The sequence below is a fragment of the Salvia miltiorrhiza genome, chromosome 1, assembly GCF_028751815.1.
Source record: "Salvia miltiorrhiza cultivar Shanhuang (shh) chromosome 1, IMPLAD_Smil_shh, whole genome shotgun sequence".
NCBI lineage: Eukaryota > Viridiplantae > Streptophyta > Magnoliopsida > Lamiales > Lamiaceae > Salvia > Salvia miltiorrhiza.
This window is the reverse complement of record NC_080387.1, coordinates 3,250,057-3,322,145: the sequence shown is the minus strand read 5'-3', so window position 1 is coordinate 3,322,145 and position 72,089 is coordinate 3,250,057. Positions and strand designations below refer to the sequence as shown.

Here is a 72,089-nt window from a genome sequence, read left to right as displayed (position 1 = left end):
CTGCTGGTGCTCTCGCTGTGCGAGGCTGTTGCTGGCGGCCGAGAGCTGAAGTTTTCAGGTGGCGGGGCTGGTGGCCGGGAGCCGACTGCGCGCGGGCAGTGGTGGAGTGCAGCGCCGCCTTGGCGGCGCAAAACCCTAGCAGTTCGCGGGTTGACGGGCCTGAGCGCGGATCTGGGCCAGAGGAGGTTTGGGCTCGCTGTTTTGGGCCTGCAGTGGCTGGGAGCGGGTCCTGGGCTGCTCCTTGTGGATCTGGGCCGCTGCTGGACGGGCCTGGGCGGCTGGGCCGCGTGTTTTGGGCCCAAACAAGGGCTGGTTCTGTTTTTCAGCCTGTTTTAGGCGTTTATGGGCATTTTTTGTCCATTTTTATTTATTTTATTTTTTTTTTAAAATAGAATAGATGTTGGGATTCCACGAATGGGTCACGAAGAATTTTAATTCTTTTATTATGTTCTTTGCATGTCGTGGTTGTTAATCCCTTATGCTCTTTACCTGCTTTTGCACGTCTTTGCTTGTTAATATTTGTTTATTATTTGCGCTTAGACGAGCATGATAGTAGGTTGCCGTTTTCTTAAGCATGTTTTTAGAATTCTGCGAGCATGATTTACATGTTGCGTTCTAGAGAAGCATGTTTAGGTTTATGTGCTTGAGCATGAACAAACCTTTTGAAAGAAAAATGACTAAGCTGTTTAATAATTTTTATAGTGATTAAAAATTATTTTAGACCTCCACATGCGGTCCCAAGACGAAGTGATTGAGAGTATGGGTAAACGTCCACCCTATCGTGGCTTACTCCATATTTAATTTCACAAGTTTGTTAAGTTGGGATTTCTATTAAAAATATTTAAATCCATTTAAGTAGTGGGAGTTATGCGGTAAACGTCCACACTATCGTGGCTTACTCGTATGATTTTCATAAGTACTTTAGAGGATGGATTTTAAATAAGATAACCAAGAGGTTAAATTGAAAGCGGCATGGTCCTAGTGAGTATGCTAATTTCAAGAATTTAATGCTCAAGGTTAAATTGTGGTCATTGCTTAGATATCAAATCAAGTACAATGTACAACTCCCCATCGGAGTCCCTTCTTGAATTTGATATGGTCTAGTTAAAATCCAACTATTAATTTCCTTTGTCAAAAGGTTATGTTGACATGGATGGAAATTAAAGGACTAGGCAAATAGTCTGGTTGAGGAAATCATGGTAAACGTTCACCCTATCGTGGCTTACTCATGAGTTTTCTTGGGCAGTTGGAGGTTTCATTAATATTGTTTTATCAAAAGGTTACAATATTATTGTTACGAACTGTATGCGTTTCATGTTCTTACATGTTTAATTGTTTACTTTCAGATATGTCTATGTCTCCGATTATTAACATTCTAGCAAACAATCCTCTCATCGGTCCTAATTACACCGAATGGAAACGCCACATAATGTATATACTTGACGCTGATGAGCACAGTTTTGTGCTTACTACTCCACGTCCCGCGGCCTTAACTGATGTGTTGACTGATGCGGAACGGGAGGCGCATAAAAGGTGGCACAAGTCTAATAATATGGCCAAGTGCTATATTATGATGACTATGTCGCAAACTTTGCAACTCCAGCATCAGGGCATGGATGATGCAGCGACCATCATGTTAAACCTCTTGGAGGTTTATGGGGAGTCAGAGAGGTCTGCTCGTTTTAACTTGATGAGAGAAATCTTATCTTGTAAGATGAGCGAAGGCAGTTCTATGCACGATCATGTCATGCATATGACAAATCTGTTTGACAGGCTTGATCTGCTAGGAGGGGGTATCGAGGGCGAAGCCAAGGTCGATATCATCCTCAATACTCTCCCCAAGACCTTTGAGAACTTCCGTCTCAATGTCGTTATGAGCAAGGTCAACTATACTCTTAATGAGTTGTTGAATGCTCTAGTTGCGGCAGAGGGAGTCATGGGCTCGCGCAATGGGAAAGAGGTCCTTGTTGCTGCCAAGGGATCTACTTCTTCGTCGAAAGGCGGGAAAAAGAAGTGGAAAGGTCCAAAGGGCAAGCATGACAATGAGGCTAGTGGGAGCGGTAAAGCCAAAGCAGATGGCCCTACCGGCGGCGTGAACAAGCCAACGGCCAAGGGAAAGTGCTTCAAGTGCGGCAAAGTTGGGCATTGGAAGAAAGATTGTCCAACGCTCAAGGCAAAGGGACAAGGTACGTCACAAGTTTTAGTAACTGAAACATGTTTAGCTTCATTTTCTACTCATTCGTGGGTAGTGGATACGGGGGCAACTGACCATGTTTGTTACACCTTGCAGGGCTTCAAGCCAACAAGGGAACTGGCAAGTGATGAGATCACCATCTCCATGGGCAATGCGTCGAAGGTCGCAGCTGTTGCTATTGGAGATTTATCTTTATGTTTTGGTGATGACATTTTAGTTTTGAGAGATATTCTTTATGTGCCGGAGTTTCGGCGGAACATAATTTCTGTTTCAAAATTGTTTTTGAATGGATATTCTGTTGTTTTTGATAGAGGTGTCTCTATCATGAGAGATAACAAGACTATTTGTTCTGGAATTTTGAACAATTCTCTCTATACTATTACATGTCCAATTAACAACTCTGTCCATGTTGCATCTACATCACAAATCCTTCCAAATCCGAATAAGAGGAAGTATTATTCTCATGAACAACATACGCATGCGTGGCACCTAAGGTTAGGCCACATCAATCTAAATAGGATCCAAAGGCTCGTTTCAAATGGAGTCTTGAAAGACTTTCAAGCTGTTCCATTTAGAACCTGCGAATCCTGTATAGAGGGAAAGATGACGGCAAGGCCTTTTAAGGCCAAGGGGAATAGGGCCTCGCATGTGTTAGAATTGATTCACTCTGACTTGTGTGGACCGATGTCCACAAAAGCTCGTGGAGGGTATGAGTATTTTGTCACTTTCATTGACGATTACTCAAGGTATGGGTATATTTACCTACTTCAACGCAAGTCTGAATGCTTTGAGAAATTCAAAGAATTCAAGGCGGAAGTGGAGAAGAGATTGGGTAAATCTATCAAGTCATTGCAGTCTGATCGCGGTGGCGAATACCTCGGGAACGAGTTCTTGCAGTACTTGTCAGATTCAGGGATTACATCCCAATTGACTGCACCGGGTACTCCCCAACAGAATGGTGTAGCAGAGAGAAGAAATAGAACTCTTTTGGAAATGGTACGATCGATGATGAGCTATGCATCGTTGCCCATTTCGTTTTGGGGATATGCCTTGGAAACAGCGGCTTACTTGCTGAATCTAGTACCATCCAAGTCTGTACCCAAGACTCCCACTGAATTATGGTCAGGGCGTAAGCCCAGTCTAAATCATGTGAGGATATGGGGTTGTCCTGCATACGTGCTTGACAAAGAGGCAAGGAAATTGGATCCTAGATGCGAAGTAATGTTGTTTGTAGGATATCCCAGGGAAACGAAAGGTGGTTATTTTTATAATCCTAAGGATCAGAAAGTGGTTGTTAGCACCAACGCACGATTCTTGGAACAGGATTATATAGATAATCACAAGTCTAGGTCCGAGATTGTCCTTCAAGAAATCGAAGGCAATGGACAGGCGAATCCATCACCCCAGCCAAGTGTGCAAGTGAATGCACCACATGACACTGCACAAACCATTGTCACAGCTGTACCACCACCGCTTCGTCGTAGTGGGAGGGTTGTAGTTCAACCCGATCGATTTATGTTCTTGGGAGAATCTTTGGATCTACTCCCTGTTGATGAACAAAAGGATGTCGACCCTAATAACTATAGACAAGCGATGAAAGATCAAGATGCAGATTCTTGGTACGAGGCCATGGTTTCTGAGATATAATCCATGGGTGCTATGGATGTATACGAGAAGACCGAACTACCAGATGGCTTTGTAGCTATAGGTAGTAGGTGGGTATACAAGAGAAAGAGAGATTCGGATGGCGAAGTCGCAGCTTTTAAAGCTAGACTGGTGGCGAAAGGTTATACCCAGGAACAGGGTATAGATTATGATGAGACCTTCTCGCCGGTTGCCATGCTCAAGTCTATCCGAATACTCCTTGCCATAGCAGCCCACATGAACCTTGAGATTTGGCAAATGGATGTCAAGACCGCTTTCTTAAACGGTTTCCTTGAAGAAGGAAGGGACATCTATATGCAGCAACCTGAAGGGTTTGTGAAGAAGGGCGAAGTGCATCTTGTATGGAAGCTTAAGAAGTCCATTTATGGACTTAAGCAAGCTTCGAGGTCATGGAACAAACGTTTTGACGAGGTCATTAAATCCTATGGATTTACTCGTTGTGAGAACGAAAGTTGCGTGTACCGTTTAGATGCCAATGGTGACGTGGTTTTCCTTGCACTTTATGTAGATGATATCCTCCTCATTGGCAACAATGTTGAGCTATTATCGGACATAAAGAAGTGGTTATCCGAACAGTTTCAAATGAAAGACTTAGGAGATGCAGCGTACATCCTGGGGATCAAGGTCGTTCGTGATCGCCAGAAAAGGATGTTGAGCTTATCTCAAGCGTCTTACATTGATACTGTGATTGCTCGTTTTAGCATGCAAAATGCCAAGAAAGGCTTGCTACCTTTTAGACATGGCATTCCTCTGTCTAAGGACATGTGTCCTAAGACGCCTAGTGAGGTTGAGAAGATGAGGAAGATACCCTATGCTTCCGCCGTAGGTAGCCTCATGTATGCGATGCTATGCACGAGACCTGATATTTGCTATGTCGTTGGCATGGTTGCAAGATATCAGTCGAACCCTGGACCAGGACACTGGACTGCGGTAAAGCATATTCTCAAGTACCTGAAACGGACTCGAGATTATAGGCTAGTTTACCAGTCAGACAGTCTATTTCCTTTGGGTTACACCGATTCGGATTTCCAGGCTGACCGGGATGAGAAGAGATCTACCTCTGGTTATGTGTTTACCTTGGGAGGTGGAGCCGTATCGTGGCGGAGTGCAAAGCAGAAGTGCATTGCAGACTCCACCATGGAAGCCGAATATGTAGCTGCTTCGGAAGCTGCTAAGGAGGCTGTATGGTTCCGGAACTACCTCTTGGATCTAGGAGTGGTCCCTAATTTGCCTAAGAGTATCATAATTTATTGTGATAACTCGGGTGCAGTGGCAAATTCTAAGGAACCCAGGAGCCACAAGGCGTCAAAACACATAGAGAGAAAGTACCACATCATACGAGAAATCGTAAACAGAGGAGATGTGCTAGTAGAAAAGATTGATACATTGGAGAACCTAGCTGATCCTTTCACGAAAAGCTTACCGCAAAAGACCTGTGAGAAGCATGCTCGAGGGATGGGATTGCGGTTGATGCCACCCACTTAGAGAAAAAATCTTTCAGTATAAGTGGGAGAGATGAAGTGAAGTTTTTGTAATAGCTAGTATTTAGACACATTGTATACTAAAAGTTTTGCTTTAGTATAAGTGGGAGATTGTTGGATTTGTATACTGAAAGCAAGAACTTTATGCTTGTATACAATGATTCCTGTTATTCACTATTCTTATCTCCTATCTGATTGTGTTCATGATTGCATATGTATGTTCTTTATCTCTGTATAAGTAGATTATATGGTGTGTTGTAGATCACAGAAGACCGTATAATTGGAATAACCTTAAGAGATATAATATGATCACAGCCGAAATAACTCTAGGACAAGTTATTGGTTTAGGCTGCAGTATAGATGGAAGTAGTTTGTCTTGGCTACTTGTCTATACTGGTACGTCATTACGTATTGATTGGACCACAGTTTGAGATGTATTCTTCTATCTGACTTAAGTGAAGAATCAAGATCTCGGTGACTTATAAATCTTAATACTAATAAGTATTCAAATATATATGTTAACTCGTATATCACTTGGACTTACTATGGGTGAAAGTTATATACTAACTCGAGTACTCTGTATCTTGGGTGATAGCGGTTAATATATGATATTTGATTATCTGTATTAGTACCCGTATCCGGTATAGGATAATGACATCCCCTTAAGGAGCTCAATAAGGTTTATTACGCTAAACCCTGCAGGTTGATTAAGTTCAGGCGTAATAATAAAGTTTGAGTGGTACTGCTTAAGGAATTATTAAGAGATTAATTAATTTAAGCTGTCAGAGCTCTAATTAATTAATGGATGTCGGATATTTTAAATACAGAGATTTAATAAGTCTAAATACAAGCCCCGACTCATCACCGGCAATAAAGGGGTAAGTCAGTATCGGTTCTCTAGTGGAATGAACTGATATTTATAAATTAATTATGGTCTGGGCTGACCATGGATAAATTAATTTATTTGAGGCCCATCTTTTTTCCTTGTATCTGGTCCCTGGGCTGGCCCAATGTCTCCAAGCCCTAGAAGACAGAAATATCGGCCCTCACTAATAAACTGGCGCCTCCCTATCTTTTCTGTATTATTAAATACAGCTGTCAGCTCTCAGGAAAATACACTGATAAATATTAGGGTTTTTGAGAGCAGAAGGGGCGCAGGAAACGTGAGTGATATTCTGTCTTGGGAATTTCCATAGCTCGTTGTCCATCCAACGTTGGAAATTGAGCGGGATACAGTCGAGAAGATCAGAGCTGGAGTCTGAATCATTCGACGCGATCATCAACCATCTGTGCATCCGATTCTCAAGTAAGTTTTCCTAACACCTGTGTGCAGCTGTTAAATTCATAGGAGCATGTTAGGAATTAATCGTTGTATGATGAATTAATAATAATCCAAGAAACGATCATCGGGCAATCGAGTATTAATTCAATTTAATATTCCTTCATCATCTTCGTCCGAGATATACTCCCTGAACCATCGCTACATCGCTGTCTCAAAATAACTCGGCATCTCATCCTCGTTTGGTACGGTGGGGCATCGGCTATACTAGCCTCAACATCTCTCCTCATCTTCCACATCAACTTCCTCATATCAGAATTCATTATCATCGACAATTTCGTCAGCAAAACAATACATAACTCATTAGTACATCAAACTCAGTTCTCATCAGAAAAGCGATAAGAAACAACATCAACTTCTTACCTCGTTAAGCCGGAGGAGATGGTGTGCTGGGGTTTTGTTTCAACTGACTCTCAAACCAGTCTAGGAACTCAAATTAGACTAGTACTCAATCTAAAAAGAGTAGAAGCAATCAAAGGTTCGACTCAATCAAGCAATTAACTCAGAGCAGACAACCTGCTCTGATACCACTCTGTCGCAGCCCGATTCCCAAACGCTAGTAATAGCGGGGTATGAGTATCGATACGACTAAAATCAAAGAATAAAGGACATCACAATTAAACTGAACATCAGCGGAAGCTTACATCAAAACACGCAAAGGCAAAGTCTCAAAACTCGACCCGAGGGTATATTCGTCAACATCGTTCTAACTTCTTGAATGTTAGGAATTTCAAGAAGAAAAGTAAAGTAGGTACTGCTCATTTTCCATAGGGAAACATAAAATCAAGAGTATCGCAGCAGAAAGGCGTATCAATTATATGTATGGAGACATATAATCGCGAGTATATTGCTTGATTAGGAAGGAATAAAGCATCAATTCACTAATGTTTTATCAACATTAGAAGGAAAACAAAGTACATCATTCTTATGACTCTAACATCGAAGGAAAACATCAGAGGAGCTTCATCAACGAAACAGTCCCCACCAGCACCAGACCAATCTCGCTCCAGAGCTTTGCCTGCACATTTAGAAATATATGCAGGGCGTGAGTAATAATACTCAGTGGGCAAATGCCGGAAAAACATCAAAGGTGCTCTTAGAGCTATATGTTTGGAACTTGCCATAACATCAGCAAAACACAGAATTAAGTTAGCATCAAAGAATCTGTGCATGCAGTTTTCATAATCATAACGTCATAAAGAAACGATAGCGCTATCAAAGTATTCATCATGCATGTACCACATCTACAACTTATCATTTTATCGGTACTGAGAAGTAGGCCTCCCTCTCAAGTACCGTGACTGGCCGACCCGAAGACGGCTCACAGTCACCTCTGTGTACACAACCCCGCTTGCGGCAGGATCCGAATTCGTCTCATCAGTAGAGGGTAACATACAAGCTCAACATTAAAATTTGGCAAGTCAAACAGTTCTTAAACATCATTTAACTCAAGATTTGATAAACTCGTAAATATCATTATTTTATTTCAGGAAGCTCATATGATAAACATATACTCAAAATATTGCCCACCTGGAGTCCTTCGCTTAAGCTCGGATAGAAACAGGTGACTTACTTCTTCGTCTCACTCGGGTCTTCATAAATCATCAAGCATCATCACAAAGTTCATGTGATAAAACAAATCTCAGTTAGAACTCATACTAAAATCCAACTCGTCTCAATCAACGACTTCTCGCTCAACATCTAATTACCCAGTAAAACTAAATCTCTAGGCATACTCGACTTCTAAGGATTCCCACGTCTTACTCTCGATTTAACTCTCAACTCGGACCATACTCAGCAAACAAGCACATAGGCACACATAAACACATAAGCATACAACTTCACATATAAACAATCACAAGTTAACTCGGAGACCAGAGCAGAGGAATGCTCGGTGGTCAGGGTGGAAAAACTCAGCCGGGCGGAGCGGAGCAGCTCGGCGAAACAGCGGAGAAAATGCTCGCCAGGGCAGAGGAATCAACTTGCCCGGGCAGCGAAGTCATGAACTCTCTGGCAGAGCAGCGGTGAAATGCCAGAGGAATGGCGAACTCTCTGTCGCCAGAGGACTCAAACGTCAGAGGACTCAAAACTCAGAGGGCTCCAAACTCAGAGGACTCAAACTCCAGAGGACTCAAACTCCAGAGGACTCCAAACTCAGAGGACTCAAACTCCAGAGGACTCAAACTCCAGAGGACTCCAAACTCAGAGGACTCAAACTCCAGAGGACTCCAAACTCAGAGGACTCAAACTCCAGAGGACTCCAAACTCAGAGGACTCAAACTCCAGAGGACTCAAACTCCAGAGGACTCGATCGTCAGAGAAATCAAACATCAGAGGAATCACTAACTCTCTGTCATTACATCGAGGAAATGAACTCGCTGGCCTCTCCAGCGGGGAAATGAACTTCTCTGGCATGCCAGCGGGGAAACGACTTCTCTGGCATGCCAGCGGGGAAACGACTCGGTAGAGCAGGACAAGACTCAAAGCAGAACCATGCAGCCAAGAGTAAACTCGAAACTTATCAACTCTTCACTCCCAGAAATCATCAAACACTCTCAAACATCAAAAGATACTTATCACTCAACATCATGGCTGACTCGAAACCCATTTAAACACTTCATTCCTCAAAACATCACGTTAATCCTTCATATATTCATGCTCATCATCAATCATCATACAAGACATAACTTCAAGGATTTTCCAGATCTTAAATCAAACTGGAATTTATAAAAACTCATATTTCCAGACTCAGTTTTGCAAACACTCACGCTCAAGACTAAGTTTTGTAAAACATAACTTAATCACTTCAAAACATCACATATAACATACAAATCATCACATATTGCACATTTCTCATCTCGGTTTTAAAGAGAAAGATTTTTACAGGGCACGAACCCAAGTTTTCGAAAAACAAACGAAGAAAGGAGGAGGAGTTTTTCATGCCTCAAACATCATTTACACACATACATCACACGCACATAACTTACGGAAGTCTGGATCCAAAAGATTGAAACACTTACTCAAGAGGTTTCAAGAAAAATGACGTCTCTTCTCTATTCTTCAGCTTCAAACTCCACTAAACTTTTTGAATCAAGAGTAGAAAGTGTTTAGGGACTAGATTTAGTGGAGGAGTACACCATAGATACGTCTTTAAAAGCTTGAGCTTCGTCTCCAATGGAGAAAAGAAAGAGCGGCGTAAGGGAGAGAGAAGAAGGTGAAGAGCCGAAAATGAAAGTGACGGCAAGAGAGAGAAACTCTTAGGCTTTAAACAAGATTCTTATTCCTTAAGATAAGAAGCATTAAATGCTTGAATAGTAATTTGTCTCCCCCTTAGCAGCAAGTCTCATCCGCCGGTTATCCCATGTGGGAAAAGAGATTAAAATAATGGTGGTGAGTGTAGGAATGTGTGCGGTGGTAATTCTAATCATATGTGCTAATTTTCGAAAATCATACTGACTCAAAAATATAAGTGCGCACGTATCATATAAATCACATAACGTCAAACAAATAACTTACAAAGTTATCTAAAAAAAAACGGATCATCACTCGTCATTACTCTAATCGTCACTCTAGATTAATCCTCTTTAGCGACTCTCAATCACTTCCTCGACTCTATTTGTCGTCTCTCATCTCAACTCTAAATCAATTATCATCTCCATCTTATCTCTCACATCGTTCTCAATTCTATCAACTTCTCTAACTCAACTCGTTTCTCAAATCTCATCACTCTAACTCCATCAGTGGTTCGTCTACTCATAACTCTATTTAAAAGAAAATCTGTCTTATCTGGTCATAAAACAAAATAATCTCGCATCTCAACATCTCAGTATCCTCAGTAGTGTTAAAACACTATCTCTCAACATAAGGGCAAAGTACGGGGTGTTACACTTGTGGAATCACAGTTTCGAGAGGAAAATTGTGAAGAGAGACTTGCTTCCAATCCCATTCTGGAAGCCCTTGAGGAGACACTTTTGGTGCATTCTGAAGAAGAAGAAGAAGCTCGGCCCAATCTTGACCAAGAAGCAATAGCGGAGCAGAATGTCCAGTACATGGGAGATTTTTCCAGGCCAGTTATTGGGACCACTAGCACGTCAGCGATAGTGCTTCCCACGGCGGTCCGGAATTACAATCTGAAGCCCAACGATTCAAACCTGCTGCCGCTCTTTTATGGAATGCCGAGTGAGGATGCTCTACAATTCATCCGGGACTTCTGCACGCAAGTACAGACCTTCCCACTGTTGCAGCTCACCGAGGATCAATTGAGAGTCAAGTGCTTACCCTATGCACTCAAAGACCGGGCGAGGACGTGGTTGCTGTCCCTGCCGCCAAACTCCATAACCACGTGGAGCGAGGCATGTGAGAAGTTCATGCTTAAATTTTACCCTAATCACAAGACACAGGAGATTAGGACTCAAATAATGAACTTCATGCAAGGAGCCGACGAGCCTCTCCACGAAGCTTGGGAGAGATTCCAAGAGCTCTTCCGCCAGTGCCCGCAGCACCAGTTAGCACCCGTCATGTTGATGTAGTTCTTCTATGACGGATTGATTCAGACGGCACAGTTTATGGTGGACAGTACAGCAGGGGGCAACATTGCCCGGAAGACAGCTGATGAGCTCAAGGAGATCTTCAAAACACTTGCCGCAAGTTCTCAACAGAAATCAGTTAGAGGAAGGAGGGTTGAAGCCAATGCGGTGGCTCCAAACAATGATCTTTAGAAGCAGGTAGCGGACCTGATGAGGCAAGTACAACACCTCACAATGAACCAGGTTGAGACTCCACCCGTTCACGCACCATCAGCAGAAGGTTGTGGCATATGTGGCGAATTTGGCCATGGAATTAACGCGTGCCATCGAATGGGCGAATTCCCACCTGAAGGACAAGCAGAAGTCTATGCTGCTCAGGGCTATCCGGGGAGGCCTCAATTTGAACGGAGGCCCAGCTTTAATCAAGGGCAACAAGGCTCCAACTCGGGTTGGAGAAATGAGCATAATTCAGGATGGAGGAACCAAGCTCCTGGCCAAGGGTCGGGATCAAACCAAGGCAATCAGCTCCCCCGATCTTCACAGCAAATGGGGTATCAGAACCAGCAGCAGTTCTACCCATCTCAACCATATCAACAACAGCAGCCATCGCAGCAACTCTACCCACCTCAGCAGCACCAACCTCAGGGCCCCTTATTTGAAGATCAGATGCAAGCTTTCATGCAAGCTAGCAAACAGGCGATGGAGGCTCAGAGTGCCACCATAAAGCGCCTCGAGACTACAGTGGGGCAATTAACTGGAGCCTTGAATCAGCTGCAGCAAGAACAGCCAACGGGGAAGTTCCCAAACCAGGACCAGCAGCAGCATCAGGCTCATGCCGTGGCAGTAATCAAGGAAAATGCTCCAATAACCACGGCGAAATGGAGAAGCAGAACCGTGCAAGCAATCAAGGCAACCCAATGCCCCAGTGAGCCACTGCCATCTGTCACTGTTGCACCAGACCAACCACCACCCAAGCAAGGAGATCCAGGTAGCTTTATCGTTGATATTAGCTTAGGAGGGGTTGAAAAGGTCTTGGGAATGCTTGATTTAGGCGCGGCAGTCAATTTGATGCCGCTTGATATTTTTGAGAGGTTGGGAAATAAAGAACTAAAATGCACGAATATTAAGATAGAACTAGCTGACGGCTCCATTAGCAGCCCACGAGGCCTTGTTAAGGATGTAGAGGTGGTTGTGAGGGGGATTAGTGTTTTGACTGATTTTGTTGTCCTTGATGAGGGAAAAGGATTAGAGGAGAGAATGGGTATCTCGTGCTGCTTGGCCGACCCTTTATGGCTACCACCCATACTCGCATCGATGTGGGTACGGGAACTGTAAGTATGGTAGGGGCAGGTAGAGCGGTAACATTCTCTGTTTTTGATAAAAAACCTACTTCCCCCACTTCCTTAATTCAAACTTGCTCTTATGTTGAAACATTTGATGCTTTGGATAAGGATTGTATTGTGCAGGAATTCCTTAATAAGTTACAGGAGGAGGACGAGATTGAGGAGGAATTCCTTGCCAACTTGCAGGATGAGGCTGACATTGAGCAGGAATCTCTGGATAAGCTGCACGAGGAAGATGATATAGAGCAAGGCTTCCTGTGTGCTTTGCTATTGGAAGAGAAGCTTGATGAGATTGGGTCACGCAATTTCGTTGGATGCGTGGATAGAGGGTCATCCCAGGATATGAGCATGGAGGACTCATTTGGAGGACCCGCAGCTGCAATTCAAGAAGATGTGTTTACAAGGGCGCTAAGGCAGCTAGAGCTTCAATCGGATTTTGGTTAAGGGGTTCTCTTAGTCGGGCTGGCGACTTAAAAACTAGCGCTGCATGGGAGGCAACCCATGTTTTCTTGCTTTTTCTTGTTTCGTTCTTCTTTAGTTTTGTTTGTGTTGTGTTTGTTGCTCCTGTTGTTGGGTGCAGGTTGTTGCGTTGGAGACTGCTTGTTCTTTGGACGAGAGAGAGGCAGACATTGTGGGACACTACAGACTCACCACTGGATCGGTATTTAGGGAAGTTTCCTCTTTCACCCCTCTTTTTGTTTGCACTGAGGACAGTGCCAGATTTTAAGTGTGGGGGGGCGTTTGTTGGTATTTGTAAATTCTGTGGGTGTCTTCTTGTTGTGTCCTTGGGCTTTCTTGTGTTGGGGCGAATGGTCCCCTTGCCTTGTTTTCTTGCTTGTTTTTAAGTGCATCGCATGTTGATAGTGGTTCATTGGCGATTCTGGATTGTGTCTGTGTTGTTTGTTATCCTCGTTTTTCTTGATTGATTTGTTCCCAATGAAGTGTAATTAGTTTAAGGTTTTGGTGCAACACCCTGATGAGCAACTTTTGACGTGATTTATCCGGTAGAAGCTAGGGGGAGTGTTTTCAGTGCAAATTCCTAATATCATTCTCTGTGTTGAAGTGTTTGGTTGGTTGTTGAGTTTTTGATAGCTCTGGGTCTCTGCTCCTCTAATGGCTTCATTATGAGTATGGGAAACCACACGAGAACATCTTGGATCACCTCCAAAAGTTCAATCTCGTGAATTTTGGCCCATCTATTAAGAGCGAAAATAACTTGACCCAAAAATAAAAAATAAAAATGAAAGAACATGAAAAAGGAATGAGATATGATTATAAAGGAAATTGCATTAGGAAATTCACCCTTAGCAGAGAATTGGGTCTGATCGGATTGAGTTGTATCACCTTGTTGTTGCATTTTTAAATTTTAGCTTTGAACACTTGATTGGGGGAACATTGATATCTTGAAAGACTTGGATTGGTTTGTGTTTGCTTGGAGAGAAGAATCGCTGGTGGATTTTCTGTTGATGTTGTGATTGTTGCTTGAGGACAAGCAAGGAATTAAGTGTGGGGGGGTTGTTTAGCCCTATTTTGTGATGGTTTTTGCTAGTGTTTCTACTGTGCATGCGAGCTCATTTCGTACCCTTGTGATTTATTTTGCACGTGCTCGATGACTTTTTGGGTGTACTACTGTCGTGTGCAGGATTCGGGAGTTGATGAGCGGTTTGGCATCATTTCGAGCAATTTTTGGAGTCAGGCTCACGGCCGCCGCCTAGCGGCGGCGGCCGTCGTCGAGACGGCGGCCGCGGCCCCACGGCGCGGGCCGTGCTTTACTTGGAGAAGAGCAGCGAAAGGCTCCCACGGCGGCCGCCGTCCACAGCGCCGCCGTGTCACGGCGGGCGCCGCCAGCCATAAACCAGCCCAAGTCCCACAAATTCAAGAAAAGGCCGAAAGGGGGGGACGGCGCCGCCGTACCACGGCGGCCGCCGCCCCTGTGCAAATCCGGCAGTTACGAAAATTGCTATAAAATCCGATTTTGAGGGTTTCATTGACATTCGATTTTCTCCCAGCCTCCACCTGCGATTTTATGCCTTTTTTCCCTTGGTCTAGGTAGATAGAAACATTTTAGATACTTGTGGATTCCGCTAGATCGTTGTTTTCATTGAATCGATTGTAAGTTCTTCATTTTGATTAGTTAATCTTTACAAGCTTTCTTGTTTTTGCATTGCCTAGATAATCGAGCACTTAGATAATGATATTTGATTTATGCTTTTGATGTTTTCATCGCCTAGATAATTAGTGTTTATGGTTGTTGATTTACTATTGCTTTCTAGATTGCTAGTTAAAACCCTAGGTTTTTGGCTTTCCTGCGTTCTTAATCTGCTTCCCATCTTTCGCCTAGATAGATTTATATGCTTCCTGTTGATTCTGCATTAGATAATTTACAAGCTTTATTTAATTACGCCTAGAATTAAAGAGAGAGTGTCAGACCCAATCTACCCGATTAGAGTGTTTAGGTTTTATTTCTGTTTCTTGTGAGTAGCACGATCGAAGCCCTGCTAAGCCTTCCTTGTGAGACGACTTGAGTCACCATACCGCCCTAGGACGACCTCGTATAAATTCGAGTCCATCCGTTAGGTGTTTTTGGTTGAGTCAGAGTACATTCGGGAAAGTTCCTGGGGTACAAGGTTACACCGGGGGGGATAGAGGTGAATGTGGATAAAGTCGGGGCCATCCTAGATATGACTGCGCCGCATAACATCAAGGAGATACAAACACTAAATGGGAAAATAACCGCGTTGAGTCGGTTTATATCAAGATCAGCCGAAAGAAGTTTGCCTTTCTTTAAAATCCTAAGGAAGGGGAGTCATTTTGAATGGACCAATGAGTGTCAGCGGGCTTTCGAGGATCTCAAGGCCTATTTAACAGAACTGCCTGTCTTGACCAAGCCGATACCTAAAGAGCCATTATATTTATACACCTCCGTGGGGGTAGAATCTCTGAGTGCTGTTTTGGTACGGGAAGAGGAGGGGTCCCAGAAACCAATATACTTTGTCAGCAAGATAATTCAGGGAGCCGAGTTACGGTATACAGTGACTGAGAAGACAGCTTATGCCATCATGATTACTGTGCTGAAATTGCGACCTTACTTTGTGTCGCACAAGGTGATAGTGAGAACGGCTCTACCTTTCAAATAAATTTTGGGAAGACCAGACTTAGCGGGAAAAATGGTAAAATGAGCCGTAGCGTTGGGAGAATACGACATGGAGTTCGAACCACGTACAGCCATCAAAGCACAAGCTTTAGCAGATTTTATCCAAGAAACTACGAGATGGCCTTTGAGAGGGTCATGCACTGCGCAGGTTGACGAGTCGGTCACAAAAGAGGGATGCGGAGTACGCATATACATCAACTCGCCAGAGGAGGGGATATACCAATTTGCGATCAAGTTTGAGGACAAATTGTCAAACAACGAAGTGGAATATGAAGAAGTACTCAGAGCAGCTCACATTTTGAGAGAACTCAAGGCAGAAAGGGCAGTTATCAGCACTGACTCGCAGCTAGTAGCACAACAACTCAGGGGAGAATGTGAAATTTGGGATGAAAGAATGAGATCATACTTCGACAAAGTGCAAGACATCAAAAAGAAATTTGAGGAGTTGGAAATACTACATGTACCACGCGAAGCTAATCAGAAAGCGGATTTGTTGGCTAGAGTAGCCAGCGCTGTGGAACAAACGTGGAGTGATGACATCACGTTGTTATTTGAACCAAAGAGGGAGTCGGCTGCTCAAGTTTGGGCGATCAAGGCTAAGGATGATTGGAGAACACCAATCATTTATTTTCTGAAAACTGGGAAGAGGATGGAGGAGGATACTTCCAAATATGCCAAGTATGAAAACTACTATCTGATCAATGACTGTCTATACAAGAGGTCCTTCACTCATCCACTCTTGAAGTGTTCGACTCCGGAAGAAGCACAGTTTGCATTAGAAGAGGTTCATCAAGGGTGCTGTGGGAACCATGCGGGATACAAGGACTTAACGAGGAAAATCATCAAGGCCGAATTTTATTGGCTGGGGATCAACAAGGATTCTAAGGCTTTCGTGCAAAAATGTGAGGCTTATCAGAGACACGCCCCGATGATCAATTTGTCGGCCGAAGAAATGGGAATAATGTATTTTACACACCCCTTCGATAAATGAGGGATCGACATTGTTGGTAAATTGCCAACTGCTCCGGGAGGCAAATGCTTTTTAATAGTGGCTGTTGACTATTTCTCCAAATGGGTGGAAGCAGAGGCTGTATCAAAGATTGACGACTATGCAGTAGAGAAGTTCATTTGGAAGAATACCTATTGTAGGTACGGGGTACCGAGAGTCTTGGTTTCAGACAATGGAACTCAATTTACAAGCCGAAGGATAGAGGATTTTTGTTCCAAGATGGACATTACTCAAAGGTTTATCTCAGTCGCGCATCCCCAGGCTAATGGGCAAGTAGAACTAGCAAATCGCACCATTTGTGATGGCATTAAGAAAAAGCTCGAAAAAAGTAAAGGACGCTGGGTAGAGGAATTGGACACAGTGTTGTGGGCGCTTCGCACCAGCCCGAAAATAGCTACGGGAGAGGCCCCGTTCACTTTGGCCTATGGATCGAATGTAGTCATCCCAGCAGAGATTAGATTGGAATCCCACCGGGTTTGTGACCCTGCGCAGAATGAAGCGTTGTGCCGCCTTGACCTGGACTTAGTGAAACTAGAAAGGGAGGAAGCCCAATTGAGAGCAGCTAAGTACAAGAGCATTATCAAAGCAGGGTATGACAGAAAAGTAAAACAGCGCAGATTACAGAAGGGTGACCTGGAACTCTAGAGGGCGGATGCCCTAAAGCCAACAGGGAAGTTCGAGGCCAACTGGGAAGGGCCTTATATCGTCACAGAAGTACTTGGCGGTGGAGTACATGATAACACTCATATTTCCATGGTTTTTAATATTCATATGATGTTAATTTTATAGGAAATTGAGTGTTGGATGATTGTTTTGTGCTTAATTTGCTTTATCTTGTAAAACATGATTCTTACTCGAACTTTGAAGGAATTTTCAGATTTATTGAGTTCGAATTTGGAACAATGTTCTGAAATAGAAGTTGTAGATCGTCTCGATACGAGTTCGTGAGAGCAAACGGATCATAAATCGGAGTTCGGACGAGAACGTTATTGCCGAAACAAAAACATCGCGCGCAGTAGTCAAAATTCGGCGACCTAAACGGCGACCGCCGAAAATTGGCATTTTAAAGAAGAAATTCGGCGACCTAAACGGCGACCGCCGAGTTGGTCGCCGAAATCCCTGTTCAGATATTGGCCTGGTGGAGAAAAAACGGCGATCGCCGAATGTTAGCTGTTTTCAGGCCAAATTCGGCGACCAGTTCGGCGACCGCCGAACGGGTCGCCGTTTTTAGGCGTGTTTTCGTTTTTTCCACGTTTTTACGATTTTTCAAGTTATTTTCGATTTAGAACTTGGTTTTTCACCCTAAGACTATAAATAGGTCCTCTTTTGACCTATCTAGGGTTCCCAGCTTTAGTTTTTCAGTTCCCAACATTCATATTTCAGTTTTATAGCTTTAGAATATTTTAGCTTTCCAATTTTCAAGGCTTGGATCAAGATTGAAGATTCAAGTCGCTACAATCGTTTTAATTCGATTTTTATACAATTTGTTTTTACAATTGCGTTCAATTTAATTATGTTTATGTTTGATTTTGCTATGTCTGGCTAATTTCCTTTAGCTGATTCTAGGGTTTGTAAATAGTTGATTGAATTTATGTGATTTATTTTATTAATACCTTTGTGCCTTCCAGTTTATGATTCATGATTCCTGGTGCTTAATTTCTTGTGAATTATTTGGCCAATAATTTACATGTCTAGTTATTCAGTTTGAGTCTTGAATGCGATAATTGTTCAGCCGATTCAGGAATGCATGATATAGTGTTAGCCTTGAGTCTTGAATGCGATAGGTGAAGCTATAGGGAGCTATTCTTTGTGTACGCTTGGGAGTTAATTTATTCCTTGGAGTCTTGAATGTAAAGGGGGGGTAAATTAATCTACTTTCATAGGTGTTCGTTAGAGAAGCTTGTGAATAGTTGTGTGATCTCTCATCATAACTGGATTAAATTGGTACATAGGATTAATAGATTTATAGCGTAGATTTAGTTAATGAATTTACTACCCTAGGATCGGTTGTTTTTAATATTTGAATTCGTCTACATACTTTTATTTATCGTTATTTGCGTTTTAGTTTAAGTAAATCAATCTCTACCTTCTGTTGCCTGTCTACTATTAAAGTTTGTTTAGGAGATAGCTAGAGTTATTTCGATTTTCAGTCCCTGTGGAAACGATACTCGACTTGCTATTTTTGTGCTACAATTACACTGTTTAGTTGCAGTTTTTGTTGCTAAGAAATTAGTGATCAACTTTTTGGCGCCGTTGCTGGGGACTGTTTTAGAAATTGCTTTAATATTTCCGATAGGACTTAGTAGTACTTCAGGCGTTTACTGTTTATTTTTATTTTTATTTTTCTAATTCTTGTTTTTTTTTTTTCAGGCACTGCATACGATGGCTACTAATGAACAGATTCGTGCTCTACAGGAGCAGCTGCAACAACTGTTAGACGCTCAAGCTGCTAAAGAGGCTCAGAAACAACCAGCCATCAATGAAGCATTCATTCCGCAGTATGTGTATCAGGAGCCTCCACGAGTGAACGTTCACAACTTTGAGCTGAAAACGGGTTTGATCACGATGGTCCAACAGAGCCAATATAGTGGACAAGCGATCGAAGACCCTAATGCGCACCTGGCGCATTTCCTGGAGCTGTGTAGCACGGTGAAGATGAATGGTGTCCCCGATGACATTATCCGTCTTCGTCTTTTTCCCTTCTCACTGCGGGATAAGGCGAAGTCGTGGTATCATACGCTGCAGCTGGGAGAAAATATCGTGTGGGAGGATTTGGCACATGCATTCCTACGCAAGTTTCATCCGCCTGGACTTACGTTGAAACTGAAGATGGACATCATGCAGTTTCAACAGTACGATGGAGAAAAGCTAGCGGAGAGTTGGGAGAGGTATCAAGAGAAGTTGAGAAAGTGCCCAAGCCACGGATTTGATGAAGGCACGCTCATTATCATGTTCTACAATGCTTGTGGAGAGCGTACAAGAATGCATTTGGACACAGCTGCAGGAGGTTCTCTGCTTCAGAAAGGCAGTTCAGAGGCTTGGAACATCATAGAGAGTATGGCTGCTACAAGCTACCAATGGCCAGTAGAAAGAGTACAATTGAAGAGGGTGGCAGCTGCTTCCAGTTCTGATCCTATGGCAGCAATGGTTACTCAACAGGCAGCGATGGCTACACAGCTGGCAGAGCTGACTACAAAAATTGGTGCGTTGAATGTTGGACGTCATGAGCAAGCTGTGATAGACCCGTTAGGCATGGAAGATGTCAATTATGTGAATGGCAGAAATTATGGGAATTTCCAGCGAGGACAGCCTAGGAATGCATGGCAGAGGTCAACAATTTCAGCAGGGTCAGCAGCAATTCCAGCCAGGAGCACGCCCGCATCCTAACCTTTCTTACGGCAATCCGAACAATGCTTTGCAGCCTCCACCTGAATTTTCTGTATCTAGCGGAGGAGTTATAAATGAGCCGAAGAAAGTATCACTGGAGGATATGATGCAGCAGATGTTAACAGAGATGTCTATCATGAAGACAACTGTTAATACAAGGATGACCAATTTGGAGTCTCAAGTGGGTCATATTGGAAATAATTTTTCAGCACTTTCCAAGCAAGTACAGATGTTGGAGACTCAAGTTGGTCAGATGGCCAACCAAGCAGCTGCGCAGCACACACCAGGAAAGTTTCCTAGCAACACTGAAATCAATCCTAAAAATCAGTGTAATGCGATTCTTCCAAGGAGCGGGACTCAATATCAAAATCATACAAAGCAGCGGAATCCAGAGCAGCGAGACGATAGGAATGGCAAGGGAAAAGGTGTCGAGATTGTTGAGGAGGATGATTTGGAGACGATTGTATGCGATACGCCGCCTACTTCTAAGGCATCGAGTTCCTCTGCTGTTAAGAAGCCTATTCCTACTCCTATGTTTCGCAGGACAGAGTACAAGCCTGTAGCACCCTTCCCGAATAGCCTAGCAAAGCCAAAGATGGATCAGAAGTTAGCCAAGTTCATGGAGATGTTTTCAAAGCTTCACATCAACATTCCTTTACTTGATGCTTTGAGAGATATGCCAGGCTATGCCAAGTTCCTCAAGGATGCAGTCTCCAACAAGAAGAAGTTGGGGAAATATGAGACGATTAATCTTTCCGAGGAATGCAGTGCAGTGCTACAAAGGAAGCTACCATTGAAGTAAAAGGATCCTGGCAGCTTTACCATCGCTTGTATGATGGGAGGATAGAATTTCTCTCGTGCTCTTTGTGATTTAGGGGCTAGCATCAATTTGATGCCTCTCTCTATTTTCAACCGGTTGGAGATTGGAGATATCAAGCCTACCTCTATTGCATTGCAGATGGCAGATCGTTCCATCACATATCCCAAGGGAATTGTGGAGGATGTCCTAGTGCAGGTGGAGCAGTTTATTTTTCCTGCAGATTTCGTAGTTTTGGACATGCCGGAGGACAAGAATACTCCATTGATCTTAGGACGTCCGTTCCTAGCTACCGGCCGTGCTCTTATTGATGTGCAGGATGGAGATCTCACATTTAGAGTCAATGATGAAAAATTGACTCTATCTATCTATGATGCTATGAGAAAACCAGCCGAGCCGCCGCTGGATGAGTGCAACATGATCGACTCTCTGATAGCTTTTCCTGCAGCTGTAGAGGATCCTTTGGAGGAGTGTATCACACAGAAACCTCCACCAAAGGAAGTTCCCCAGAATGAAGTGATTAATTTGGCTGACAGTTTTCTAGCAAATTTGGAGGATGAAGAGGTTGAGAAGAATGAGCCCCCCAAGTTTGAAGCCAAGAAAAAAACTCCAAAACCAAAAGAAGTTCTGACTTTTGAGAAGTGTTTGTTTTTGGAGTATGATGGGGGGTCTTTGAAAACCCATACCCCCAAGAAGAAGAAAGTGAAATTCCGGATTTTTCGGAATAAGAATGAAAAAGGGGCAATGCTTGTGGAGGATGTCCGAGCCAAGAGAAGTGTTTTGGTGGAGAGGGCACCCAAGAGTAGAAAAACCTTCCAATGGTTAGAATGCTGTTTCCGACCTCCATGAGTTTTTGAGGTATCGTCGAGCTCTAGACGTTAAATTAAGCACTTGTTGGGAGGTAACCCAACCTTTTTCTTTGTTTTGTTTTCCTTTCGTTTAGTTTCTTTTTGTTTCTTTGTTTTCTTTGTTTAGTGCAGTGTTGAGCTTGGAAGATGCGGGAACTCGCGCCTTGTTCATACCACCACCATGGAGCATGTATTTCTGTGAGTAGTGACACACATATCATCATCCCTCCAAACTTATTTTCGAACTTATGTTCTGTAATAAGTTTGGGGGAGGGGGGTGAGAGTAGATATGTGTATCACTTTTATTATTTTTGTTGGCTTTATTGTTTCATCTTGCTTGGTTGGTGGTGTGTGTTTGTGATTGTTTTTTAGATGATTATTGCTCCATTAGATTTTTTGGTGAGATGCCAATGATGATTTCTGTTAAAAAAATATTGAATTTGATTTTCTTTGATGATTTGAGCATAATTGGAACTAATTTGCATAATTCTAGAGTGATTTTAACCTTGACTTTTGGACGTTGAATAAACCTGTGAGATTTTGAGCCATAACTGTTTATAATACACAGTTTATTCTTTGTTGTGAGTTTTGTCATGCATGTGGTGATCTTCTAGAACTTGCCATGGTTTCTGTGTCGAGGTTGCTGTTGTGCCCAGGATTAGGAGATGATTTTAGGCCATCTTTTGTTAGCCACTTTATTATCCCAAACACTGTCTTTAACGAAAAATTATCATTTGTTATCCACTTTGAGCCTATTTAGCTTTTATTCTTTAGCCGGATGATTAGGGGGTGATGAAGTATATGGGGATCTTTGTGTGGTGAATATTCATAGTGGGTTGTGAAAAAAGAAGGGATGATTTTGTGTTACTATTTACTCTTATGAGCTCTAGAAAAGTTGTGGAAAGAAAAGAGAAAAAAAAGTTGTTGAAAAAAAAAGAGAAAAAAAGAAAGAAGAAAAAAAAAGAAAAAAAAAGTGTAAAGTCGAGTGTTTATTGAGAAATTTGTTAGAAAATCGACTTTGTTTGTTGGAAATAAATGGAGAGCATAAAAGAGTGTTTAGTTTTGTATGGTGATGATTAAATCCCTTGAGTAGTGTTGATTATGGTGATATAGTTGGGTGGAAGATGGAATTTATTCCATACTTGATTAGTGAAGTCATATGGTGTTCTTGATTTATTTGAGTCACTTAGCCTATATTTCCCTACCTTAACCAATGTCCCTACATTATAACCCAAAGAAAAAGACCTTTTTGATCTTAGTCCTGGCACACTTTTAGCGATGGAGATTGTAGACGATTGGCAAGCTAATGGTAAGTGATCTATATTGCATTGAATTCGATGAGAGTATACACGTCCCGTTCCATCAAATTGAGAGTTGAGTGATACACATACCTTGTGAGATTCAATTGTTTGGAATGTCAAGGTTGATATTGCTATAGGTTGTGTATATTGGTGAATTTTGTGCTTAATTGTTGAGGATTTGAGAATTCTATCATTCTTTATCTTTCGGAGGCATTGATGAGCTAGATTTCTTACCCATTCGTGTTATTGATTTTATTCTTCCCATTATTCGAGGACGAACAATGGCTTAAGTTTGGGGGAGTTGATAACACTCATATTTCCATGGTTTTTAATATTCATATGATGTTAATTTTATAGGAAATTGAGTGTTGGATGATTGTTTTGTGCTTAATTTGCTTTATCTTGTGAAACATGAATCTTACTCGAACTTTGAAGGAATTTTCAGATTTATTGAGTTCGAATTTGGAACAATGTTCTGAAATAGAAGTTGTAGATCGTCTCGATACGAGTTCGTGAGCGCAAACGGATCATAAATCGGAGTTCGGACGAGAAAGTTATGGCCGAAAGAAAAATGTCGCGCGCAGCAGTCAAAATTCGGCGACCTAAACGGCGACCGCCGAAAATTGGCATTTTAAAGAAGAAATTCGGCGACCTAAACGGCGACCGCCGAGTTGGTCGCCGAAATCCCTGTTCAGATATTGGCCTGGTGGAGAAAAAACGGCGATCGCCGAATGTTAGCTGTTTTCAGGCCAAATTCGGCGACCTGTTCGGCGACCGCCGAACGGGTCGCCGTTTTTAGGCGTGTTTTCGTTTTTTCCGCGTTTTTACGATTTTTCAAGTTATTTTCGGTTTAGAACTTGGTTTTTCACCCTAAGACAATAAATAGGTCCTCTTTTGACCTATCTAGGGTTCCCAGCTTTAGTTTTTCAGTTCCCAACATTCATATTTCAGTTTTATAGCTTTAGAATATTTTAGCTTTCCAGTTTTCAAGGCTTGGATCAAGATTGAAGATTCAAGTCGCTACAATCGTTTTAATTCGATTTTTATACAATTTGTTTTTACAATTGCGTTCAATTTAATTATGTTTATGTTTGATTTTGCTATGTCTGGCTAATTTCCTTTAGCTGATTCTAGGGTTTGTAAATAGTTGATTGAATTTATGTGATTTATTTTATTAATACCTTTGTGCCTTCTAGTTTATGATTCATGATTCCTGGTGCTTAATTTCTTGTGAATTATTTGGCCAATAATTTACATGTCTAGTTGTTCAGTTTGAGTCTTGAATGCGATAATTGTTCAGCCGATTCAGGAATGCATGATATAGTGTTAGCCTTGAGTCTTGAATGCGATAGGTGAAGCTATAGGGAGCTATTCTTTGTGTACGCTTGGGAGTTAATTTATTCCTTGGAGTCTTGAATGTGAAGGGGGGGGGTAAATTAATCTACTTTCATAGGTGTTCGTTAGAGAAGCTTGTGAATAGTTGTGTGATCTCTCATCATAACTGGATTAAATTGGTACATAGGATTAATAGATTTATAGCGTAGATTTAGTTAATGAATTTACTACCCTAGGATCGGTTGTTTTTAATATTTGAATTCGTCTACATACTTTTATTTATCGTTATTTGCGTTTTAGTTTAAGTAAATCAATCTCTACCTTCTGTTGCCTGTCTACTGTTAAAGTTTGTTTAGGAGATAGCTAGAGTTATTTCGATTTTCAGTCCCTGTGGATACGATACTCGACTTGCTATTTCTGTGCTACAATTACACTATTTAGTTGCAGTTTTTGTTGCTAAGAAATTAGTGATCAGTACACCACCTATCTGATCAAGAAGGGAGGCCTCTCACTAGGCCATGGGACATCAGTCATTTGAAGAAATTTTATGTGTAAATTCTCAGCACAGCTATCACTAAATACTCTTTTTCCGCACAAGGGTTTTAACGAGGTTTGGGACCATGGTCATTATCAAAAAAGATCTATGGTTTTAGGCGACATCTGTCTCTCCTTTATTTTATCGCGTCAACACAAACACAAGCTTACTAAAACTAAGGCATTAATTGCACACTCAGGCATCAATTGCAAAACTAAGGCATTAATTGCATTCTCAGGCATCAATTGCAAAACTTAGGCCTTCATGGCAGCGCAGGCATTAATTGCACAATCAGGCATCAATTGCAAAACTAATGCATTAATTGCATTCTCAGGCATCAATTGCAAAACTTAGGCCTTCATGGCAGCGCAGGCATTAATTGCACACTCAGGCATCAATTTCATATACTTAGGCATTAATTGCAAAACTAAGGTCTTAATGGTAGCGCAGACATCAATCACCGACTTATGCATTAATTACAAAATTCAAAATACAGAAGTACGCTCAAATAAATTACCATCATTGTGGCGATACATAAATATTTCCATCCCAATCTGGGGGACTACCTAGGCATATCACACGCTCGAAAACCTGCGTAGCTGTAATGTTGCCTGGGTTCAAATATAAGGTATTGTTATCGCAATTACTTGCACCAACACAGAGAGATTCGAAATATGAAAAAGCCTAGCTAAAGGGTAGCACAGGCATGCTACTTACTCGAGGGACAACATAGGCAGAAAAAGACGGCGCATCCAACTCCAGGAAGGGAGGGGATCACAAGAGAATAACATCGCAAAGGCGTCCATACTTAGCAAAATTTCGATCGCATCCATACTTAGTCAAATTTTAGTGCTTTTCACGGAGAACAAATGAAGGCGGAAATAGAAAGTTACGTAGACAAGCATGAAATAAGGGAGTACCATAAGATAGAAATAAACATGAAATAACGTCGCCAACGATTACACAAATATTGATCAAATTTTACATAGCTGATTGTTCTTGAAGACAAAATAAAATAAAACGTCCTAGGGAGGGAAGGGGGAGCAGCTCAGTTGGGACGCTAGGGGGAAGTAGGGCTCTCCGCAATAATCTCCTCGTCAATATGTTCTTCCTCCTCGCCACCCGCACCGCTAGTCGGCTGCGCACCCTTGGGGTTCACCAGCTTCTGCGCCGCCTCAGGCGGGACCACCTGCACTAGCACAAGTGCAACTACTGTCTGCACTGCCTCAGGTGGGATCGCCTTCTGTGCCGTCTTGGAGGCCAAAGTTTTTTTACCTTTGGGGGAAGGAACGAGCTTAGCCGAGGGAGGAGGAGGATAAATAAGGCCATCCCCAGGGCATTTACCCCGAGGGGAATGGACGGTGCTGCGCAACTGGTCCAGGAAAGGAGACCGGACCACTAGTTGAGAAGGAAGGGTGTCCGTAGTCTCATTTCGAGCAAAGAGCCGAAGCGCTTTGTCTAAAACTGGAAGTCACCAACCAGGAGTGGGAGGGGTAGCAGGATCAATCATCAATTCGAATAACTTGCCCTCGTCCACTTGCCTTAATAGCGCCTCAGGGTCAAGTCGGCTGCGCTGATCAGGGGTAGCCTCAATTTGATCTAGAGCCAATCGGCTAACCTCCTCCGCGACAAATTACAGCGCATGCCCCGCAAGAAGAAGCATTTCAGGAGAATGGCGGAAGACCTGTAGGGTATCTTCCAGCATGTAACGCAGGAAAAGTTGGCCTCGCCCAGATAAGAAATATTAACGACGGTGCTCCCGGATGCCACGGGCAAAGGCCTCATTCTCCTTCTCGGCAACGCTGGCCTTTAGCTCATTCAATTTCACCCTAGTCTCCTCAGAGAGAGAAGCTCGAAGGGCTTGCAGCTCTTCCTCCTTGCTGTTGGACATGTGGGCCAGCTCGTCCTCTACAGACTCTTTCTCTATTCTCATCTTCTCTGTTTCAGCCCTAGACCTGCACAGCTACGTTTGCAGGTCCGTATTATCAGCCAGGGACGCCATCAGTTCCTTCTCTTTCTCTTGGATGATGGAGGCAGCAGGGGTCATGTGTCGGGAAGCAGCCAAGTACTTTACTCGCATATGCGCAAACACGAGAATAATTAATAAACAAGAATGGAATAACCGGGTACAACAAATCAAAATGGAAGTATATATGACATACCTGCTCCACATCCAAACACATATCGAAGGCAAAGTCCTTCATGTCCATAACATCGTACTTGCGCAGGTCGACAGAGGTGACTTACGATTCCATCTGAGACCGGCACTCCTAGCTGGTCAAATCACTCAGAGCGCGGGGGCCGGGTATCTGTACGACATAGTAGGACCCTACCGGCGCAGCTTTTGAGGGGGCACCCTCGAGAAGTTTATCGAATGAGGAATCCTTGCCCTCAACCGCGGTAGGGGCATCATGTTTCTTCCTCTTCTTTGGGGGTTGAGAAGAAGACGCTTGCCGCGCTTTCCGGCGTCGGCGATCACTCAGAGGCTCATCATCACCAGAGCCTTCTTCGCTCTCATCTCAGAGTTGTAAATACTGAAGTCCGGTAGGAGTGGGGGTTTGGCGGGGTTGTCCAGGGTTGAAGGACCCTGGATCCACACGCTCTGCGCAGGCGTTTCCTCTACCTCGTCTGGGACAGGGAGAAAGTGGAAGTTGACCAATTGGCCATATTTCTGAGACCTCCACATGCCTGCACAGGAACAAAGAAAATCATGAGATTATATTGTTAATACTTGAAACAATAACACGAGCATACCAACAATAAAGTGAAATCTTGAACAAACAATGATCAAAATATACCAATAGTGTCAGAGGGGCATCGAGAAAAGAGGCCAGCACCGTCCAAAATGGTTGAGGAAGTAACTAATTCAAGGACATTAAAGTCTTTATTCGCGAAGGCCTCATTCAAGGAGATTATAAAATTGTTCACCACATCGTTTAAACAGTCCTTATTTTGGGGTGGGGAGTGCTTCATCCGATGCCATTCCACCTCATTAGTGCCCGCGCAGTCCGCCCAAGTCCCTCTTCGCACTTGTATGAAGAAATACTTGTCACGAAATTTTTTATCCTTGGAGTTGAGACTACCAAGGAATTTCATATTCACGTTGGGTCTGGCAGTGAAGTTGTAATGACAGGCGGTACATTTAAGGATATGAGTTTTGTGGAATAGCTCTGCGCTATGGGGATAATGGTTGGCAGCGCAGAGGATGTGCAAAATATGCGCCCTGCGCAGGGAGGAGGGGGAGATTTGAAAGAAAGGGATCCCGAAGCGCTCACAGACATCGATGAGAAATCGGGAAGAAGGTAGGCGCAGACCTGCCTTCACCTGCGCAGTCCAGATCGGAATGGTGTGGGTGGTCCACTTACCATCGGCGTCGAGCATGTCATCCGGCTCCTATTGCATTCGGATCTTGAATTTCGTGTCCTCCACCAGAATGTATAGTAACTGCCGCATCTCAGCTACTTGAGCGGCGGTGATGATGGAGAGAGGGAAATAACAACCGCGGCATGTCATATCATCCTTCTCGTTCACTTGTCGTTGACGAGCATCCACCGTAGTCATAGTATGATATATACATATTCACAGAGAAATACACCTAAAGAGAAAGAAAAACTGAAGGCAGAAGATGAAGGAAGGGAGACCTAACCTGATAAGGGAAGTAGTAGTCGGATGGGAAAGGGGAACGGGGGGAACTGGAGACAGCGGAGGAGCAAGAAAATTGGTGGAGGATCGCAAAAACAGGGAAAGCTCGAGAGGAGGTTAATGGTGGAAAAGTACAGAGGGTAGAAAGAAGAAGATGAAGTGAAAGGAGAAGAGGTATTTATAAGCGGAAGAATTTGAATCGGTAAAGGGAGGGGGAAATAATTAGGGTTGGGATACGTGCGATTTGACAAAAAGAGCCACGATTATTCCAAAAAATGGCGGTTATAAACGAAGAGATGAGATTAAGTCAGATAAAAAGTAACGTGTTCGGGGAGAAGTGATGGTGTCAGATCATTTAATGAGAAGGGACGTGAATAAAAGGGAAGTCGCCTGTGCTGCCTGCCTGCGCTGACATTCCTGTGCAGAACAAAACATCCACAATAATCATCTGGTCTACGAAAATTCATAAGTATCGCTCCACCCCTTTTTTGTAGACTAGGGGAGGAGTACTTGATGAGGAATAAGGATCTCATCAACACAGGACCTACGAGTGCATACAAGTTGGTATGGTTAAACTAACAATGCAGGACTATGACAACGACGAGTCAATAGCCAAGATGCGGAGAACGTGGGGACTGCGCAGCCTTAGAGCTCAGTAATCAAGTCGCGCTAAGGGAAGCGTCTGCGCAGCCCTGAGGACAAGGTAATTCCGCTATACTGCGCAAGTTAATTTCATTAGTTATCGGAGGCTATATTGAAGGTTTCTCAATACAAGTAAAGAAGAAGACTGGGAAAAGTGATTGTCTGCACAGCCGGAACAACGCTAGCCTACGCTGCTCAGGGGGACATTAACAATTATAAAGCTGCAAGTTAGTTAGTAAAGAATATTCCTCCGATAATGACCTAGGCACGTACTCTAGCATGTGGAGTACGTGAATTAGAGTAGAAAGTCTAATGTACCCTTTGCCATTGTAAATTCCTATAAATACTTATTGTAACCTTCTTCACAAGTGAAGTTCCACGAAATACAAAATAGTGCTCTGAAGTTTTCTGGAGTTTTTCTACAAGTTTTCCACTAGTTTTCCGCGGTCTTTTTCACAACACATGTGATTTTCTTCATTTGAATAATGTTTAGATTAGGTGTTGGCGTGAGGCTTCACCAAATTTGATATCGGAAGATGATAATTATTACCTAAACTAAGAACATAAAACATACTTATTGTTATTCGCGAGAGAGTAGAAATAAGTATGAGGACATTAATCCTAAGGACTTTTTGGAGTTGCATATTTAAGAGTGATCCGGGGACGGTAGCCTTGCATGTAATCAACTGTTTGTATGCCACGGGAGTGGGTATAGACTAACTTTGAGATTGTCTTAGCATAATTTATCTTGGTTATCGAATTAAATCTGTTGGATATCTGAATCTGTTGAAACCTTTACCTTGGGATAATTTACTTTCATTAGTTTTTCCTTGCAGCTTGATTTGTTTTCATTCCAATTATTTATTTACTTTGCTTTAAACCAAAACTTCATATTTTATTTGTTCTCCAGATAGAGAAAGATAATTTAGGATAATAATTATTTATAATCAATTTCTGTGGAATACGACATTGCTTGCTACTATACACTATTGCACCGTACACTTGTGGTATGTTAAGAAACTAGCGAATAAGTTTTTGACGCTGTTGCCAGGGATTGGTTTATTATTGATGATTGTTTGAGACTAATCTAGATTTTATTTCTTTTATTTATTTATGTTCTTTATTTTTTTCCTGTGGTTCTGTGTAGTGACCCGCTCTTTTAATTGTATTTTAAATATAGTATCGCGATAATAAAATCGCATCTTTATTAGAATTCAGCTTATGATCCTGATTTAATTATCAGACAGAGTTATTATTTTAGCTTTGTGCTTTTGTATCGCGTGAGTAAATCGCGATGAGAATTATCGAGCCATTCAGTAATTATTATTTCCAAGTTATAACTGACTTAGCGAAGTCATGTTATTTACTAATTGAAAAACAGATGCTGTTATATTTTATTAGTGCTACTAGAAGTCTTGGAATTATTTCCAACTTTGCAGATTAAATCCACGGATTTAATTTAAGTTATTTTACAGTTTATCGATATTAGCAGACAAGAAAGCAGATATTAAACGAATACAGAAACGCGATGTTTAGGAACTCGAACCAGTATTTTATTTACAGTTTACAAATTACAAATTAGTTCACAGCTTGGGGAAATTCATAGTATTTTACAAGTTGGGACTTACATGGCCCACTTCTCAAGTTTGGAACACAAAAGTCAAAGAGAGAGAAAGGTAAAAGTGGAGTGCAGGAGCATCAGCCGACCACCCCTCTGCACTTCCATCTCCTCAGCCACCAGCAAGAGACTTCCAGCCACCTTCCATGGCTGCCCGGTTCCCTCAAGCCTCTACCTCCAACCACCCTATTCCTGCACATCTTCCTAGCATACTCAAGTATGCAGCATCATTTTCTCTATTAATACCAACCCAGCCAGCAAATGCTAATTTTCACTCTCAGTTCATTTCACCAAAAAACTTGAAGAACAACCGTGTGTTTCTACTAAACCTTTCAAGGTAAGGTTTGGCCTCAATATTCATCTCTTTTCATCAAAGTTCACCTGCATTAACAGAAGACCAATTCATTTAAGTCATTTCACAATCTATTCGAACTTCAACAGCCACCCATCAGCTCGAAAACATTCAAGGTATTCTACTATCTTGAATATTCAATTCAGTTCACATCCATGCTTAGCATAATCACAGTTCATCTACACGGTATATAGTCAAGATATGTTGTACAATAGGGAAATACTTTACAACAGAAGATTTTACATGCTTCACTTTCACTGCACTCTACAATAGCAATTACGAGAACTCACGACCACAAAAACCAGAACATTGAATCAATTTGAGATGAGTTACTTAGCTCTAGGGAAAAGGGGCCGACTACCCAAGCATCTGCCGGAACGGAGGGAGAAGGCGGCGAACCCTCGTCGTCTCGCCCGCATCAGAATAGCCGCGACACCGGAGTTGAGAAACAGGAACCGATCGGTTCTTGAGGGGGAAAATCAGTTGAACTTCTGGGGTGGGCTAGGGCTTTCGGCGGCGATCGCTCGCCGGATTCAGACGAGGAGGCGACCGCGACAATGATTTCCAGCTTAGGACTCGACTGAGTTCTGCGTGAGGAAGGAAGAAGAAGGACGTCGCCGGGGTTCGACGCGTCGGCAGACGACGGCTGAACAGCCGGAGAAGCGAAGCCGGTCAGATTTCAGCCGGAGGAGAAGAAGACCGCTCGACTGGGTTGAGGAGAAGGGGACGAGCGGCTTCTTCAGAGGGAGAATGGCGAGATTTGATTTTGAGGAGAGAGAGACCGAGAGTTGTTGAGAGAGAAAGAGTTTGGGCTTTTCTTTTAATTGTTTTGATAATTGGGCTGTGTTTTATTCTTTTGGGCCATTTTCCCTTATGTTTTGGGCCGATTTATTTTGTTTGGGCTTTAATTGTTTTAAAAGAATTGGGCTGAGATATTATTATTGATAGACTTCTATTTCCAAATCCCATATGTATATTGTTGGGCCGGCTATTGTTTCATTTGGGCCGATTTAATTGATTATTGAGCTAAGAATTAATTCTTTACAGATCACATTGATTATTATTTGGACTCCTCAATTATTCTTTTGAGACGATTGCAGTATATTAATTCGCGTCATTCTTGGTTAATTATTAGGCTACTTGTTGAGCCTCTTAATTAATAAACTTAATATTATTTCCTTCAAGCCCAGATTATTTTAAAGTGAGCTGACCTTGTTTATTTAATTAAAGCCACGTGTTTTATTTAATTAATCGGCTACCTTATTTTGAGCCATTAATTAATTAAAGTTACATTAGTATTTATATTCTACTGTCAAGCCCGATAATTCTTACGGGGTTACTTATGGGATGAACCGAGTCAGTTCCTTCTATTTATCGAATACAAGGACGAGATTGTTTTTTTTTACGATTTAGAATGTTCCGATGGGGAAGGAAGAGTTACAACTTTATTCGACCACGATAAACGAGAGTTAGCTAAATCCATTAACGAGGATCAACAGTAGAAATTCCCGACTATCGCTCAAAGGATTAGTTCATGCATACCAGATTCATGCATGGTTACTTATGCATTCTCATTCTGAGAGTTTTTCCCGAGTAAGTATCTTATATTTTTCTCGCAATCAAGGTCAAGGTCGGGATTAATAGCCAATCAAGGAATCACCGAATCACCAAGATCTCAAATCAGGTGGGTTTATTTTCAGATATATCAAATCAGTTTAATGTTACTTTCAAGCAAGTTATTTCATTACAGAATCTATGAACAGAAAGTTATTTCAGTTATTTCAGTTATTGTCTTGCCATAAAATATTTCAGTTTAGTATGATATCTATCTGATGAGGCAATGCCAGTTAAAGTAATCGAATTCGGGTCCTGAGCAGTTGATAGCTATCCTGCCAGGGCTAGTGTACACCCAGGGCCGTGAGCCATCTAGCGGGTTGGCCGGTCAGGTGTCCGTGAGAGGTGGCCACCTCTCCGGCACACAAGCTTCAGATATGATAAAATACAATGAGAACTTAGACTGATCAGTCAAACTTTAAGAATCACAAAAGAATTTAGTAAGCTTGGGCTTATTTCATGAAAACTCCCTTGCTATACTGATAAGATGGCATGACAATTTATGTTTTCACTGCAAGTTTCTATAGGCATATGTACCCACTGAGTACTTTTGTACTCAGCCCTGCATGTATTTCTAAATGTGCAGGTTGAGCAGTAGCCGGTGGTGATGAAGTGACAAGCAGAAAATCCCTTTTGTCTGAAGATATATGTATTAATGAACTCTTGAGTACATGTCTTCATACGTGTAATCAGAATCTTCTTCCGCTGCGTACTCAAAGGAATTTCATGTTATTTTTGGCTAAATCGGAGCTACCCGAACTTACTAGTTTGACTAAGTCATCACGACTCTAATTCCGTTGTAAATGTTCCCTTCATTATTAATATTTTAGTATGTTTCTCCGTTGTTTATTATTTATTCGTTCATCCCCTTTTTATCTCGCTTCTTATCTCCAACCCTTGGTCATGGTTTCTCGGCTTAATTATCCTTAATTAAGTCCGGTCGTGACATTCTGATTTTTGCATCTGGAGTTTTCTAGGTAGTGCATGAACACACGATCTCGGAGCCTACCTCACTACAAAAAAACAGCTGAATTGGGACAGAACTAACGACGGAATCAAGTTCCGTCATAAAATTATAACAGATTAACGATAGACCAACGACCACTTACATTTTCAACAGTTAACGACGGAATTAGCGACGGAATTTCCGTCATAAGTATTTGCTACGGAATTATTCCGTAGTTAAAATTAAGAAATATATAATTATAAAATAATTTAAATTTAACGACGGAATTATTCCGTAGTTAGAATTAAAAAAAATATATGATTTAAATAATTAAATATTAACGACAAAATTATTCCGTAGTTAAAAATAAAAAATATATATTATTTAAATAATTAAAAATTTAGCGATAGAATTATTCCGTAGTTAAAATTATTAATTATTTAAATAATTTAAATTTAATTACGCTCGTTAAATTTCATATTATAAGAAAAAAAGAAATGGTGGCTTTATCCCTTTACTCCCCGTCTTTCCCCCCTTTTCTCTCTCTCTACGCCCTAATCCTCCCCGCCGAGAACCACCACCCCTCTCCAATTCGTCTCATTCGATCCGATCTGCGCCTCTGGCAAGCTCATCGCCATCGCCGCCACCAACGACGACTTCCTCCCCGCCCTCTCTCAGCCTCTAATTTTCGATCCGCTCTCCGAAAAATGGACCCTCGGCCTGTAGCTTGTCTGCGCCCGCCGCTGGTGCGTCGCCGGCGCCTCTCGCGGCGCCGTCTTCGTCGTCAGCGGGATCGGCTCACAATACAACAGAGTTATGATTTTACTTGTAAGTGGAGGGAAAAGCTCACACCTATTTTTGTTCACCGAAGATCTTTTCTTCATTTATGGTTATCACTAGGTTTGGCAATCTACGTTTAATACGTCTCAGTTATGGTTATCTATTTCCGCAAAGGTGATTTTTTCCTATTGACATATCATTCCTTATGAATTGGAAGTGGAAAGAAAGCTTGAGAGAAATAGCACACCGCTAAAATTATTTATAACTTCGTAAAACCATGTTACAGGCTTAAATGTTATTTTTAGATGAAAATCATATTATTAGAATTGCAACTTATTGAAAATCAGTTCACATACTTGTTTTGTATTTTTATATATTTTGAAAAGGATGGTTCTGTTTGGTGTGAGGAAATTTATGAAATGGTGCTATTGCCGTCTTTGGCAAAATGGATCTTGGTCTTGTAATTGGGGATTATCTTGGTGAAACCTCTCCCTGTCTTCTTCTCTCTCTTGCACGTACACACACACTTACATTTAAATATTTTTATTCATCTGTTCTTTTAACCACCTTTTGTATTTCCAACAATTGGCAGGTTCATTTTGTGGCTTTGTTTGGACGTTGAATTATTTATTGGACGGAAAAATCAACAATGTTGCTGACAACAAAGCTAAGCTTGCTATCTATTCCAATGATAGCAAATATGCAGCTGTGTATGTTTTCCTCATCCAAATCTTGGTCTCCAAAATTGCATTTCAAACAATCCACAAGTTTCCCATTATTTGAGTGTGTGTGTTTGTTGATAGAACTCTCATTCTACAGTGACAAGAATGCTCATGCTTCTAAAGAAACTAATTGAAACAAAGGTAAGAGGATATTTTCATGGTTTTTTGTTCCAATAGATCGGCTGCTTTCATTCAAATCTTTCGTGTATAATCTACACATGTAAACAGGTTTGCAGATTTTAGTGCTAATGTGGCTGTAGATGGCAACATTGTCAACTTAGGACTCTGGGATACTGCAGGTATTATTTCCCCTTTTTACTATATAACTATATCCCTTTTCTGGAAACTCAAACTGCTGACATATATACATTTTTTCTTTTCTTTGTGAATTTAAAGGGCAAGAAGATTACAGCAGGTTGAGGCCCCTCAGTTACAGAGGCGCTGACATTTTTGTGTTGGCTTTCTCTTTAATTAGTAGGGCTAGCTATGAAAATGTCCTTAAGAAGGTATACATTTCATTTCCCCTTTCTGTCTGTGTGTCTTCTTTCTTTCTTGCATAAGAGCTTCATTAATCATTAATCATCTGCTCCAGTAAACAGAAAATGCATAATTCTCTGCCTTCACTATTTAAGTAATCTGCATATGTCTAGAACTAGTCCTTTTAGAATTTGAAGTCTTGTTGTACATTTGCTCTTTGTGTGTGTGTGTGTGTTGTTTCTTGCATAATTGCTTTAATCATCTGCTGCAGTAAATAGCAAATGCATAATTCTATGCCTTCACTATTTAAGTAATCTGCATATATCTAGAACTAGGCCTTTGCAGAATGTGAAGTCTTGTTGTGCTCAGAATTTTGATTGTTGTTTCTTCAGTGGATGCCCGAGCTTCGTCGTTTCGCTCCCAATGTTCCAATCGTGCTAGTTGGAACAAAGTTAGGTAAGATTCTAAGTTGGTTGAATGTATAAAAGGAGACATATGTGATATAATGGCCTCACATTGGTTACACGTTTTCCCTGTGTAGATCTCCGGGACGACAGGGGTTATCTTGCTGATCATATAGGAGGATCTAGCATCATCACCACAACCCAAGTGTGTACATTACATCTTTCTTTTTTGTATTTTGTTGGATTTGGTATGTGATAACGTTGACAAAGGCGGGCTCAACTTGTGTAGGGCGAGGAGCTGAGGAAACAGATTGGTGCAGCAGCTTACATAGAATGCAGCTCCAAGTTATTATGTCTATAAATCGATTTACAGGTGGCAAGGAAAGTATGAAGATTCACCATATGCAACTTCCAAGTGAGCCAACAAAGAAATCATCAGTCAATGGGTTCAACGATCTTCAGTTCGACTGAAAATCATCTCCTTGATCTCTTCGGCGTTTATTTGGTTTCGACTGTTTGTGTAGCTTAAGACCATTGGTGTTGGGAAAGATATGCATATGCAAAGGAGAAAACAAGAAAATGGCACATTGTAGAATTTTTTTCATTACAGTTTTTACCCTTCAACTTTTCTACTCTTTGTTTTACTAGTTGCAGAAAATGGCACATTGTAGGTTTGTTGAATGTTAGCCCTCCAATTTGTATGAGATTAGTTGAATTTGAAGTTGGTTTGTTGAATACGTTAATAGATGAATTTCTATGATATTGGATTGTTATTGCATTTTGAGTAATGTTGAATTGTTTGATATTTAAAATTATTGTAATGTGGTATTATTGATGTTTATAAAGGTTTTTATTTTTTTATATATAAAAAAATTTATAAATAGCGACGGAACTACGACAGAATTATGATGAATGGAGGTAAGCTTCTGCGACGGAATAATTCTGTAGCTAGCGCTCTTACAACCAAACTAGTATTGCCCACGCGCGTTGCGCGGATATTAGGTCTTTTCTTTAATATAAAAATTTATAATTATTTATATAATTAATACAGATTGTGCTATTTGAGATATTTTTTTAAAGGTCTAAAAGATAAATAAATACTTGCAATTATGTTATTATATATGATTGTTTGCTCCATGAACTTGGGTCCATTTTAAAATGTAAATCTACGCAAATGTAGTTAATTCAAAATTTTAAATAATTCAAGCATTAGGGCACCTAACATAATATGAAATTAGACCAATCAAAGTTAAAATTATATATAAATTAATTTATATAAGTTCACCGCATACGTATATAGTGTAGTAGTATTCCTCACTCATTTAAGAATGGGTCACTTCCCACTCTACTCATTTATATAAATTCATAATCTAAAGAAGTTCAATAAATAGTATGATTGAAAATGTATTTTATTAGCGTGTAAATTAATTAATACAACGAACTTTATATTTATTTCATTAAACAATAGTTGTGTATCATGTTTATGAAATTAACATGAAAAATGAATCGGCTGAAAAATTAATGTTGGGAATTTCATAGGAAAACTAAAGGGATGTTAAGATTGTTGGAAATGTATAAGATCATCTCCAGTAAAACATCCTCATTTACAGGTTTTTGCTGACATCTTCGAAGACACGTCACCATATTCTCCTTCTTTATTTTCACCCTCAACAATAGCTACTTAATTCAGATTTTTGCTGACGTCATTCTAGACCCCATTTCATCAATTTTTAACTCACTTAATATTTATTCACATTTAATTTAAATTTCATATTTATTGTTTATAAAGTATATAAATTTATTATTTTATAAATATATAGCAAATAATAAATATTTTTTTAAAAATAAAAACATAAAACACAAAAGTCAATTTAAATTTAAGAAATTAAATAAATTAAATTGGCAACACAATAAAAATAAAATAAAAAATTACATTAAAAAATGAAATAAAATGAAGGAAAAAAATGAATATAAATTACAAACTAAAAAGATGAAATAAAAAAAAAAAACAAAAGAAAAGCAAAAGAGAAGAAAACAAAACTAATCTCCTCTCTCACTCTTACGTGTTAGAGGTGGTAAAACCAACTCTCCTCTCTCCTTCAATCACCTTCCTTAAATTAAACCCCCCAATAATTATTTTTGGGATGCATCTCCAATGCATCCCATGGTTGGAGATGCTCTGATTGGAGAGAAGTTGAAGAGACATGTAATTATTGACTTATTTTAGCATAATTTTATAAAAAATAATATAAAAATACTTAATGTAAATAATGAGAGTATTATTTTTTTGGAAAGGAAATAAAATATCATTGCATGGGAGAAAGAGTTTTAGGTGGGAAAAATTCCTCCACCACTTTGCTTTAGTATAATATATAGATATAGATATATAGATTACAACAAATTTAGTTAAGTGCATAGGGTGTATATATATATATATATATATATATATATATATAAATATATAATGTAATGAGAAATTACCATTAGTTATATATCTAAAAGGTGCTCCACGTTGACTTATCGACACACTAATACACGGCAATTTAAATGGCTGATGAATCAAATCATCTACGGCCCCAAAAAAAAAAACAATACATATAATTATAAATATAAATATCTAATATAAATTGTGAATTTCGAGAAATACATATACATCTATATTTAAATGGATATTAGTATTAGATTGGAGGTACAGTAAAAAAAAGTCCCAAACTATTTATCTGTAATGTCTATTAATTTTTTTATTTAAATTTACCTATTTTTTTCAAGTTGCTTTAATTTTTCCTATTATTCGCACTATAGGTCTCCATTTCTAAATTGGTTATACACTATACCATGATTTGAGTAATATGCTGAAATTGTTCTTTTATCTTTCTTTGCTAAAATTAAATGAATATAGGAATAATATCCAATGCGTTAGGTAATGCCTAATTGACTTTTACGGGGGCAGAAATTGGCTGGTGTTCTTGTTTGTGACAATAGAGTTTTTGCATGGTTCACAGTTTTAGATGTTTGTTAATGCTATCAAAAATACAATAAATCTATGCAGCCACAATGTGGCTGCCCACACACTAACATAATAAGGAGAATCTTGATTTATTTTATTTATTTTTTAAATAAAAATAGGATTTAGTTATTTTATTATATTCTCTATATTGTACTTATTTTTTTAAGAATAGGCTTTAAGAATACTTTTGCAGATACAGACCACTTTTAATATTGGCACGCTAAAACAGGTAATAATCTGAAATAATGACTTTGTTTGGGAAATGTGATAGTTGGCTGCATGCTTGTGAAGAGTTAGTGAGTGTAATTATTACTAATTAATAGAGCAAATGAGCATGTATATCTCCTTTATGCGTGTGAAGAGTTAGTGTCTGCATGGGTTTGCATGCAATTTTGGCGGGAAATTTTTAGAGATGCAACTCTCCTTTAGTATAATAGATAGATGGTAACTAAGGTTTAGCGACGGAATATTCCGTCGCTAATTCCGTCGTTAAATCTAACGACAGAACTATTTTTCGTCGTTAATAATTTAGCGACCATGATTCTAGATTCGGAAAATTTTCGTTGTGATTCCGTCGCTAATAGAATTTAACTACGGAATTTTCAGGTTTAGCGACGGAATTTTCCGTCGCTAAAAAACTTTTTTTTTGTAGTGCCTCTTGTAGATTTTGATCCTGAGATTGTAGAGAAAGATAATTTAGGATAGTAATTAATTATAATCAATATCTGTAAAATACGACCTTACTTGCTTTTATATACAATTGTATCCATACTCGGTGTATTAAGAAAGTAGCGAACAACTAATCTCACAATTAGGGATATGGAGACTATATATCCAAACTAAAAGGAAATGAATTGAGCTTAAAAAGTTATAAAGAATAGACATAAATTCATTAAAACAATATATGTACGTAATTAAATCACAAGAAACTGCAATTATCTTATCAAAAGAAAAAAAAAAAAAAGAAACTGCAATTATAAGCAAAAACTTTGGATTTATTCATAAGAATTGCACAATTTCTCTACTACATGCAATTACTCCATCCGCGCGCCGCTATATGTACAATAATAATATCATGTACGTATAGCATCGCAAATATACACTTAAATAATACAATGATAAAACTGTCAATAGCAAACCAGAGCCCACGGTGCTACTTACTTGTGCACCATCATCACTTCTCAAGAAAAAATAAAAGAAATAAATTACAATAAATAAAAAAATCTCAACATTTGGGAGGGGGAGGGTTGACGGTACCGGAAACTTTAATGCCGACGGCGGCTTGACATGCAGATGCAACGGACTTGGCGGGGCCCACAGGCTTCAAATCAATGTCGGCCAATTCGATGTTTTCGCAAGGGACCTTTAGGCTGCAGTTAAGCATTATCGGAATCTCCGAGATTGTGGTGCCCTTGATTCTCCTGAAGTGGACATCACTAATCTTGACGTTCGATTGCTACACAAAAAACACAAATATATCAATAATCATGTGGGATTCTTTTATCTATATTTTCTTTTCTTTAGTTTTGATTTACCTCGGGAGTAGTCTTGGAGAAGTAATGTTGATCGATGATGATTGGGTTCTTGACATTATCCATGGTCAAATCTTCGAAGACGATGTTGGTGGCGGTCAACACCGGCGACTTGTGGTAGCTCTTGATTCGGGCGCCGTTGGTTGTGCCGGTGACGGTGCAGCCGGAGAAGGTTATGTTCCCCACGCTCAGCTCGTCGGGCCGCTTCCCCAAGCTCCCGACGCTATTGTGTGGGGAATTAAATTAAATTTGAAATACAAGTATATATGAAATTAATTAACGTAATATAATATAGCACGTGCTCACGCGAGTCCGTGTCCGGGGCCGCATTTGACATTTTTGACGAGGATGTTTTTGCTGCCGGTGCCGATGGAGATGCAGTCGTCTCCGGTCCCGATGACGGTGTCGGTGATCTCAACATTCGTGGCGTTGCTGAGGTGGATTCCGTCGGTGTTGGGGCTTTCCTCGGGAGCGGTGATGGTCATTTTGGTGACCTTGATGTTCTCGCTGTCGATCAACTTGCTGTGGAAGCCCATGGCGTTGAGAAATTTCAGGTTGCTAATATCCCCGTTTAGCGACGATTGGAAAGTGAAGCTCTATGGTAATAGTAGGAATGATTTAATTAAGTTTTACACTACACATGAGATGAGATGATATGATAGTAAGAAACTTACGACGGGCATGTGCTGGTCTTCCTTGGCGTACTTCCATGCGTTAGTTCCTTGGGCGTCGAGGGTGCCTCCGCCGCTGATCTTGACGTTGTTGACGTGCTCGATCAAGATCCACATCATGTTGGAGTAGGAGCTCGGGTCGGGATTGGCTAAGATGGTGCCCTGAATGTCGATGAGCACCGGTGGTGGCGCCTTGCATGGCCCGGTTAGGACCACCTCCCCCATCATGAATTTGCCCGGCGGCACAACGATCTTTGCCGGTGCCGAGCCGTCGCATCCCGCCCTCCATGCCTGAATCAACGACTGCCACACACCAAATGCAAATTATATGTTATGCATTCCTAGATGTAAATATAAATAATTTATTGAAATATTTACCATTGCATCATCGGTGGAGCCATCGCCCTTGGCGCCGTATTTGGTGATGTCGTAAACAGTCTCAGTCTGCAAGAGGCGGCGTTGTTCGCCAGCGGCGGCGATGGCATTGATGATGATCAAACAGCTTATGCCTAAGACCAGGGAACCCATCATATGCAGAGAATTAGCCATATATATTCTTATTCACGAAATTTTATTCTACTTTATTTGTTCTATTATTTTATTGTTATTTTGTATTGTGTGTAATGCATCAGGTTTATATATGCGATCGTCTGCGTAAAATCCGTTTTTGTTTCTATTTCTGGCAAATTGTTTGTATGATTGATTTTTCACGTTCAAACCGATAATTTCTCTATGCTGTTCAGTATTTTGAGTTACGCTAGAATAGGCAAAAATGTGTGATGTAGAAATAAGTGGATCTTGGATAATTCATAGTAAATGGTTAACAAACAAGATTAGATTTAGTTCAGAAAAAGAAAAGAAAAAGCACAAAAACTTGGGTGAGGTCAACCTCATACCATGAGACGGGTCGGGTCGGGTCGGGTCGGGGCGCGGGTTTGACGGGTCGGGTGGGTTTTGGGCGCGGGTCTGAGATACCAGAAATAAAGTACACGTTCTCATTAATAAAAGTAATAATTATTGTGAACGAATGTAATAATTTAGAAACATTACATTTCATCATATCAATAGTTACTTTTCCTCAAGACAATGATTATTTGAATTATTATTTGATTATTTCATCATATCAATAGTTACTTTTCCTCAAGATAATGATTACTTAAATTATTATTTAATTTTTTTTTCTATATTCTATTTATTTTCTCTGTTATTCAAAGTAATTGTTATTATAATGAAAAGTAATTATTGACATGAAGAAATGTAATGTTTTTAAATTATTACATTTGTTCACAATAATTGTTACTTTTATTAATGATAATGTGTACTTTATCCCAGACCCGCATCCAAACCCGACCCGACCCGCACCCCCCGACCCGACCCGACCCGTCTCATGCTATGAGGTCAACCTCACCCAAGACCTACTCAAAAAAAAAAAGATATTAGAAAAGGTACTTCTAACATGGAAAAGAAACTAGGTACAATAAGATTAGGGCATTAGGCGATCAAAACTAATTACTGACTTGAACTATTGTAATCCGGATTACAATAGTTCTCCCGACCCATTATTAGACGATTCGTATCATGTACTTCCCCTGTCCCATTATAAAAGTCTCTGTTTTTATAATAAGATTATAAATATTTCATTCATTTTTTTGATAAATATAATTAAAAAATTATTTAATTAATAGACCCACTACTTACACTCTCTCTCTCTCTCTCTCTACTTATTTTTACAAATTCTAATTTTATTTTTCTCTCTCCATCAACTCACTTTATCTACTAATTAAATATTTCTTATTCTCCGTACTGAATACAGATGATTCTTACGACTCATAGACGCAGCGTGGTGCTAATGGATGACTGGTACTTTCCCAGCTCATATTTGGGTTGAGTTGGATGTTGCAGTGATCGATTTGTTCATGTCTGCTGAGCGTCACAGACCTGCTAGTATTCGACATACAGTTTCCTCGATCCGATAGCTTATCTTGCATGGGCGGGTCCGTTTCACTCACATCCATCGCGAGGTAAATCGACCTGCTAACTTTATGGCGATTAGATGAGGATATCAGCCCAGGAGTTAACTATTTTCGACTGTTTTTTTGGTCCACGTTATTTTCTTGATCTGATTAGGATGGACCAACTCGTTTATCCTAACTTTACATTCTGATTTCATGATGATAGTTAGTTTGTGCTGGTTTGCTTCCTTTTTTATGTTGCTTCCTTTGTCTTTTGGATGTAGTCATTTTTGGGTTACATTTATCTATGTTTTTAGTTCATGATATCTCTTCTTTTCCATGTAGATTTCGCTGGGCGTTGTCACTTTTGGGCAGCATCATGTATGGGATAGTGGTTCATGCTTTATTCACAAGTTGGGGGTCTGCCTAACCCCTCACCCTTCCAGTGCTTGCTTTAAAAAAAAAGTAATAAGACGGAAGGAGTAATATTTTAAGATACACTACTTTAATCTTGCATTATTTTATATTTAAAAAGAATTTGTGTGAGCTCTCCCTCACCATGAGCTCTTTCTTAGAATAAAAATAATTTTAAAAAAATTTAATTTTTATTTAAAATTATTAAATAAGTTTTAATTAAATTAGTTAACTAATAATTAATGAGATATAGAAATAAAAACAGCTTCCGAAATGAAAGGGACTCAACAGGAACAAGAGGGATCCACCGAGGTCTTTATATTTTGTATATATCGGTAGACCATTTGAGATCCAACTTCTTTTTATGATATACTCTCTCCATCCGCCAAAATTGTAGCGTGATTTGGAGGACACAGATTTTAATAAGGGCCAATTTCCTATAAATCCAAGATGTTTTATTGAATCCGAGAATTGCACTTATTTATTTATTTTTTTCCTCTAAGGATCCATAATCTTTCATTTTTGTTCTAATTTATGTCCAGTTATCATTTTTCTCTGATGTGGTCGTCGAAAATAATATTGTGGCGAACAGAAATGACACTTGCACTAAAAAATTGACACTTGAAAATTAAAAATTACACTTAAAAACTAAATATTTATAATAATAAAAAATCCCTCACCCCTCCCCTAAACCTGTCGTTCCCTTTTCCCTCCCCCAAACCATAATTTCTACCCCCCCAGCGGCCTGAACACATGACACGCACCCGTCGTATGGTATGATCAAAATACTTGTGTATGCCCCAGACGGACAGTACACGCTCATATACCCACAACTGATGGGCTAGTCTTAGTAGCAAGTGTAGGGTCGAATCCCACGAGAAGTGAGGAACCACTTTATTCTCAGTGTACAAATTGAGGTGTCACAATTCTCTACCTGTGTAAACTTGCGCAAATAAACTAAACAAAGATAAAATATAACAAGGCGGTAAGATTTGAGTTAGGTCCTGACTATTGTCGATATTGTGTTCGGTTATAGGCATACTAAAGATCCGTCCATGCACCGTATAATCTCAAAGAGTGGTCCAAAGACATTGGAGCGTTTCAAGAGATTACACATCACACTTGGGATGGTTGAGTCCCTTGTAGTCACTTGGTCCGAAGGTCACACATTCCCCGGTCACAATAGAGTGCTTTACTTTTCCTTAGGTAGTAGTCATACCTGTTATCCACCAAGTATGACCTTCACCAACCTTCTCTCTCAAGGTCCTCGGCTCTGTACGTTCAGCAAACACATCTCCCGGGATATACATTTCTGGCTGAGAACCGACCGGTCATTGATATGCTTAAGGCACAGTAGGCGCTTTCCTTGTTTGATATTGCTAGAGAAGCACAAGGCCAAGGAAGGATAGTGTATCCCATCAATCCTTTCCATGCCTTCCGGATCTACAACACCTTTTGTTGATGCTGCTCAGCTACTCGGTCGTAGGTATACCGGTTGTCACACCCTGGTATACCTTGACCTTTGCTTGACATGGACAGCCTTTTACCGAACGGAGATCATCCGATAGGCCACTATTGTCCACAATTCGGCATAGATCTTTTCGGAACCACTGGACTCACCTGAATGCACAATAGCTTCCCGAACGTTTACAATATCGAAAATAATCATTTCCTTCTCTTAAATCTCACCAAGAGAACTACTCACACATAATGAAAGACATAAATGCGAAATGAAATAAACACATCAAATAGCAAAACGGAAATTCCTTGGATTAAAAGAGTACCTAAGGCAAACTGCCTTAGCCTTATTCCTTGCTACCGATTGAAATACTAGAAAGCAATAAATTGTTCGTGCGGAAATAAAATAACTGAAAGTAAATTGGTTTGGATGCTAAAGTGATAAAGATAAGTGGGAGCAAATTGCCAAAGTTCGGCCAAAAGGTCATTCTCCTGCTACTTCTCCTGCTGCTCTGGCTTCATATCTTCATCATGATCTTCTTTTCTTCTTTAGCTTAATCATTGATTGATCTAATTGTGACGATGAAGTGCAGTCTTGATGAGGACTGAAATATGCACCAGCGCTGTGCTAAACAAGGCTATAGGAATTACTACAGCAGCGCAGCTCGACTCTCGGTTCGACGAAGGAGCGAAGCTCGTGTAATAGGGGCTTGGGCCCAATTATTTAGGGCTAGTGGGTTAATGGGCCAAATAAGCTCAAGGCCCTTACTTTCTCTCTTTCCTTTAAATAGCTCCTTTTAGCTCTTATTTTAGGAGGATAGTCATTTTTTCTTAGCCTACAACTTGTAAATTGTAAAATACTCTCTCGACTATAGTGGAAAACCCCCAAAACCCCCGTGGACGTAGGTCTTCTCGACCGAACCACGTAAATCTGGTGTCGTTTTACTGCTTTTATTTACCGTGTTATTTCTCGTTTCACCAACTGGCGCCGTCTGTGGGAAATTGAGCTAAGACGTGAGTGTTTTACGGCTACTGTTAATCGGAAAAAAAAATCACAATTCATCTTCTCCGATCAATTCTGTCACTTTTTCGGCGATATCAGCCATTGAAACAGAGGCAAACCTTCTTCACTAAAAATGAAACATCCTGCCAATACCACTGATGACCCCTTCGCAAAATCGAGGTTACCCTTGATCTGACGATTACCGTCCGCCTCACCACCGATTCGCTCCAGCTCAGGCTGCTAAGCCAAAAAATTCGGCGATTGATTGTTCCAACATCAACGACCTATTGCAACAGAGCACAAACAGCTAAGACTTCATTCTCTTTTCTTGCTTTCAATTCCATAATATCTTCTAATCGATAGGCTAAGTGCATTTTGTGTAATCTGTCTACAAAATCCATACAAAGTCTTGGGATTGTTGCAATTTGAATCAAACTGCGGGTTCCTCTAGATATGTGTCGCATCTAGGTGTTAATTTGCGTGGGTGAAACTCTGATTAATTGGGATGGAATTGCGCTTTTCAAATTCTGATCTGGGTTCAAATCAGTTGAATTAGTATGAACCTTTATTTAAAACAAATATGATATTCTTTCATCATGAGTCAAATTGAGAAAACTTGTTTGGGGAGGCTGATGCTCGTGGATGTTAAGTACTTGAGTTGAATTGGGGTTCCTCTAGAGATATGCTGATCATTGCTAATGATGACATCTTTGATTTACAAATTTTTTGATGCTAGTGTTAATTCATTTCTTATAAAGGATTAACTGGGCTAATAGCTGTGAAACATCTAACATCGTTGGATGCTAATTGCTGATACTGGTTTCCAGCTGATCTGTCAATTGATCTTACTCGTGGTTGGTTTCGATATGAGCTGAGCAACGATTTTCTCTACATCAATATTGGGCCTCGAAAATCATAAGGGCAATCAACAGAAGAGATTCCATCCGCTTCTCAAAGAAGCTTCAAAGGGAGTTCGAATTTCTACTAATTGTGGTAGAATGTATTTCTAGACAGTAGCTGGTCTGAAATGTGGCTATGTACCCCAGTTTTCTCTCGGCTCGCCTCAACAGGACAAGACAGTTTTCCTCCACCACAAGCTAAGTTTGCTAGCTTCCATTGCAAAGTGTTTGATGTTTCTCTGCTCTGATATGCGATTATGATATGATGACCTTGATTTTTTATATAAGTTTGCTGCTTGATCCTGGTCACTTTGCTTTCTTGATTTAGTGAGTTCAGGGATTTAGATATTCTTAATTTGGGATTTAAATAAAATCGTTGGAGGGATGCTCGGTTCCTGGTCAATTGTTTTCCCCGCCTTGGGGTTTCTGTGTGTTGTTTATAAGGTCACAACTATGTGTTAACTTGTGTGGACAAAATTCTGATAAACTGAGATTAAAATTGCTCTTTTCAAAAACTAACTTGACACCAAATCAGTTAAATCGGTTTGAACCCCGAGTTACTTTGAGAAATTAGTTATGCGATCGTATATACTATGTTAGAAGATTTTTCCTCAATTCTGTTCGAATTATTTTTCTATTAGGACTCCTATTTAGAACAAATCATACACTTATGTCAAATGAGAACAGCCTGATATTCTTCCATTACGAGTTATCATGTGAATAGTTGCAGGGATATAGTAATGAGCTGCCTAATCATATTTGAAACAAGTAGTCATTTCAATTAAATTCCATCTGAGAAAGCTTGGCGTCCTATCTTTTCTCAGAAATCTATAAGTGCTATGGGCCTTTAACATTGGAATTACGTTGAGGCTAAATTCAGGGGATGGTGAATGATTATTAGCTTATTGCTTATGTTTTATTACTGATTCTGCTCTAAATCCGAGAACTAGAGGGGGGAGTAGGGTGTACACTAGGGTGGAACAAGCACAGGATAAGCAGATTCTGGCAAAGACTTGAACAAATATGGTAAACACCATATTGTGATAAAGGTAACCCACTAACTAGTGGTGATTCAGGTACTTCGCTGAACTCTATCAATGGAGAAAAGCATGATTGGGATATGTTATACTTTAACAATTGGGCATAATCATGATTTATATGATCTTTTATGGAATTTGAAAATTTGAATGAATTCATCGAGATATGAATATGGGAATCAAGTAGTGGCAATGGATTATATAATCTAGGGTTCGAATTCTCTTTGCAGCCCTGTCTTAAAGGGGCTTTCATATTTATACTAATATATGTGCCTAAGAGATCTTGTAGTACAGGGAAATTAAATTTGGGAAAACTTTGAACAAAATATGGAAACCGCCATAACGTGAAAACGGTAAACCACTTGTAAGTGGTAATTCAGGTACTGCGCTGAACTTTATCTCGTGGAAGCATGTGAGCATGAGGGGGGAGTATTATGCTTTATCACTAGGCAAAATTATGATCTTAGGGTATTTTATGGAAATATGTAAGCATGATAGGGATTTGGGAAACATTCTACTTCTTTATTTGGGCAAAATCATGACTTATATGATCTTTGATGTAATCACAACATCATCTTGGAAGCTGCACAACTTCTGCATATGTGCTTAGACTTGAAATATGACGTTATTAATAAACGAAGCTGCACACCTTCTGCATATGTGTTAGGGCTTGAAATGCAACTTGAATTATGTTACTTGGGAATTGTAGTTATGCTAACTCTGTCACAATCATCACGAGCATGAGCACCAAACACACACACTTGACATGTTTTTGCGAGGCATGCACATGTCACCAGAGGGGGGAGTAGGGTGTACACCCACAACCAGCATTCACTCGGGAGGGAGCAAAGGAGTGTTAATCGCTGTTTAGCGAGTTGTTCCAATAACCGTAAGCCACGAAAGTTGGTTGCACCCCCCGGGTCTTCCATGTTCCGTGCAGGGTGTTCTCTTAACCGTAAGCCACGAAAGTTGGTTGCACCCCCCGGGTCTTCCATGCTCCGTGCAGGGCGTTCCAATAATCGTAAGCCGCGAAAGTTGGTTGCACCCCCCGGGTCTTCCATGCTCCGCGCAGAGGGTTACTACTTAATCGTAAGTCGCGAAAGTTGGTTGCACCCCCCGGGTCTTCCATGCTCCACGCAGAGGGTTACTACTTAACCGTAAGCCACGAAAGTTGGTTGCACCCCCCGGGTCTTCCATGTTCCGTGCAGGGTGTTCTCTTAACCGTAAGCCACGAAAGTTGGTTGCACCCCCCGGGTCTTCCATGCTCCGTGCAGGGTGTTCTCTTAACCGTAAGCCACGAAAGTTGGTTGCACCCCCCAGGTCTTCCATGCTCCGTGCAGGGTGTTCCAATAACCGTAAGCCATGAAAGTTGGTTGCACCCCCCGGGTCTTCCATGCTCCGTGTAGGGTGTTCTCTTAACCATAAGCCACGAAAGTTGGTTGCACCCCCCGGGTCTTCCATGCTCCGTGCAGGGTGTTCTCTTAATCGTGAGCCGTGAAAGTTGGTTGCACCCCCCGGGTCTTCCATGCTCCGCGCAGAGTGTTCCAGCCGGCAAGGAGGGAAGCAGCAAAGGAATACAAAAGAGGAAAGCAGCAAAGGAATGCATACAAAGGAGGGAAGCAACAGAGGAATGCTCTGCCACCGTCCGTGATCCCAATGCTCTGCCACCGTCCGTGATCCCAATGCTCTGCCACCGTCCGTGACCCCAATGCTCTGCCATGATTTCAATGCTCTGCCGTGGTTTCAATGCTCCACCATGATTTCAATGCTCTGCCGTGGTTTCAAAGCTCTGCTATGATTTCAATGCTCTGCCATGATTTCAATGCTCTGCCGTGGTTTCAAAGCTCTGCCATGATTTCAATGCTCTGCCATGATTTCAATGCTCTGCCGTGGTTTCAATGCTCTGCTCTACTCTACGGGCATTTCTCTGTTTTGAAAAGGCATTTCTCTGCTCTGAGCGGGCTGCTCTGACGGGCATTTCTCTGTTCTGAAAGGGCATTTCTCTGCTCTGACCGGGCTGGGTATTTCTCTGCTCTGACGGGGGTTGCTCTGACGGGCATTTCTCTGTTCTGAAAGGGCATTTCTCTGCTCTGACCGGGCTGGGTATTTCTCTGCTCTGACTGGGCTGTTTTGACGGGCATTTCTCTGATCTGATAGGCATTTCTCTGCTCTGACCGGGCTAGGCATTTCTCTGCTCTGACCGGGCTAGGCATTTCTCTGCTCTACCCTACTCTACGGGATGCTCTGCTCTACTCTACGGGCTACACTATTTTGCGCCTCTGCTCTATAGGCTGCTTTGATCTATTCTAATCGCTGCTCAGCGAGAAATAAGCCGCCTTTTGGCGTGCTACTGTCATCCATCGGTCTTCTCATGCACTGGTTTTCTTACGCACGGATTATCTATTGGTCTTCTCACGCGCTGGATTTTTTACGCGCTCAACAACAGGGTATATTGTTCAAACTCGACAAATATTTATGACGGGTTTTCTCACATGATCAGAGTATCATATTTCTCAACTTCGACATGGGTCTTCCTATGTTATTCGAGTATTCTTGCAGCGGTCTTCTGATTCATCCAACATAAAGCATTTATATTGCTTATCTATGCAAAGTATTCAATATGGGGTATTCTCAGCGCTGGTCTTCTTATGCGCCCAAAGAAATGGAAATTATTTATCTTTATCAACATTCAACAAATAAGAAGGAAATCTAACTTGGAACTACAATTCCAAAGTCAAGGAGAAAAATGCTTATCTTTGCTTTCTTACAGTATTAAAACTCTTATGTCTTCATGATTTGCAGGGATTAAGGAAAACAGCACAGTGCTGGCTTTAACAATACTTCGTTGGCTGAACACGAAGAATACCCGGTTCAACCAGACTAGGGAGGGAGTAGCTGATGAGGACTGAAATATGCACCAGCGTTGTGCTAAACAAGGCTATAGGAATTACTACAACAGCGCAGCTCGACTCTCGGTTCGATGAAGGAGCGAAGCTCGTGTAATAGGGGCTTGGGCCCAATTATTTAGGGCTAGTGGGTTAATGGGCCAAATAGGCTCAAGGCCCTTACTTTCTCTCTTTCCTATAAATAGCTCCTTTTAGGTCTTATTTTAGGAGGATAGTCATTTTTTCTTAGCCTACAACTTGTAAACTGTAAAATACTCTCTCGACTATAGTGGAAAACCCCCAAAACCCCCGTGGACGTAGGTCTTCTCGACCGAACCACATAAATCTGATGTCGTTTTACTGCTTTTATTTACCGTGTTATTTCTCATTTCACCAAGTCTGTTGGTAAGACGCTTCTCCTCCAACCAATAGGTCGGGGGTTCGAGTCACCCTAGGAGCTAGAGTGTGAGTGGGTTTTTTCCTTTCTTTGGTTGTAACAAATTTTAAAAAAAAAATTGATTGATCTAATTGAAGATACTCTTCCAGCTGCATCTGGTGGAGATTGTGAATGGGCAGTAGCCATTGGCACCACATAAGATTGCCATGCGACGGAGTAGTGGAAATTGTCCCGCAACTTATCGTTTTGCTCGTGAGAAGTAAGAGATGTTGGACGAGGAAAGAGATAGCTTCGCCAAGGCACAACGTCGGATAAAAAGTATGTTAATCAACACACGACGTGATGTGGAGTTCAAAGTGGGTGATCAAGTGTTGCTGAAATTGACGCTTCAAATTTGGAAGAAGATTTCTACCACGTCCGTGCATAGGGATTGATTCCAAAGTATGACAGGCCATTTGAAATCATGAAGTGGGTTGGACGAGTTGCTTATTGGTTGGTGTTGCCTGATCGGTTGAAGATACACCCAACGTTTCATGTATCTTTCTTGAAGAAGTTAAGTGCTTATTTGCTAGATTCTTTAAGGAAGCAGACACGTCGCGCGCTACCAGTGATAAGGTAGCAGTACACCAAGTCTATTGAGAAGGTCCTTGATCATCGTACATTGGGAAAAATCAAGAAAAATTGAAGAACATATTATTTGGTCCAGTGGAGTGGAAATTCAGAGGCTGTAGCTAGGGGTGTAATCGAACCGAGCCGAACCGAATAGTGGTGTGCTCAAGTTTGGTTTGTTAAGTATTGAATCAAATCCCGAACTTTACTTACCGAATACTTTGAGGCTCACGAGCCTAATCGAGCCTATACGAACTTTCTAAATTTATATTTATATTCAAAATATTGATTATTTTATTTTAAAAATAAATTATTTTATTTAAAATAATAAATATATTAATTATTTTCTTATAACAAACAAAATTAATTAGAGATTTAATACAATTATTATTAATTTTAGTGGATAAATATAAGTTATGTCTTCTAATAATTTATATTTTTCAAGCTGAATCACTTGACGAACATGTTCACGAGCTAACAAGCCGAATACTACTAAGCTCAAGTTTGGTTTGTTTATTTTACGAGCTTCTCTAAACGAACTTGAACGAGCTTTTTTCGAGCCGAGCTCCGAATAGTTCGCGAGCGGCTTGGTTTGTTTACAGCCCTAGCTGTAGCTACTTGTGAGAAAGTTGTTGGCTTGTAGCAGTTCGAAAAGGAAATTATTAAGTATTGGAAGGCTAAGGAAGGACGTCACCCTACACCGACGAGGACATCATCGAGCTCTGGTGGGGGTGGTTTATTAGACCCTTGAAGATTGATGCTGAGAAGTGCCGAGTCATGGGCACTGTTTTATTGTGCTTATGCTTTCAATTGGGCGAGATTAGTCTTTCTATGCTTAGTTTTTGGTCTCGAATCTTGCTAATTTTTATGAATTTGTGGAAGAGAAGATGGTTTTCGATGCGCGTTTCGGGTTTGTGTTCATTTGGTGGTTATTCTTATTTTATTGTTGATATATGTTTCTTGATTGTGCAAAGAATTTGAGTTTTGTTGCAACACGATTGTAAGTAAGTAAAACGTGATTTGTCCGGTAGATGCTAGAAGGAGTGTTGTCATTGTGATTGCCTACGATCGTATCTTATCTGTGAAATGTGAAAAATGTTGGACGAATTGCCAACCCTGAAAATGGCAGCTCTAAAACATCTGGCCTGTTCTGAAAATGTGACAGCTCTGAGTCTCTGCTCCTCTAGTCTATCTATGAGCATGGGAAACCACGTGAAAAGACTTTGGAGTACATCCAAATGGTTTTTATTTCATGAATTATGGCTCAACTGTCGAAATCTCAAGCACACAAAGTGTGAAAAATGGTGATATTGATTATAAAGGCGATCACATTAGGGAATTCACTTCTAGCGGAGAATTGGGTCTGATCGAATTGCTTACATTACTCTTTTGTTGCTTATTAAACTTTGAGTTACTTGCATGATCGAGAGATGTGTGTTGATTGTAAAATTTTGAATTGACTTTGAGAACGTTTGGATGGAAATTAGCATTGTTGAAATCAATCTCTTCCTAAGATTCATATGGATTTTGCTTGAGGACAAGCAAAAGGCTAAGTGTGGGGGGGTTGATTTATGCTTAATTGTTCTAAAATTTGGGGTTTTCATGTGCATATTTTAAGTTAAATCTTCTGGAAATTGGTGCGTTTTATGGTGTATTTTATGCTTTGCAGGAGATTTAGGTTTTCGAGATGAAGAGTGCAAATTTTGGAGAGTTTGGGCTAAGAATTACGTTTTTGTGCATACTCTGGCACGTCAGAGAAGCGAGTCCCGCATGCCAGAGCAGCGAAATGGAAAGCGCCAGAGAAATCATAAGCGCCAGAGGAATCATAAACGCCAGAGGAATCATAAGCGCCAGAGGAATCCTATTCGCCAGAGAAATCAAAGCTCAGAGCAGCGAAGTCAACTTGTCAGAGCAGCGGAACCAATCTCCAGAGCAGAGAAACCAATATCCAGAGAAGTCGATAGTCAGAGCAGAGGAATCACTAGTCAGAGGGGAGAAAAGCCAGAGCAGAGAAATCAAGAAGCCAGAGGAACCGAATGCTAGAGCAGAGAAATCAAGAAGCCAGAGAAACCGGGAGTCAGAGCGGACAAGTGCGCCAGAGCGGAAGCCGTTTCTCTGGCGAGAGCCGCGAATTCGGCCAGAATGGAGATGACTTGCAGCGCGCGTCACAGCTGGAGAGTTGCCTTATCTTGCACGATTCTATTGCCTTTAGAATTCTACTTTGCATGGCAACTTCCATGGTGATCTAGAGGGATTTGAAGTCTATAAATAGGGCCATAATTTTCATTATAAAAATATCATTTGCCCTAGTTTTAGACGCCATCTTTGAGATCTGTTGGCATCCAAAGCTTAGGAATTTAATTGCTTTCATAGTGTCGACTTTTAATTAGGTTTCAATTCAGTTTTGTTTAGCTTTTATTCTTGGATTGTGATTGAGTGACACAATTACACGTTCAAGACGTTTACGGTATTTAGTATTTCAATTCAATTTATTTTGTTTAATCATGTTTACGTTTTTCATTTATGTTTGTGCTTTCTTTTTAATTATGCAATTTAAATTATGCACTTTAGTTTCACGCCTAGATTAGAAGTCTTTAAATTTACAAGTATTTAATTTCATAAGTAGGTTTAATTTAAGTTATTTAAATTCTTGCCTAGGTTAAGTTTAAGTTTAAGTTCTAGTTAAGTTAAATTTAAGTTTAAGTTTCAGTTTTAAAATCAAACTCTTTACTGCTTTCTTTTATTGCTTTTTCCCACGATACTACTAAAAGCCCTTAAAGACTTTCCTTGAGAGATGACACTGGGTCAACTTACCATCACTAGGATGTCCTTGTTCTATTGCAAGTCAAACTAGAGGTGTTCTAGGTTGAGTCAGGCACGCCTCGGCACAATGGTGTTAAGTTGTTTTCGTCCTAGGCAACTTGGTTGAACCGCAGGATGGATATCGTGCATCGTACGTCGGGCATGTACGCTGCCAAGTGAACGTGTCAGGTGATGCCAGGTGTTGGACATAGGGCGTATGGGGCGCCGAGTACGAGCTTTGGGAGGGTGTCGTGCGCCAGGTGCACAAGCTGCGAAGCAAGCGTGCCCGGTGATGCCGGGCTCTGTACATCGGGTGTGCGGGGTACCGGGCCCGTCGAGGTCGACATGCACATGGGCGACGGGAGTTGAGCGTGTGTGCGCCTCGCCACAACACATCATTTGGCACCAAGCACCACCTGGCAGCCAGGCAGACGACACTTGATTTTGAGCGCCCACATAGCATGCAGAGGAGTTGAGTCCCGAGCGGTTATGCACATTGGTTAGCCCGATGGTTATCCTAGTGATGAGGGATTGTCCATCACATAGATAGGCATGTTTGGCCGAGTTATAGACAAGAAATTCGTGTGTAGGAACTATGGGTTACTTTGTGTGAATTTGTGAGTAATATGAAAGTTGGGAGTGAGTTTTCTTGTACATTGTCTGTGTTTTACATCTATTATCCGATGTGCATATTGTGTTCTTGTTGGCTTGCTCGAGTACACGAATACTCATCTAAATCTATACACGAGAGTTGGTTAGAGAAAGTGGCTGACTGATTGTGCATGATCAGCACCGCACAAGGCGAAAAATTATAGTCCGAAGAAATACCTTGTAACACTTATTATGGGGCTCACGACAACCCTGATAAAGCAGGACATCTTTGTAAATTGGATAAGGGTCTGTGCACCCCCTTAGTAATTTAGCTTTGATATCTTTTTCCTTGTCTTGTTGGACTACCTTGACCTCCTTCTCTTGTAGGCCATTCCCACCTCGACCCCCACCCCTGGCATTATGATGTTGCGGTTGCTTGTCCCACTTGGATATGCCTAACGATTCAGTTTGTAATTTTTTCTCCATTCATTTTCTACACATACTTTTTCATCAAAAAAATGGATGAGGGGGGAGGATGGGGTTGGGGTTTGTTGGGTTGGTTTAATTTTTTATTTAGTTGTTTTATTTTTCTTTCTTTTTTTATCTTTCCATTTGTTTTTTTCAATTAATTTCTATTTATTATATTTATTTATTCATATGATTATTTCATTAAGGTTAAAGTAGTTCATCATATAAAAAGTGATTGCTTAATATACTTTTATTTTTGTGGTTAACCTTTTTGTTAAATAATATTATTATTCAGAGGTATTAGCACTTTTGTTCATCTATATTGTCTTATGGTCAACAAAGCAAATATTTATGGAATTAATATGAAGAAACTTAGAATGTAAATGGCATTAATAATCGATTTTGAATGTTACAAAAGAGTTTTGAAATAAAATAAGGAAATTATTGTTGAGTGAACAATAATCAAATATTTATTCAAACAAGTATGGACGGGGTGTGTGAAATAAATATGATCTACTTCTTGGTACAAGCAGTAGGAGCTGGAGGGATAATAGTGCCGCTGATTTTCAAGTTGGTGGCACTGACGCATGCGGAGGAGGTCTCGGTCAATGGCGGGACGGGTTTCAAGTCAATGTTGGCCAACTCAATGTTGTCACACGGATATTTGGAGCTGCAATTCAATAGGATCGGAACCTTGGAGATGGTCGTGCCCTTTATATTTCTGAAGTGGACATCGCTGATCTTCACATTCGATTGCTGCGTGCGGAAAACGCAAAGCGATCGACTTTAAGATCAAAATACTAATATAGTTTAATTGATGGACTGCATGCGAAAGTGCGTACCTCAGCCTTGTTCTTGGAGTCGTAATGTTGGTCGATGATGATAGGGTTCTTCACCTTATCCATGATTATGTCTTGGTAGATGATGGTCTGTGCGGTTAGCACCGGCGACGCGTGGTAGCTCTTGATCCTCGCGCCGTTGGTCGTCCCCGTGCAAGAGCAATTTATGAAGGTGATGTTCCCCACGCTCAGCTCGTCAGGTCGCTTGCCCAAACTCCCCACACTTCAAATAATATAAGTACTCATTTTCAGGTAGTAAGGATAAAAGTAGTCATTAAGTCATTAATATAAATGAAAATTTTCAAATATTCTGTTGTAAATATGTGTGATACCATATATAACATGTATAGATCATGAAGGACATGTAGGAATCTTAAGCTTTTAGATTTGCCCAATGTAAGGATATATATTTTTCTTATATAAATTCTAAATCTAAATTAAAATTAATGTTTGTATCTCATAGGATTCAAACCCAAGTGACGTATTTATCCAGCAAGATGATGCATCCACCATCTTTACAATCCAAAGGCTGAGATTGATTTCCCGTTCTCACGAAGATATTGAAGATCTATAATAAATTTATTTTTAATTCGTGGTCTAGGTTCAAATTTCTTAAGTGACAAAATTTTATTTATTTTTAGAACAGATCTATAATGATGGACTTATATTATACAGTAAATTTGATTTGTATAATAACCATTTTGTATATATTATTAATGAGGATGTTAATTTGAAATATGAGATGAATGGAGTGAGTGTATATGTACGTACGAGAGTCCGTGTCCAGGACCACATTTGATTCGCCTAAACATAAGGTTTTTGCTGCCGGTGCCGATGGAAATGCAATCGTCACCTGTTCCGATGACACAATCGGACATTTCGACATTGGTGGCGTTGCTAAAGTGCATTCCGTCGGTGTTGGGGCTGTCGTCGGGAGCAGTGATCTTCAAATTCGTTACCTTGATGTTGATGCTGTCAATCAATTTGGTGTGGAAGCCCATAGAGTCCACGAAATTGAGGTTGCTTATGTCGCCGTTAGAGGATGATTGGAATGTAAAACCCTATGAATGAAATGAATGAATGAATGAATGAATTAGTAGAACTGCATGCATGCAAACAAGGAATTGAAGGAGGACATACGACGGGCATGTGATTCCCTTCGTCAGCGTACTTCCAAACACTTGGCCCCTGACCATTGAGGGTGCCTCCACCTGTGATTTTGATGTTGTTCACGTGCTCGATCAAGATCCACATCATGTTGGAATATGAACTTGGGTCAGGGTTTGCATTCAGGGTGCCCTGGATGTCCAAGATGATCGGCGGCTTCGCTTTGCACGGCCCCGTCATCACCACCTCGCCCATCATGAACTTCTTTCCCGCTGGGACCAGAATTCTCGCTGCTCCCGCGCTGTCGCATCCCGCCCTCCAAGCCTGAATTAACGACTACAGTGCACAAAAATACAGTATTTATTTTCTAAAAATATCCCTACCAATGGAGAATTAATACGAAAAATTAGAAATTTATATATCAATTTCTTCACCATTGCATCGTCGGTCGTGCCATCACCCTTGGCGCCGTATTTGGTGATATCGTAAACGGTCTCGCCTTGCAAGATTCGGCCTTTGGGGGACGCCTCAATTCTGACCACAATATTGGTCATGAACAAACAGGCTATGCCTAAGACACTGCATGCCTTTATCATATTTGCAACGTTTCTTTGTGAAATACCCATAATTACTCACGTAATCTAAATACAAACAGGGTGGGTTTATATATGTGATAGTATATTTCTATTATTGGAATCCTTTTATTTTGTGATCGGAATTCGCTTTGATTTTTAGTTCATTGATTTTGTGCCTTATAGACACGTTCAAAATCCGAAATTTTCTCTCTGCTATTCACTTGGGATCACCACTTTATTAGCCACGACAAAAATAATAGATAATTGAGATGCTAATTAATGTAGAAATAACTGGATCTTGGATACTTTATATGGTTGATGAATTATCATCAAAATGTAAAATTTTGAAAAAGTAAAAGCTGCAATGGCAAGTTTATTTATCTATATAATATATAAAAAGAGGAATGCAAACTTTCTTCCACCAAAATTTCTCTCTTTATTTTTCTTTTTTTAGTTTTGATTCTTTTTTAAAATCATCAATTTTGATTAATAAAAAATATTCAATATATATGTTAAATTAAAGATAATGACAATATCTTTAATTTGATATAAAAAAATAAATTGAAAACTAATACTAAGTTATTTTAATTTTAAGTCACAAAATTATTATTTTTCTCTCTCCTCTCTCCTCTATCACACCCTCTCACATTTCTTATTTTTTAATGTCATCGTTGTTTCTTTCAATGACGATGAAGCGCAGTCTGTTGGTAAGACGCTTCTCGTCCAACCAATAGGTCGGGGGTTCGAGTCACCTAGTAGGGTAGAGTGTGAGTGTGTTTTTTTCTTTATTTTGGTGTAACAATTTTAAAAAAAAATGTCACCGTTCTTTCTTTCTCTTTCATTCATTTTTCCATATTTATTTTATTTTATTTTTTATATTTTTATTATATACTCCCTCTGTCCCATAAATAATGGTCTGTTTTCCTCTTTGAGTTGTCCCATATATAATCGGATGTTTCCTTTATTAGAAATATTTAGGCATCATTTAATTGTTAATTTGTCATCCTGATTTAAATCTACTTTTTAACCCTAATTTCATTTCACACACTCTCTCTCTACACACCACACGATGCTCTCTCTTCCGCCTCTCCTGTCCGAAATCCTAAATCATGTGATCTCCACCGTGCACCGCCCTTCTTGTTGTGCTCTTGCACTGTTGAAACGCCGCCCCCTTGTTGTGCTCTTCCCCTCCATTGCAATCGCAATCCTATTACACTGTCGACGTTCCATCTTCCGCCTATGTTTCCCCGTTCTTGTTTCACTGCAATGATGAAATCGAAGTGGCACGATTACCTGAGCGGCGATTTCGTGCCGGACATCGAAGATCCACAGCTCGATTGGGGCTCGCCCCCGGAGGTTGAGCCCCCATTTGGACTTCCTTTACCGGACTCTGGAGAAGCATCTGTCATCTTGGAAGAGATCGAAGCGACGTGTGGAGGCGGATTTGCTCCGGCCTCACCCTTGGCTACGGCTTCACCCGTGGCTAGGGCTTTGATCTACCGTCGCCCTTCCAAAATCCATGTGAGGATTTCTGAAAATTCTAGGGTTACTCCCCTTATTCAAATTTTGTTTCCTCTAACTTCGATTCATGTTCTTAACTTTAATTTAGATTCTATATATGAAAATTTTGGGTGTTGGAATTTTTTTATGTGTTGCAATCTGATTTTGGCGCTGAATTTAGTGAGGGAAACAAAAATTTGGGCAAAATAAAAAATTCAGAGCTTTTTTAATTCTTGGCAGATTTGGTTTCCCTGGTTTTTTTAATTGCTGCAAATTTGAATTCAGCGCTTTTTTTAATCTTGTTGGCAGATTTGGTTTATAAATTTGATGGTTACAATTACTTTTACTAATTGAATGTTTAAATAGGTGGGCCATCAACCTTAACACCTTAATTCAACACTTCTTAATCTTCGTGTCCAAAAGAAACAGGCCATTATTTCTGGGATAGAGGGAGTATTATTTTTATATATTACTATTTATATTTTTTAGGGTTAATGGCGCCTAAATTACTCAACTATAGCTGAATTCGGGTCTAGGTACCAAATTTCAAGGTCTGTAATCAATAATACTAAACTTTCAATTTGTCTGATTTAGATACACCGGTCAATTTTTTGGCAAAAAATTGATGACATGGACAATTGGAAATCCTACGTGGATACGCCGGACATAATCCAAAGCACAATCGTTTTAGTAAGTAACAAAAGACGTCGTTTCCCAATTTTCCATAGTTTCCCTAATCTGATTCCCAATTTTCCATAGTTTCCCAAATTTGAAGCTAAACTCATCGGACAATTTCACTGATGTGTGTGGGTGTGTCCTATGTTCACAGTCAGAGGGATAGAGTTAGGGAGGCGAAGTTCGTCGTCAGAGACGAGGCAGCGGTGGCCGGCTTTCTACCGCAGCTGCCGTCGATTGCTGAGTCGAGAGAGATGTGGGAAGAGGACGATGGTGACCAGATTTGGGAACTAGGGCTGAGCGCTGGAGAAAAATGGGGAGGTGGAGGCGCGGCCTGTAGGCTGAGTCACCGAGAATGGAGCGGAGAATTGGAGCAAAACCTAGGGTTTTGCAGAGGGTGGCATCGCCTCTAGAGAGATGGGTGGTAGCTGGCTGGGCGGTTAAGTCTGAGAGAGGATAGAGAGGAGAAGAAAGAAGGGGGAGGCGGTGCTCAGGCGCGGCTTTGCCGGAAAATGAACTACGGGGTGAAGGTCGCAGCTTATTGTGGCGCTCCTCGCCGGAGGTCGATAGGCGACAGCGGTGCCGCCTAGTACGATTGGTGTGCGTGTGAGTTGGGATTTGTGTTAGGCCTATGCCTATGCATGAACCACTGCATGTTCGATGGAATCGAAGCTATGGAATTCGTCAATGTTTGGGGAGAGATCGCGAGAGGGAATCAACTCGAGGTGCCTCCGTTCATGGACAGGACAATTCTCAAAGCTAGAAATCCGCCCAAACCGGAATTCCTACACCACGAATTTGCAGAAATCAAAGACGTCTCCAACTCGGCGGAGCTCTACAAGGAGGAGATGCTCTACCGCTCCTTCTGCTTCGACTAGGAAAAGCTCGAGCAGTTGCGGCGGAGCGCCGACCTGAACAAGTGCACCTCGTTCGAGGTGCTGGCCGCCTTCGTATGGCAAGCGCGGAGCTAGGCGCTGGCTTTGCCAGAAAATAAACCGCGGGGCGGAGGTCGCAACTCATTGTGGCTCTCCTCGCTGGAGATCGGTAGGTGACAGCGGCGCCGCTTGGTCCGATTGGCGTGCGTGTGAGTTGGGAGAGGGTAACAGGGTTGAGGTGTTGTGTGTGAGTGTGTGTAATTATTTATGTTTTAATTTGACACATGAATGCTACCACAACATTAATTTGACACATGGATGCAGTAATTATTTATGCTTTAATTATTCCTGTGGGCAATATTATTCATACCACGGAAATTGTCATTATTGTTGTGATCAACAACATAATCCCTCGGCTTATAACTCGTTCCATCGCTTGTAATACCCCAATTTTGCCTAGCTATGTTTAGAATAATTTTGAACTTAGAAGTAAGATGATTTACGCCGAATAAAAAAATAAATTTATTTTAAATTCTAACAAAATGATTTACAAAAGTTTTGAAAATTTTATTTATTCAAATTTGTATGCATTGCATATTTATTTAAACTGAACAATTTAGCATATTTAAGGAAACCCTGAAGATTTTTATTTATCTAATCTCATCCACCCTACATTTCCTACCAACCACCCTATATACTATGCTGCAAATTCCAACTTTGAGCCATGCCTAAAGGTAGGCAGTCCAATCTCCACTCCTCATCCAAATCAAAACACACTGTGATCATTTCACTTTGGCATTTTCCTTACAAAATTTAGTACTCCCTTCGTCCACGAAAAAGTGCCCCCATTTGGGTGCCGGCACGGATACTAAGAAAGCTGATAAAGTTGTCTTGAGTGGGGTAAAAATTACAATAAGGATAGTGCTAATGACATTGATTAGTTTGTTAATATTTTCTTGTCTTTTAGTTATTGATAGTTTAAATAATCCTACTCTTTATTGAGTTCGATTTTAAGATTGAAATTGACGAGAGAATCATGTTTTTTTAATGCCTATTTTAATGTTCAAGACTATTTAATTTTTATTTTATTGTATCGAGCTTGAAAGAACAGTAATATTCTCAAATCCTATAGGGTTTTAGTAAAGCAAAACTTAATTAGAATTAAAGTTTAATGCGAAATGGATAACCAGTTAAATGCGAAGTGGATCATCCTCATAAAGTGAGTATTTAGGGCATCAACTGTGAAATGCTAAGCAACTTAATTTGCTTAGTAAAATAAAATCGATCAACTACTCCAAATCTGAAGTGGATTTAATATCGGAACATATTTTATTATTCCAAATCTAAAATAAAAGGGTGGGTTAATTGCATGGATTAAATAAAAGGGGGTTTATTAATGGCATAAGTAAATGGCATAAATGTACAAAAAGGGTGAACATGGCACTTTTTTATGGACAAAAAAAAAAATGGGCACGGTAAGTAAGTAGGGCATAACTCCATTCATGGAGGTTCAATAACAGCAAATCAAGCAGCCACACAATTCAAATTCCAGCAACTCAGCTCAAAACTCCTAAAAGGTTTCATTTCACATAATGATAAAGAAAACTCATGTCGTTTATATATGAAAACATTCAGTTGCCCAACAAAGAATCGCACGCATACATACACGCGCTAAGTTTCATTTGAACAAACTTTTTACAAACAAATACTTATGTATATACATATTCTGTGCATACATTTACGAGCATCAACAATTAGAATAGAAGAAAGAAGAGTCTTGAACCTTGATTGCTTTAGCATCAAGCTGTAGAAATGCAAACTTTTGTTTTTACAAGAACTTAGAACATTTCTGAGTAGGAAGAAGGGGGCTTTGAAGTTTAGTTTAGTGTTGAGCTGTAATGTTTCCATTAGGCTGTCGAGTTGGGGCTGCACTCTGTGGGTGCCGTGACTGTTGTTGGTGTTTGCTGTTGTGAGTGTCGTGTTTCAGTGGAAGGCGGTTGGCGGCGCCTTGGCCGTGAGTCGATGACGGCGGCGATGGCACAAAGCCACTGTTAACCGTCCGATAGTAAGAGAGAGGGTGGCGTCTAAATTGGGGATCTAGTGCTCAGCAGCGGCGCCTCGGTCTTCGTTCTGTCTGGAGCAGGGGAGAGGGAAGGATGAGGCGATGGCGGTGAGTTGTCGCCGCTGCTTCGCCGGAGTATGTGTCTGTGAGTGGCCTGACATGAGGGAGAAGGGGAGGTGGTGTGTCGGGGTCTGTTCAGTGAGAGGGAGAGAAGTCGAGGGGCGTCGGGCCGGCGGCAATGGGCTTCACCTGCTACAACGGTCGCCGAATTTCAAAGTCCGCGACGCCGCCTGTGCGTCCTCAGCCGAGAAAGAGAGAGGGAGAGTGATTGAGCGGTTAGGGGTGAAGAAGAAGAAAAAGGTGTGGGCCGAAGGGAATTGGGTTGTAGGTGTTGGGCTGGTTTCATTTTAAATGGAGTTGGGCCCAATTTATTTTATTAAGCTGGGCCGAAATTTATTAAAAGTGCTTTGGGCTGGGAATTTTTTTTATAAAGAAGGGCCCTGTTATTAATTCCTTTAATTGGGCTGCAGATTTTATATAAAAAAAGGGAACACCTATTTATTTAATTAATTAAATTCTAATTTAGATTTAATTAATTTACTAATGGATGGATTACTTTTATTATTATTATTATTATTATTATTATTATTATTATTATTATTATTATTATTATGTACATATATTAAGTGTAATTACTTATTATTTATATGCATTAAACATGAAATAAGTTTGCATATGCATTTTGCAAATAAAAAGTAGTTATGATTCAAATTGGTTTTTATAAATCTAATTATTAAAGAAAATCGGACAAGGATATTGTTGGTGTATTTAGCTCAAGATTTTAATTTTCAATCTTTATAATCAAATTTTGAAAATCCGACATGATAAATCAGGAATATTTAGCACATTAAATCTCCGTATTTAAAATATCCGACATCCATTAATTAATTAAAACTCTGACAGCTTAAATTAATTAATCTCTTTGTAATCCTTAAGCAGTACCACTCAAGCCTTATTATTGCGCCTGAACTTAATCAACCTGCAGGGTTTAACGCAATAAACATTATTGAGCTCCTTAAGGGGATGTCATTATCGTATATCGGATACGGGTACTAATACAGATAACCAAACATCATATATTGACCGCTATCACCCAAGATACAGAGTTCTCAAGTTAATATATAACTCTCACCCATAGTAAATCAAATTGATACACGAATCAACATATATATTTGAAATTTTATTAGTATTAAGATTTTATTAAGTCACCGAGATCTTGATTCTTCACTTACTGCAGCCTAGACCAACGACTCGTCCTAGAGTCATCTCGACTGTGATCTATTTATATCTCTAAGTTTATTCCAATTATATGACCTTATTAAACTGCGATTATATATAAAAAGGAAAAAAAAACAGAAAAGACTTAAAACCCTTGAAAGCACAAGAAAGCAGACTAAGGGCCGAGCCTCATTAAAACCTTCCTACGGAAAACCCAAAGGGAAAAACCGTAAGAAGGAAAAAGAGTACCCGTCTAGACGACCAAAGAAAAAGACAAGAAAAGGAAGAACGGAAGGGAAAGTTTCAGGAACTCCGGCCTAACCATCGTCCCCAAACAAACCCGGCTCAAGCCAACAAAACCAACCCGCAGGGTTTAACTCAATAAACCCGGCTCCTGTTGGATTTGTATACTGAAAGCAAGAACGTTTTATGCTTGTATACAATGTTTCCTAAGTTCACTATCTAATCTCCTATCTGATTGTGTTCATGATTGCATATGTATGTTCTTTATCTCTATATAAGTATATTATATGGTGTGTTGTAGATCACAGAAGACCATATAATTGGAATAACCTTAAGAGATATAATATGATCACAGCCGAAATAACTCTAGGACAAGTTATTGGTTTAGGCTGCAGTATAGATGGAAGTAGTTTGTCTTGGCTACTTGTCTATACTGGTACGTCATTACGTATTGATAGGACCACAGTTTGAGATGTATTCTTCTATCTGACTTAAGTGAAGAATCAAGATCTCGGTGACTTATAAATCTTAATACTAATAAGTATTCAGATATATATATTAATTCGTATATCACTTTGACTTACTATGGGTGAAAGTTATATACTAACTCGAGTACTCTGTATCTTGGGTGATAGCGGTTAATATATGATATTTGATTATCTGTATTAGTACCCGTATCCGGTATAGGATAATGACATCCCCTTAAGGAGCTCAATAAGGTTTATTACGCTAAACCCTGCAGGTTGATTAAGTTCAGGCGTAATAATAAAGTTTGAGTGGTACCGCTTAAGGAATTATTAAGAGATTAATTAATTTAAGCTGTCAGAGCTCTAATTAATTAATGGATGTCGGATATTTTAAATACGGAGATTTAATAAGTCTAAATACAAGCCCCGACTCATCACCGGCAATAAAGGGGTAAGTCAGTATCGGTTCTCTAGTGGAATGAACTGATATTTATAAATTAATTATGGTCTGGGCTGACCATAGATAAATTAATTTATTTGAGGCCCATCTTTATTCCTTGTATCTGGTCCCTGGGCTGGCCCAATGTCTCCTAGCCCAAGTAGGGCAGATTTTCGGCCCTCACATAGAAACTGGCGCCCCCTCTCAGTTTTCTGTATTATTAAATACAGCTGTCAGCTCTCAGGAAAACACACTGATAAAATTAGGGTTTTAAGAGCAGAGAGAGGCGCAGGAAACGTGAATGGTCATTCTGTCTTGGGAATTTCCATAGCTCGTTGTCCATCCAACGTTGGGAATTGAGCGGGATACAGTCGAGAAGATCAGAGCTGGAGTCAGATTTTCGCAGGAAACCAAGTTCTGGCAGTCTCCGTAAACCGGCCATAACTTCCTCCACAGAACTCCGATTCAGACGAATCAGGCGGCCACGGAAAGCTCTCTCGAAGACGAAGAAGTCGTATTTCTGGGCGAAATACGATTTGAGGACGTTTGAGGCTTGAAACGAAGGCTTGAAGCTGACTGACCTGTTCAGCGACAGATTGACGAATTCTTAGGAATTCTTCAGGTATTTTCTAACTCCAACGTGCAGTTGTTAAATTCATAGGAGCATGTTAGGATTAATTGTTGTATGATAAACTAATAATAATCCAAGAAACGATCATCGGGCAAACGGAGCATTAATTCAGTTTAATATTCCTTCAATTGGTATCAGAGCCCAGGATTAATTTCTTGGCTCTATTATTAATTTATGTACGATTAATAATGTGCGTTGTTTTTACTGCTGTTGTTCTTCGTGGTCTGTTGATTCGTGGGATACGTCGTTTTGACGTTGTAATCGTTTTTCACCGCGAGAAAATTCGTGGTTAGATTAGGATTTCAAATTGTATTTGTTTTTCCTTTGTAATCTGTAAAATTGTGGAAAACGAGACGAAGACGACGACGATCAGACCGGAATAACGAAGGACAGATTGGAGTTAAGATCCACGGAGGTAAGTTTGCGCCGGGAGGCGGCGTGCGCCGCTGTCGTGCGTGCCCGTGGGCTGCTGCGCGCGCGCCTACGGCTGCTGAGACTTACCAGATGCCGTGTGAGAGGCGAGACAGACCAGGGCGAGGCCGGGGCTGTGCATGCTGAGCGCGCGCGCTGTGCGCTGCGCACCCGGTCGGGCGATGCTTGGCCGCCGCTGCTGTGGCCTCTGGTGTGCGCCGTGTGCTGCCGAGGCTGGTCGAGCAAGGTTGGGCGAGGGAGGACAGGCGGCGAGCAGGGGCTGTGCGCGCCGAGGGCTGCGAGTGCGCGCTCTGCGCGCTGCGCGCCCAGCAGGCGTCGCGCGGCCGCTGCTGTCTTCACGCCGGTTCTGCCGAGGCTGCACGAGCTGTTGCGCTGCTGCTGCTGGACGTGCGTTGCTGTTGCTGGAGGCGCCGAGGGCTGCTACTGCTGGAGGAGCCGAGTGCTGCCGACTGCCGCTGCTGCTCGCCAAGGAGGCTTCTGCCAGCGCCGGGCTGCCTTGAGCGCCGGGGCGCTGCTGTAGCGCCGGGTGGCTGCTGCGCGGTGGAGGGGCGGCTACCAAGGGAGGCGGCGGCGCCTAGGGTTTCCAAACCCTAGGTGGCCGAGTTTTTCCAAACCCTAGGGGGCCCAAACCCTTTTTTTTTTAAAGACGGACCTGTTTGAAGTTTTTCGGGCCGAGTTTACGTTTTTGAGTTTTTTATTTCTTTTCTGTTCTTTGTAATAGATTAGAAATGTTGGGGTTCCACGAATGGGTCACGAAGAATTTAATTCTTTAATTCTGTTCTTTGCATGTCGTGGTGTTAATCCTTTATGCTCTTTGCATGCTGTTTTTGTCTTTGCTTGTTAATATGTGTTTATTAACTGCGCTTAGACAAGCATGCTAGATTTATCGTTTTCTTAAGTATGTTTTAGAATTCTGCGAGCATGTTTTACATGTTGCGTTCTAGATGAGCATGTTTAGGATTATGTGTTGAGCATGATCAAACCTTTTGAAAGAAAAAGACTAAGCTGTATTAATAATTTTATGGATGATTAAAAATTATTTAGATTTCCACAAGCGGTCTCTAGACAAAGTGATTGGCGATGTGAGTAAACGTCCACACAACGTGGCTTACTTCATGTTTGTTCTTTCATAAGTTTGTCAGATGAGGTTTCTATAAAAATATTTAAATCCATTAAGGTAGTGGGAGTTTTTCACAAGTACTTTAGATCATGGATTTAAATAAGATAACTAAGAAATTAAATTGAATGCGACATGGTCCGAGTGAGTATGTCAAAATTCGAGAATTTAATTTCAAAGTTAAATTGTGGTTATTTCTAATTAATTTTTATTCTTAAAATTATGTAGACCTCCACATGCGGTCTCTAGACAAAGTGATTAGCAATGTGAGTAAACGTCCACCCAACGTGGCTTACTTCATATTTGTTTCTCATAAGGTTGTCAGAAGAGGTTTCTATAAAAATATTTAATCCATTGAAGTAGTGGGAGTTATGCAGTAAACGTCCACCCAACGTGGCTTACTTGTGCAATTTTCACAAGTACTTTGGAGAATGGAATTAAATAAGATAACCAAGAAAATTAAATTGAAAGCGGCATGGTCCGAGTGAGTATGCTAATTTCGAGAATTTAATTTTCAAGGTTAAAATGTGGTCATTGCTTAGATATCATATCAAGTACAATGTACAACTCCCAAAGGAGTCCCTTCTTGATGATGATATGGTCTAGTTAAGGTGCCAACTATTAATTTCTTTTGTCAAAAGGTTAAGTTGACATGGAAATTAAATGACTAGGTGAATAGTCTGGTTGAGGAGTTCGTGTGTAAACGTCCACCCAACGTGGCTTGCACATGGGATTCCTTGAGCCGTTGGAGGTTTCATTAATATTGTTTTATCAAAAGGTTACAATATTATTGTTACGAATTATGTGCTTTATATTCGTTACTTTCAGATATGTCTATGACTCCTGTTTTCTTTATTCTTGCACAAAGTCTTTTAACCGGTCCACATATATAAAATGGAAACGCAGTTTTGGATTTTTATCTTTATCACAAATTAACACAATTTTTGTGTTGCTTACTACTCCACGTTCTTATGGTCCGAACAATGAGTCAACTGATGAGAAAAAGGAATTACATAAAAGGTGGCATAAGACGAATAATGTAGCTATATGCTATATTATGAGTATAACGTCACAAACCTTGTAGCTCCAACATCAGGGCATGGACGATGCTATTAGCATCATGCTGTTTTTCAAGAAAGTGTTCGGAGAGTCGGACTGAGCTGCTCATTTAAATTTGATGAGAGTAATCTTGTTATTTTTATGAGTGAGCACAGCTCAGTTTACGAGCATGTCATGCAAATTTTGACAGACTTGACTTGCTCAGTGGGAGTATCGACGGTGAGACAAAGGTCGATATTATCCTGAACTCTCTTCCCAAGTCTTTTAATTAAGAACTTCCGCCTCAACGCTGTTATGAGCAAGTAAGATAATACTCTTTTTGAGTTGTTGAATGCTCTAGTTACGGCTAAGAAAGTTGTGGAAAAGAGATGTGCAAGCACTTGTTATTGCCAAAGGAGAGCCATCTTCTTCGTCGAATGACGGGAAGAAGAAGGGCCCAAGGGGCAAGAAAGACAAGGTTAATAGTGGGAGTAGTGGTGTGATAAGATTGGGTATTGGAGATTTCTTCTTTCAATACTCAAGGCAAAGGGTTAAGGTACTTCACTTGCTATAGTAACTGAGACATGTCAGCTCGTTTTCTACTCAGTTGTGAGTAGTGGATAACGAGAGAAACTGATAATGATTGTTGCACCTTGCATGGCTTTAAGGCTGACAAGGAAGCTGAGAAGTGATGAGATGATTGTCTTCATAGGCAACGTGACTAGAGTCGCAGTTGTTGCAATTGAAGACTTGTCTTTAAGTCCTAAAGACATAATTTAGTTTTTGAGAGTTCCTTATCATGTTCCAAAATTTTGAATAGATGGATCTTATGTCATTTTTGATAGTGGTGTTTCTATCATAAGAAATGACAAAAGTTGTCTATTCTGGTATTTTTGAACATCTCTCTTCACACTATAACTTGTCTTCAAAATACCTTTATATTGCATTTACATCATCGAACAAAAGAAAGAGAAAAGTTAAGGCTAATCTCTCATGAGGATCTTACACATATATTGATACCCTAGATTAGGTCACATCTATCTTAACAGGATCCAAAGGCTCGTGTCTAAATAAGTACATTGGATTCAATCCAGGTTGTACTATTTCGAACCTGCGAATCTTGTATAGAGGAGAAGATGGAGACCAGGACATTCATGACAAAGGGGATAAAGGACCAATAATGTGTTAGGAATGATCTTTTCTGATTCATTGTCAGTGTTTGAGATTCCAACCCAGTTTACTACACCATGTAATCCTTATATAAAATGGTGTGGTGGAGAGAAGAAATAGGTCACTCTTGGAAAAATATGTCCGATGATGAGTTATGCATCTTTGCAATTAGTCCTAAAGAATCAGAAGGTGGTTATTAGCAATGACACACGATTCTTAGAAGTGGACTATGGGAATAATTACTAACCCAAGTCAGATAGTGTGCTTCAAGAAATTGAAGACATTAGACAGGCGATTCCATCACCCAAGCCAAGTGTGCAAGAGTTTTGTACCACAAGACACTGCACGCACTGTTGACACACTTGTGCCACCACAGATCCATTGTAGTGGGAGGGTTGTGGGACAACCCGATCGATTTATGTTCTTGGGAAGATCTTTGGATTCAGTCCCTGGAAATGAATATAAGAGAATCGACCCAGATATTGGAATTAGTGGAAGACGAGAATGTAGATTCCTGGCACGCCTCAATGGAGCAATCCATTAAGAATATGGGTGTATACTAAAAAAAATCTTGCTACCAGGAGGCAGTAAAGCCTTAGGTTGAAAGTGAGTATACAAGATAATGACAGGCCCGAATGAGCATGGTCGTAGCTTCCGAAGCTAGACTGGTGGCGAAAGGTTATGCCCAGTGTAAGGGTATAGGTTATGATGATATTTTCGCCAGTGCCATGCTCAGAACATTCGGAGCATTTTACCCATAGCAGCTCACTTAAACCATCGAGGCCTGGCAAATGGATGTCATATACATTACTTTGGAAAAGGTAAGGACATCCATGTGCAACAACCTGAAGGTTACATGAGGGAGGGAGAGAAGCATCTCATGTCAATCGCTCTCGTGTCATCAGTGATGTGGTTTATCTTGCATTTTATGTAGATAATATCCTCCTAATTGGCGACAATATGGAGCTATTGTCAAGACATAAAGTAATGGTTATCCGAATAGTTTCAGATGAAAGACTAAGGAGGTATAGTATACATCTTTGTGATCAAGGTTATAAAGGATCACTAGAAAAAGATGTTGGGCTTATCTCGAGTGTCTTACACTGATACTGAGAATACTCGTTTTAGTATGAATACCGCCAAGAAAGGATTGCTACCTTTTAGATATGGCGTTCCTTGATCTAAAGACTATGTCTTAAGATGCCTATTGAGGTTGAGAAAATGAAGACAGTTTTCTACATTTCCGCAGTAGATAGCTTCATGTATGGATTGCTATGTACGAGATCTTATATTTGCTATGCAGTTAGCATGATTGTAAGATATCAGTATAGTCCTAGTTAAGGACACTGAATTGTGGTAAATTATATTCTCAAGTCCCTGACTAGAGAATAAGGATAGTTTACCAGTTAGACAGTTTAGTTCCTTTTTGGATTATATGATTTCGGATTTCCAGGCTGACCGGAACAAAGAATAATTACCTCGAGCTATGTGTTTTTTCTTGGGAGGTAAAACCTTTTGGTTTGACCACTACCTCCAGGATCTAAGGGTAATTCCTAGTTTGCGTGGGAGCATCACCTTCGTGATACCTCAAGTGCAGTTGCGAACTCTAAGGAATCCAAGAACCACAAGGGGTTAAACACATGGAGAGTAAGTACCAAGTTATACGATTATTCGTAAATCGAGGTTTTGTGCTCAAAGAATAAATTCTCACATATTGGAGAAACCTACTGATCTTTCACAAAAGGCTTATCGCAAATGGTCATTGAAAGATGGGAATGCGATTGA

The 72,089-nt window shown here is 40.5% G+C and overlaps 3 protein-coding genes across 3 annotated transcripts; 1 reads left to right on the top strand and 2 right to left on the bottom strand.

Moving 5' to 3' along the window:
- Positions 1–35,470: 35,470 nt before the first annotated feature.
- On the top strand, positions 35,471–36,909 carry LOC130985664 (rac-like GTP-binding protein ARAC7; the record flags this gene model as incomplete). The annotated part of the gene is made up of 5 exons (XM_057909105.1): positions 35,471–35,549; positions 35,647–35,756; positions 36,120–36,183; positions 36,269–36,336; positions 36,421–36,909. Coding segments are annotated over 5 exons (393 nt in total), but the record flags the coding sequence as incomplete, so codon positions are not given.
- A 3,203-nt stretch (positions 36,910–40,112) lies between these two features.
- On the bottom strand, positions 40,113–41,947 carry LOC131007295 (exopolygalacturonase clone GBGE184-like). The gene is made up of 5 exons (XM_057934438.1): positions 41,720–41,947; positions 41,345–41,644; positions 40,977–41,266; positions 40,674–40,893; positions 40,113–40,594 (listed from the first exon to the last, which is right to left on the bottom strand). The coding sequence occupies exons 1-5, from the start codon at positions 41,888–41,890 to the stop codon at positions 40,364–40,366; spliced, it is 1,212 nt and encodes a 403-aa protein (XP_057790421.1). The 5' UTR covers positions 41,891–41,947; the 3' UTR covers positions 40,113–40,363.
- Positions 41,948–56,219: 14,272 nt separating this feature from the next.
- LOC131007294 (exopolygalacturonase clone GBGE184-like) lies at positions 56,220–58,465 on the bottom strand. The gene is made up of 5 exons (XM_057934437.1): positions 58,237–58,465; positions 57,836–58,138; positions 57,467–57,756; positions 56,699–56,918; positions 56,220–56,612 (listed from the first exon to the last, which is right to left on the bottom strand). The coding sequence occupies exons 1-5, from the start codon at positions 58,426–58,428 to the stop codon at positions 56,370–56,372; spliced, it is 1,248 nt and encodes a 415-aa protein (XP_057790420.1). The 5' UTR covers positions 58,429–58,465; the 3' UTR covers positions 56,220–56,369.
- Between the last annotated feature and the right edge of the window lie 13,624 nt (positions 58,466–72,089).

Bases quoted from the DNA above. Each gene is read 5' to 3' on its own strand.
- LOC131007295 (XM_057934438.1), bottom strand. From the start codon at position 41,890: ATGGCTAATTCTCTGCATATGATGGGTTCCCTGGTCTTAGGCATAAGC. The intron at 41,267-41,344 runs GTAAGTTTCTTA...CTATTACCATAG, and splicing joins AAGACCAGCACATGCCCGTC to AGCTTCACTTTCCAATCGTC. The intron at 40,894-40,976 runs GTGAGCACGTGC...CCCACACAATAG, and splicing joins GGCCCCGGACACGGACTCGC to CGTCGGGAGCTTGGGGAAGC.
- LOC131007294 (XM_057934437.1), bottom strand. From the start codon at position 58,428: ATGGGTATTTCACAAAGAAACGTTGCAAATATGATAAAGGCATGCAGT. The intron at 57,757-57,835 runs GTATGTCCTCCT...TTTCATTCATAG, and splicing joins AAGGGAATCACATGCCCGTC to GGTTTTACATTCCAATCATC. The intron at 56,919-57,466 runs GTACGTACATAT...TATTATTTGAAG, and splicing joins GGTCCTGGACACGGACTCTC to TGTGGGGAGTTTGGGCAAGC.